The 72089-nt window shown below is 45.2% G+C and overlaps 1 long non-coding RNA gene across 2 annotated transcripts; it reads right to left on the bottom strand.

Moving 5' to 3' along the window:
• Positions 1–42049: 42049 nt before the first annotated feature.
• On the bottom strand, positions 42050–43502 carry LOC138489756 (uncharacterized). 2 transcript variants are annotated; one of them, XR_011274884.1, is made up of 5 exons: positions 43441–43502; positions 43168–43247; positions 42952–43075; positions 42673–42828; positions 42050–42544 (listed from the first exon to the last, which is right to left on the bottom strand). It is a non-coding gene; the product is annotated as an uncharacterized lncRNA (long non-coding RNA). The 2 variants fall into 2 exon arrangements; XR_011274883.1 differs by having other exon boundaries at positions 42673–42823.
• Positions 43503–72089: the final 28587 nt, after the last annotated feature.

The raw sequence follows: 72089 nt of genomic DNA, 5'->3' as shown, positions 1-72089 counted from the left end.
TAAAACCTTCCTCTTTGCTTCTGCTTTCTCTCCTCCTCTCCCCTGCTGAACTCCTGGCTGAAATTGCACTGGGCACCTAGCTACCCTCTGATCTCGGGCCCAGGTCCCTCCCCCTGCCAGTTGCACCCTTGCACTGCCTCCCTGGCATCCTTTGCACTTGGGGACTGTTTCTGTATCCCTACAGCCCCCTATCATCACTTGACACCTGATGTTTGCACTTACCCTTGCACTTGCACTTGTCACCAGCTGGCCGCACTATTACTTATTGCTTATTTATTTTACTGTTGTTCCCATGTACTGCACTGTCCTTCACTCCCCTTGCATTTTTCCCCTTGCCCTGCACTTGTGCAATCTCAATGTCACCTGGCCTGGTACGATCGTTGTCCCTGTCTTCCCTATGTCCCCCCTTCCTTGCCTCGTTGCGTCTTGAAACACTTGTGGATAGGTGCGCAATAAATGCCATATCATATTATATCATATCATATCATACCATATCAATAGTCTATTCTTGGAAGAATGGTGGTTCGTGCAAGGGAGATGCTGTTTTCTTCGAGATAAATGGTCTTATCTGTCTCAATAATTTCAAGTGGTAATGGGTGTTTTTCCTTATGTAATTGACATGGGCCTCTGCTCCTAAGAATGCTTCCAAGATGACACCCAGGGTTTTCACCTAGTTGAGAACTATAATCTTACAGTCCTCTATTTGGATGGCGGAGTAGTCTGGTGTTAGCCTAGCCCTGACCTGATGTGAGCCAAAAATCAATAGCTCTGTCTTGTTATTAAGACAGTTTCTTCGCATCCACTTTTTGATACTGCCCTATATATATCGATTGGAGCTTGTTATCATCTGTCTCATATGTCACCTCAAGTTCCCATAGTAATTGTGTGTCGTCAAAGCAGTTTGTAATTGTCACGCCCTTCTTAGCAAGCATGTCACAGAGAGGCTTGATGTAACAATTGAATAGTACTGGTGACAGACTCGCACCCTGTGGGACCCCGTAGACAATGGGGGCTGAGTTGGAGGAAGCACTACCCCATCGCACTGGTGGCTTTCTATTGCTCGGGAAAGATTGTCTCCAGGAAATTGTGTTCTCTGAGCAGTGACCTGGTGTAGCAAGGTTGTCTAATAAAAGGTTGTGATCCAGAAGATGGAAGGCGGCAGAGAGATCCAATAGGACCAGTACTCCTGTTTTCCCATGGCCCATGATGTCTAGTAGATTGGATTGGAGGGCAATTAGGACACTTTCTGTCCCATGATGTGTGTGGAAGCCAGATTGCTTTGGGTGCAAAAGGTTGGCTTTTTCCAGGTGTTCTTCGAGCTGTCGACAAGCAACGTTGTCAATTAATTTTAATAGGAAGGGTGAATTAGTAATCGGTCTAAGATTAGATGTGTCCCTGGGACCAAGTCCTGACATTTTTACAAGTGGTGTCACTGTAACTCCTTTAATACCACCTGGTACCGAGGCATGACGGAAAGATGAATTTACAAACCTTGTGAAAAAGGGTGAGAAGATGTGTATGCTGTCCAGGATTCATTTAGTTGGAGCAACGTCCCCGAAGCAAGTGGTAGGGTGGAATTTCTTCTGCATGTTTTCCACCTCCATATTAATCTGGTGAAAGGTAAATTTGGGGGTATTCAGTAGTTGTTTAATGCTTGGGCCTCCTCGTCACTATTTCCTGTATCTTTGTTATTATGAAAAGCTGGGCTTGAGAATTCTGCCCCTTTTATTTTCTCTCTGGCCTTTTCAACTTTGTCTGAAAAGGCTTGCTCGGCCCTGATGCAGTCTGCTGAGGTAGGCTCTACCAAAAGGTTCTACTTGTACTTTTGATTTTTTTTCATAGTCTTAAAGAGTTTTTTTAAGTCGTTTTTGGTATTCAAGATTTGGATATTGAAAAGGTGTTCTTTGGCTTGCATATAGCCGATTTATATGCTTTTGCGAGATCCTTCCATTTAAGCTTATTGCTTCCGTTTTGATACTAATCCAGGACCATTCGCCTGACGTTTTGCTTTCTTGATAGTTTCTATTTCAGATGTGAACCAACTTTGGTGATTCGCATTGTCTCTCACAATCTTACATCTTAGCGGCACCAGCTGGTCCCAGCTATCCTCAGGACGGTCCGATACGAATCAGCCAGGTTGTCATGGGGGTCTGAATGTTTGGTGTCATTTGGAACTGCTTCCATACACTTAGTAAGGTCAATGGTTTTCAACTTCTTAAAGTTTCAAATAAGAATTTGTTTCATTTGATTTACCCTTTTCTCAGCTTGGTCTGGAAGGTGAAGAATGAATTCCACAAAGGAGTAGTTTAACCATACACATGGCTTAGTGTCAGTTATGGTAATATCTAAATTTACATTTCACATCTTACCTTTCATGTGTGTGGCCTCTGTGTTATGAATCTTAAATTCAATATTATTGAGGTCTGGTTCCAAGGAGAGAGCCTCTTTGTCTGATGTATCCCCTTGCCATCGATTTAAATCACCCATTAGGGTTGTAGAGCAATTGGGGTTGTTCAGAGGGCTCACAACATGAGTAATCTAATGATTGAAGTGAGCCATATTTTCAGGTGGGCGATACAGCACAATGAAATGAATGCATGGTTTGGATTGAATTTCAGGTGCACTATTTTGCATACACTGCACAGGTGTGAAACCTCATACAGTGGGTATTCTTTTTTAGCCATTACAGCGACTCCTCTCCCATTGCCTAGGGTGCCATTTTGAGCAAAAAAGACATACACGGAAGGGGTAGTGGGGTTGTGGCAAGGTCAATAGATGGACCATTGAAAGGAGCCAGGTTTCTGTGCTACAAAGTATATCAATGTCATTTTCTAGGATGTAATCATGTATATCCAGTGCGTGCTTATTTAAAGATCTGGTGTTTAAAGGGCACATCTTTGTGGAGTCCCTTCCAGGTAAGTAGGGCTCTCTGGAATTCTGCCAGCGTGGCATGGGTGTTGTAAGGAATGCCTCTTAGGAAGATGTATTTTTTTAAGTGATGCGATAGGTGAAAGATTTAGTGGCGGATGGTAATGCTTGATAGAGGTATCTGTCGGCGCCTTTGCTGTGGCATAATGTCCCGAAGTAAGAGGGAATGGGTCTGTTGACGCATCAGAGTTTCCCCGTTTACGTTGTCGGATGGTGAATCTAATAAAATGGGTATGTTATCTATCACGCTGTCAGGTAATGTCGCCTGAGCAGGCAAGTACAGCGTGGTACTGGTGGTTATGTCTATGTGGTCATCAGTAGTCAGTGTCATTCCATTCTTATTAGAGGAGCTGAGTACTGCCAGACCATTATCAGCTATAGTGTTGACTCGAGGTGACAGATTAAGGGGGACAAGGCTGCCTGTACTGGACAGACTCGCAGCCGTGATGGCTTAGTGTTCTTGTAGTGCCATGGAAATATATTTGGGTGCAATTACTTCCCATTTTGCTTTGTGTGCAGCCAATAGAATCTCAAGACCTGTAGGGCGGCTCATAGTTGTATGCACCGGGGGCCTCAGAGTATTGTATATGCTACTGTACTCACCAGAAACCACAGTGGCATATGCCCTAAAGTGCTATGCATTGGCCTACCTGCCGACTCGGCACAAACCTGCTTTGATGTGCCAGCACTGACGCGCCTGACGTGTCAAAAAGTAGACAAAGGGTAGATGGGAAATGTAGTCCAACAGAGTTCAATAAAGTAATCAGAATGTTACAGAGGTGCCAATTATTCTGTGAGCAAGCTCTGCACAGTGCTGAGAGAAATTTGCTAAATATGCTGTCAAAGGTGCGCTGAAGCGAAACGTAGGAACAGTACAGGTTGCAATGTGCAGTTTGCAATTTCAAGAAATTCAATACTAAATTTCACTCGCTCGGAGTCTAGGACTGTGGTAGCTAATGTCAACAATCTTTCCAGACGGTCAACTCGGTATCACATTAGTCACCTGCAAAGTGACACAACATGCATTCCATTACTAAATCATCAAACGCATTCAATATGAACTATCTAATCCATCTATCCCTATCAATCAGACTCCCACCCCCCTACATAGCCTCCTACCCCTTATTCTGATTACTACCCCTCACAATCTACATCTACTCCCTCATTCTTACACTCCAACATGATCCTCTTTCCTCTCAATGCAATCCCTCACACTGCCCCAAATCGTCCTGCTCCTACCTTCCCTTCCCTCTCCTCATCCCACCCTTTGATGCTAACCCTGCCAGTCATTCTACCCCCTTTCCCTCAAGCAGCCTTGTGCCCTTATTCTGCTTCTTGGCTCTATCTATGTCACTACCTGGGGGGCTTCTGCCATCTCTCACTCTGCACCTAGTGCTCCCACTCTATTTTCTCATTCACTCTTCATCTGCCCTGCCACCTTTCCCCAACCTCCCTGCTCCAAAGCTCTTTCCTTCCCTTATTCTCTCACTGGACCTAGTATCTCACTACACTCTACCCTATCACTCTACTCCTCTGCCCCACTCTGTGCCTTTCTCGTATTCTTCTCCCTTAGCTTTATCACTTCCCTCTATCAATGTCCTCCTACTGTCTTACCTGCTCATACAGTTCCATGTGACAATGTCCCCGCAAAAATGTCTTCTGACAAAAATGTCGCTGTTTTTTTGTGGAGACATTGTTACACTGAAAATGAAGGGGACACCGCCACAACCCCTGAATTTTTGTTTTGTTTTTATCTATCCTATCCTATCCTACAAGGGGAGCAGAGGACATCCCCACAACCCGTCCCAATACATAATGTCGCCATTGGCTTTTCCCTGTGAATTATGTATGGGGACATTATTACCTGATACCGCTCATACCATCTCACTTGCCTCTCATACTCTTAGTCTGCCCCACCTCACTCTACTTGTTCTCTCTCACTGCACTATATGCACAGCCTCTGAATTTTCACCCAACCCCCATCACTATCTTCCTACCCCTCATTGGGCCCAATCCTCTCCCCCTCACCTGAAAATCACTACCTTTACCACGTTCATTAATCGCTGACTCTGCTACTAACCTCTCTGTGTACCCATGTCCTCTCATTATACCTTTAGACCTTTGCTTTGTACCTGTCTCCTCACCTCCTACACTCCTGTTTCACTCCAACAACCTCATATTACTCCTATTATCTCACTTTGTTCCCCACTCACTCACTTTGCACCTAGCTTTTCAGTCATACATTTCCTAAATTCTGAGGGACACGTGCTAAACCCTGCAGTGTAAGTGAAAGCTGATTACGTTTGTGGCAGGTGACACATAAAGGTGGTAAATAAAATAAATAAATAAATAAATAGGTATAAGCAAGGTGTAAGGGCAGCTTTTCCTGGTTTTCCTCATTGCTCTTGCACTCGTTTTACAAATGTGGAAAATTGCATGGAGGGGAGCCAACAGCATGTAATTGCCAATGTTGGTGGGTTTACTCCATACGATTACAACTATCTACAAAATGACCACTCTGCTTCCCTTATTTTTCTGCTCATTCCAGGGCAATCGTCTCAGTCCCTACCTCCCCCAGCCCCTCATCTCCAGCCAGGCTATGCCCCCAACCTCATTCCATACCCCCACCCCACTTTCACAAAATAACATTTTGCATCTGGCAGCAGAATTGCTGGCACTGTGCCTGGAGCCAAATAAAAAGGAGAACAGCTTCTTTCCTGAACCAGGTGAGGAGAAAGCAAGTGAAACGGAAACCGGAAGAGATTGTGACAGGACTAGAGTACTGTCAGTCACAGGCCAGATATGAATAAACCGTGAGTGACTCTTCTCTCGCTTTACTCTTTTAGGTGCCCGATAAAATTGAGAAATCGGCCAGTTTCCTTATAACATTCCTGCCTATATGCCCTATAATGTTCTGGAGGTTCTCATCCAGTTCTGTTTTTTTCTGTGCACTGTGGGACATGTAGTTCTGTGTTCATTATGGAAAAGGCAAAGTACAAGTGCTATTATTTTATGTTATTGGTTTTTAAACTGCATCCTGCATCGATTTGCATGGTTCTCCAGGATCTCTAGCAGATATGAAAGAAAGAGGTTAGTGGGCATGGAGGGGAAACATGAAAGATAGCATTGCTGTTGTGTTGGCGTGTGAAAAGTGAAAGTACCCTAAGCTCTATGTGGGGGTCTATTTCTAGGTTTTCTGTGTCAAGAGAATACAGGCATGTGTGTATATAGGGGAACCTTTTCCATGATGTAAGGGTGCATTGATGAGGGGTGTGAAACGTAAGTTGTTTGTAAAGGTGTAGTGCTCTGAACTGGGGGTCCTCTTCCCATCCCATCAAGCACCTGGCATCTGTGAATGCATATTATTGGACACAGACAGGAGGAAATCAGGTACCAAAGAGAGTCTCACAACAGCCTTTATTGGATGTAGGTTCAAGACAGACTCTAGACACAGTCTCAAAGACATTATGCCTCTCTCCTGCTTTTATAGTCTTTCATACACCAAGCCCACATTAGTCATACTTGGCATTAACAATTTCTTCTGATGCAGAAACTGATAGGCCATTTTAGACCCGGCTGAATATAATTATAACATTCTTCAGCTTCTGCCAAGAACAATTTTAATCACATCACTGTCAATTATTTATCTACTTTTCAAGGTCCTGCAAAATTAGTTAGTGCCTTATTCCGTGGAGTAATGAATAACCTCTATTAATATGATGCCAAATAATGCAGCTAGTCTTCGCAAATTGGTCTACATAAAGTACAGTGTGCTCTTCTCATTAATTACCAGCAATAAATGTATCCTAATTTCATCATTTTTTTGTTTGCTTTTCCTGGTAAGTTCCCCGTTTTTAACCTCCCAGACTCAATTATTTTACTACAACATGCTGCCAAAGACTATCTCATGTGTTCGTCTAGGATGCTTGTCAGCATGAGTCAGGGTTGTCCTTACCTGGCTTTAAAGCTAGACACCATTTTGTGCTTGAGGTATCCATTTTGAAATATATCTCTGTCTGCCAATCCTTCAGGGAGACATTATTTATTAATTTAAGCATCTCTCACTTTGTATCCCATATTCACGATATATCCTTATACACTTATGATATGTGTGTAATATTTAAAGCACCCTTCACTTCCTGGGTCATTCTAACCCAAATATGTGCAGCGCCATGTGCACTATAATCCTGATTTCTGTAATAATGGAACCATTTGTTCTGCCTTTCATGATATCTCTACTCTGTTGAGGGGGCATGGGTTGACAACCCTATACAGTTCTGATGTGGGATGTCTGTTGGGAGCTGTGTTCAATTCCCATGTGTGCATGTGTTAGGTCATACACATACTTTGTGTTGGACCATAGAATTTGAGCTGGCTAGTGCTGGGATCGGTCAGAGACCTTAATGGGCAGACAAATATGAAACCACATATAGGAGATAACAACATGCTATAGCAAGGCTTGCGAAAAAGGCATGACTGGTATCACACTGCATCAGAAGTCATAGAAGCACCTAAAAAAACCTTTAATACATAGTTTCCTCACCATGGTCCTGCTACCAGCCTCTTGTTGTTTGGTCCCATTTCAATTTTTATAATTGCTACTATTACTAGTGTTGGAGTTTGTCCATCTCGATCGCTCTCTGTCTGTCTCTCCCTCATATATACATATTACGCTATATTTCACAGAGATCTGAGAATTGCCAAATGTGAGTAGAGTGCAGTCTGGAGACTCCATTCATTATCATAAACTACCTACTAAGGCTTATGGGAAGTAAGAACATTTGGTTCAGAGAAACCGCTACTTGAGATATGATGACCCCATGCACTGATTTATTTAATTGATTTATTGAATAATGCCGACTAGGCTACAGCCTAGAGCAGTAAATTATTAGACGCCGGCACACTATTATGTGCATTCCGTATTTAGTTAATTTCAATTGCACCGAAATTAACTAAATAGTGAAGTACAATTGATGCTTTAAATTTTAAAACAGGATGTTGTAAAACATCAATGACATGGACTTAGGGGGCTGCTTATCTGAATGAAGTGGAGATGCAGCCATATCACGACGCATGACATCACGTCAAGCACGCAGTAGGATGCTTTGCCAACATGCCTGCTGATGCAAGATCAATACAAGCAGTGCTGGTGTCCTGGATCCTGGCTTGCACATTCTACACGCATCCTATCAGAAGCACCAGCTATTACTGTAGTTGCTTCTTACTTAAAATGTTCCTGTCGTGCTGGACCGAGGTAAGTTGCTGCCACTTACCCTGTTTCTAAGTGCTCTCGAATTCTAGGTAACAAACGTTACTGGAACTCGGGCACTGAAGGGCAACATCACACTTGCCCAGGATCGCACAATGATGCTGAAGTGGCCAACCTGGGGTTATAAAGACTTCCGATTCCCAAAGCAACAATTTAGTCAGTAGTGCTCTGCCTCCCCCAACTCAGCACTATCATTGGTTTAATAGCACAGCCAGTAAGTGAATGACATCAACATTTAATTAACTGCTCACGGTCGACAACCAATGTTTGTAACGAAGAGAAAAGCACCATTTGGAGCGAAAGAAATGCTTCAGCTCAGGGTGTTGTTTTACAGGGGAGTGGTGCTGCAAATGGCTCCACACCACGCGAGACTCATGGCAACGTTTTTCCTGGTGCACATGCCTCTGTGTGGATTGTTTACCAATGGGCTTGTAGAGGTGGACGAGCCTGGCGAGTCCCGGGCCGGCCTGGGCTCAAACAGGGCTCCAGCCTGAGCCTCGTTTTGGGCCAGTGCCCCTGGACACTATGGGCCTGCTACGGGCCCCACCATGGCTGCCCAGTATCCACACGATCGCAATGAAGCAAAAAAAAGCAGCTCAGCCTACGCTGCATGCTGCAGGCCCGCCCACATACCACCGTCCGCTCCATGACTTCCTGTTCTGCCCATAGACAACACGATTGGTTGGGGGCAGAACAGGGAGTCCCTTGATGCAGGAGACAGGCATGCAGCAGACAGGCAGCAACTCATTAAGGTAGGCCCCACTCCCTGCCCCACCTTCCTTTTTTGGGCATTTATTTCCATTTTGCTTGCACTGTGCAGGTAAAATGGATAGAAAAATGCCAAAATATGAAATAAAAAAAATAGCTTCCCCTGATGCCGGCTCGTGTGCTGAGAGGGCACCAGGCCCACGTTTATTTGTTTTCATATTTGGGCATTTCTTTCCATTTTGACTGCGTTGTGTGGCCAAAATGGAAAATAATGTCCAACTATGAAAAGAAAATAAACGCGGACGTGGTGCCTTGTCGGCACACGAGCCGCCATTAGGGCCAAATTTCGTTTTTTTCGTGTTTGGGCATTTATTTCCATTTTGCCTGCTCTGAGCGGGCAAATGGAAAGAAATGCCCAGATATGAAGAAAACAAATCCGGCCCGGTTGGCAGCTTGCGTGCCGACAAGGCACCAGGGCCTCATTTCTTTTTTTAAATGTTCTGGGGGAAAGAGGGTTTTCATGGGCTCGGCCCGTGGTGGGCGCCTAGAGCAAGGCCTGACCACTAGGCTCGGCCCTGCCCATGAAATCCCTGGCTCCCCCAGTTCTATGGGCTTGCATGCTCGCATTATCCTGATTTTCATAGTACGTGTAGGATACCCAAGGGCTGTAAATAACAGGGCTTGCAGTATTCATTACTGTCTGCAGGCGCAGCCTTAGGGGAGTGCGAGCCAGGCCACTGCCTGGGGCACCACTCCCTCAGGGCGCCATTAGCCCCCGCCAGCTCAAGGAGTCTTTCAAGGGCTCCCCCGAGCTGGTGTAGCGGGAGAAGGCACGGCAGGTGGGCTGTTGCTATTAAATACGGCGCGCCGCGGCGACGGGCGCATTCAATGACAATAGGGTGCTCTCCACCCCATTGTCACCAAATGCGCCCCTCCGCCGTGGGCGCATTCAACAACAACAGGGCGCTGATGCACCCAATTCATATCATTACCTCCTCGCCAGAGCGAGGAGGTTTACAAATATAAAAATAATAATAAGGTGTCACTTCCTGGTCCCACCCCCTGTTGACCAGGGGCGTGCGGGTGAAGGGTGGGCGCAATTTGCCCAGGGCGCTGCTGCCCCTAAGGCCGGCCCTGACTGTCTGTTTGCTAACACTACTTGATGAAAGAGTAATCTTCTGTAACATGATAGAGTGCACTGATAGAGTTGTCTGTTTTAAGGTGGTTTTTCATTACTGTTCTATTGATTACAGAGTTTCAAAACACTTTTTCTTCACCAGTGGAACAATTAACCCAATTCAAAACATTTTCACAATAACAAAAAAAATCACAATTGTTCAAATTGTATCTCAGAGTCTTTGCAGTTGCACTACAGTGGCTGGCGATAGCACAAGGTGTTCAATAAAACGATGGCAGCCCTCCATACACGAAGGAACAGGGCAGGGCCAGAATGATGCATTATGCATGGGCTGGCCTGTAATAGTATGCAAAGTGATGCTTCATATACGTAGGTTCTACCATCTTATGCCCGCTACAGCACCACACATGCCAGGGATAGCCACCGTTAGGTGTCTTAACTGTACTGTGTCTACTGCCAGCATATGTTCGATATCGAAGTCATCATATGCAAACATAAATGCCTCAGCACTGCCCGTTTTACAAGGATAATTTTGATGATGACGATCCATTGTCATCTGCAAATGTGTCCCCAAAAATCGGTTTATGTTATTTGCAGTTTCAAATGTTCTTCACAGTATGCATGTCTGCGTGTTGGGGAAACAATGACTATGAGCAAGTACGTCATCATGCCGTTGGTTGTGCTTAAATCTGAAAAAGTGCAGTATTAGCCCAAATGAAATGTATTAGGCACACACCAGTTCAGATTCTGGTATTTGTGGATATCTTCCATTTATGATAAGAAAAAAAGAGATACAAATAGTTCTGTATTGATGCGTGTATCTACATTTCCAGTTGGTTTATCATGTGAATTATGTACTCATGTATCATGTGAAAGTCAGTCAGGTCTACAAAACTGAGTATTATTTTAAGCAGGGGCAAATGTTTCAAGTTGCAAGCTACTATCCAGCCATAAAAAATCACTTGCCACCTCAGTTCTATACACACAGATACAGTACACAATTGCTCCGTCTCCAAGAGTCGATCACCACAAGCCAATGGCAAGTGTGACAGTGAGTGCAAATTTGGCGCCCCAATTTTAAGTATTGAAAGTCAAGCATTCAGAACTAATTGCACTATTCTGCAAGAGTAGGGCAATAATGTAATGTGGTTTAGTGTAAGGGCAGAAACGGCGCTGACATCCCAGCTATACCACTTAATAAAATGAGTGTGCGATCATCCCTAGTAACTCACGTCATATTATAGTACTTAACTTTTCAAACTTGAATGTCAGTCCTTAAGAGTGATTTTACTTAAACTTACCTTGACTTAAAAAAGCATCACTCATGGATGGTTTATGTGGCACTGTCTGCAAAATATATCCATACATATTTGAATATATATGTTTACCTAGCGTTGCTGAGATGCCAACTGAATGCATACGTTGGTTTGATAATAGTCTGGACTGGAGTACTTGCACAGAGCTGCTAGAGATATTGTCATTGTAATTGGTTATTTATAATGTGCTTAATACCCAGCGGTTTCTAAGCGCGGACACAGGGATCAGATCTGTGTTGCTCCACGTCGTCTTGCTTCCAAAGCGAGCATGTTGCCCCTGAGCGATCCTCCCGCGACCAGAGCAGTAGTAGTAAAGCAAAGTGATGGAGAGAAGATCAGGTACTTTAGTTTGATGGAAAGATTGATATGAATTATAGAGGCATGAAATAAATCTGTGTATAATCTGCAGTGGATGAAGTCCTATATGGTATGAGGATATTGCAAGTCACATGGTAGTTCCATGACCGAATAGAGGAACATGGCTGTGGCTAACAATGGGTTCCTTAATAAAGTCACAGAACTCCAGGGGAATCACTTTCCCTTCTATGTAAATATGGATATTTTATTCTTTATAATACATGACTGCACTATCACTCCCCCCCCTTGATATCCTTCTTATTATAGAGATCTTCCAGTTGTTGACACACATAATTAAGTTGCAATCTGTTCACATCAAAAAAGAAGGCTAATATGTAGCATGGAATCTGTTACACAAACCAAACATATTTTAAGCTTTTTTATGAGTTTCGTTTAAAAGCACTTTGTAGATTTAAATATGCAATACCAAATGCATAAAGTTGTTCGAACATCCGTAAATTTAAAATGTATGTCACATTGCCACCCTCTCTTGGCCAGTGCTGTGTGTTACTGTTCAGTGAGCAAGCTACTTTAAATGATTTGTGTGTAAAACTTGACTTTTTGTTACCAACAACTTCCATTATTATTATTATTATTACACTTTTATATAGCGCATCACACCCCTAGGCCTCAGTGCGCTCACAAACAATACAAATGTATTTTATTTATTTTAATTGGTTTGTTATAATGCGCTTAATACCCGAGTTTGGTGTCAGATAAATAGAAAATAGAGTCAAGCACCAAGATGAACAGCAATAGGCTGTCACACTAATCCTTAAAATTAAATGAAAAGGTTTTTATAGGTCTTTTAAAGCCTGAAAGATCTGGAATATCTCTCATGACACAGGGAAGAGAATTCCACAAAACAGGTGCCTGAGCAGCAAAACAAGTACCACCAAACATTTTTAGTTTAAAACGCGGTACAGTCAGATGCCAAATTTGTTGCAGCAAATAAGCAGGTGCTTGATCCGAGCGACATTTATACATAAGAGACAGAATCTTATGAGATATCGGTGACAAACTGGAATCCAGTGCAAGGATCTCCTCGCCTGTGTCATGTGTTCTGTCCTTGCCAACCCACACACGGCTCGAATAGCTCAATTTTGGGCTATTTGTAGAATTTTAATATTGCTTTTGGTTGTACTCACCAGAAGTCTATTACAGTAATCAATTCTGGAGTTTACCAAAGCTGTAGCTAACATCAATATATTGGCCATGGTAAGGTATGGCTTAATCTGCCGAATAAATTTGACCGTATATGCACAGGAAGATTTGACATGAAGAGAACGTTGTTTCATATGGCCTCATCACCAGTTTGGCGGTATCCCAGCTGTAATACCGCTTAACTGCAATAGCGTTAGCGCCCACCGCCGGATCACGGGTTGGGCATTAACGGTAAATCCCCATCCCCATTCGGTCCAATGGGGCATTTTCGGTGCCAGTACAGCTGGCAGTAATACAGTGAAAACAGGGTGCTAAGTGGGATTTTCACCTCCAGAAAAAAGCCAGAGATAAAACAGACCATTACGTGCCCAACTCATGATAGGGCCAGCCCTTAAATGCGGCGGTAATACCGTTACCGCTGCATTTAACTGATAGAGCCCAACTCAGGACGAGGCCCAATAGACAAACCTGATTCCAGGTATACTCCAAGAGTTTTAACACAAGGACTAACCTGGATATTCCATTCATCAATCCTAAACTGCATACAGTCAGGATCTAGTCTTTTAGGCATTGACTAGAACTGACCAACATGAGCTCTGTTTTACCGCCATTCAGAGCCAATCAGTTGGAGGCCCTCCATGTTTGAATCAATGTATATATGTGATTAATCCTAGCTACATCGGCCTCATACTCCCCCTGTAAGTGCCAGAAATATCTGGGTGTCGTCGGCGTAGTTAGTGCAACCAACGCCAGCACCATCCAAGAGATCAAAAAGTGTTAAACAGAATGGGGGAGAGACACGCTCCCTGAGGCACCCCAAAAGTTAACAATTCAGAAGGTGATTGAAACCCATCAACCATCACCATCACCAGAGTCTGACGTGGACCCAAAAAAGAAACTAGCCAATAAATCGCTAAGTCAGAGTAATTACCAAGTGTTCTCAATCTCTCTAACAGCTGGCCATGATCCACCAAGTCATAAGCCGATGAGAGATCCAGCAACATTAGCAATGCAACCTGACCGCTATCCACTGTATTGGCAAGACTAGCTCGCAAATCCAACATGGCAGTCTCAGTACTGTGTTGAGTTTGACAGCCCCACTGACGGGAACTCAGCAGTCCATGTGTGTCTTTATACTTTACTCTATCAAGAACCTTCAAAAGAAACAAGACTTTTGTGATGGGGCGATAATTACCCACCACCGTAGGATCTAAAGAATCTTTTTTTAAGAATAGGAGATATCCACACCTCTTTAAGTGCCATGAAAATATTTGTTGCATTACGGAGGTAAGTATGGAGCAAATTGTGTATGAGTGTGTGTGTGTAAGGAGTTATGGGAGATGTGTGAAGTGAGTTGAAGCCTTGGTATGGCTTTACTGCTCTCATGGGGGTTTCACATGTGCTAAGATCACCAATTTGAGTGACTGCACACTGGTCAGAAATGCCTCCAAGGCGAAGGAGATAAAATGTTCTTTTCTTCTTCAATTCATCCTTCTATATCTTTTAAGGTAATCAGGGAAGACAGGGCAGAGTCTGGTGAAGGGGCAGAGTTTGGTAAAGGGGGCGGAGTAAAACAGGGGCGCAAGCTTTTTGTTGGGCCTTGGGCAGCTGAAATCCTAAATATGTCACTGAGCCCAGGTACCCCTTTCAGATTCCTTAGTTGTTGGTTGACAGGCTGAGTGTTGTCTCGAACCTCATTCTAACTTGCTCATGTGCTCTGTTCAGTCGCTAGCTGGGGCCTTTGCCATTCAGGGTATAGATTGATGTTTGTCAGTCAATCGGGGCAGGGGCCAGAATCCTTGAAGTCTACCCCGAACCGCAAATTTCTCTCTCAGTTCGCACTGACCAAAATGGGATGCCTCACCCTCACCCACCTGCCAACTTCTCAGCAGGTCTTGCGGCCCTTCCATAAGATCAGTTTCATAAGATAAGGAAAACCTGCTGGGGTTTCTTCACAGTCAAATGATGAGTAGGAAAGCTAAAAGGAGGAGTCCGGATTCCTCCAAGTGCCCCATGAGGCTGGGTGTTCCATCCCTTAGGCCTGAGAGGTGTTGTGGCTGCAGGAAGGATGAAGAGAAGGAGCCTACCAGAGGGAGAGAGGGGGTTGGAGCAGGGGAATAGGATGGGCAGACCACACTGCAATCTAAAATGTACAATATTGCCTGGTGTAGCCCTATGCCCCAGTTTCTAGGAAAGCTAAAGGAGCTAGAATGAACTAATGATACCAGGGCAGGCGTAGGTATGCCGTATTCAGAGTATTCAGAGTATGTCCTTCCAGAGATAAACAATGGTTGTTAGGTTTTCTTAAATGCATATCGTGCACAGGGCGCTTCTGGAGCTAGGAAGAAACAGCATGAACCATCAACAGCTATTTACATTACAAAGAGGGAATTAAGGAAGGGCCAGTTGTCTTTTTGCAGTAAGGTGAGGTTGATGCGTTTGTGACCTAATACTGCACTTGCATGCAATTTTGGTATGATTTCTAGAATGAGTGTCATTTCCTTCCTTCCTTCCTTCCTTCCTTCCTTCCTTCCTTCCTTCCTTCCTTCCTTCCTTCCTTCCTTCCTTCCTTCCTTCCTTCCTTCCTTCCTTCCTTCCTTCCTTCCTTCCTTCCTTCCTTCCTTCCTTCCTTCCTTCCTTCCTTCCTTCCTTCCTTCCTTCCTTCCTTCCTTCCTTCCTTCCTTCCTTCCTTCCTTCCTTCCTTCCTTCCTTCCTTCCTTCCTTCCTTCCTTCCTTCCTTCCTTCCTTCCTTCCTTCCTTCCTTCCTTCCTTCCCTCCTTCCTTCCTTCCTTCCTACTCAGCCTTTCATCCTTCCAAGGTCAATGAATGAATGTCAATTTCGACTGGATAATAATAGTAATGTATGTAAATATGCCCTATGTAAAGTGCTTCAGATTAAAGCGCTATATAAAAAACACATTATTATTATTTTAGTTGCCTTGCCATTTTCTGCCTTCTTCTGACAGGCACGTCATCCCTAGGTCCAGCTTGCCTTTGCCTGACTATTGCAGACGCATCCTGTAGCAGATGATAGCGTGGCATAGCAAGGCATGCAGAGGCATGAACATCACAACGATGCCTTAGAAGTAATAGAAACAGCTGTAAGAGACCTTATAACATGGTGCCTATCCCAAACTCCTACCACTAGCCTCTTCAAGACTAGTCCCATTTCACTCTCGCACTTTGACCAGAACAAGTCCCAGAACACAAGGAAAAGTAGGACTGGGTCAACATCTCCTGAATGACGAGGGGCATGTGGACTTGTATGTCACAGCCCAACAGTCTGCCTCTTAAGAGGACTGCTGTCTCCTGGGCTATAGACCTCTACTGGTGAGTAGTGTCCCCTTCTGCCTCGAGAAAATGCTTGCTGAGCTCCTGCACTTAATTCACCTTCCTCAAGCAGCCAAAATTCTGGTCTGGGTGGCTGACGCTGCTTTCACACTCCGTTCTTCCTAAGGTGATCTTGCATGTCTACTGTACATGTCCACATATCACGTGCATCCCTTTTCTATAATCTGTTGATGCCTGTAAATGGCCACTGCGTACATGGGGCAAAGAAGGCAGCTGCCCCCATTGCTCGTGAACAGCGGGAGTAGGAACGTCTTCCCCGTGGAGATCCTGAAAGATTGGACGGCAAAGCCTGCACAGGCTCCACCGTGAAGAGAAATGGCCCTCTTTGCGCCGGGCCTGAGAATGCTTTCCCCAGCTGCTGTCTCTGTGCAACCCCTGGAGAAGGCCCTGCAAATGTTAGTGCCCCAGCCACTCCTGTCGCAGCCCTGGAGAAGGCCCTGCAAGTGTTAGTGTCCCAGCCACTCCTTTCACAGCCCTGGAGAAGGCCCTGCAAGTGTTAGTGCCCCGGCCACTCCTGTCGCAGCCCTGGAGAAGGCCCTGCAAGTGTTAGTGCCCCGGCCACTCCTGTCGCAGCCCTGGAGAAGGCCCTGCAAGTGTTAGTGCCCCGGCCACTCCTGTCGCAGCCCTGGAGAAAGCCCTGCAAGTGATAGTGTCCCAGCCACTCCTTTCACAGCCCTGGAGAAGGCCCTGCAAGTGTTAGTGCCCCGGCCACTCCTGTCGCAGCCCTGGAGAAGGCCCTGCAAGTGTTAGTGTTCCAGCCACTCCTTTCACAGCCCTGGAGAAGGCCCTGCAAGTGTTAGTACCCCGGCCACTCCTGTCGCAGCCCTGGAGAAGGCCGTGCAAGTGTTAGTGTCCCAGCCACTCCTTTCACAGCCCTGGAGAAGGCCCTGCAAATGTTAGTGCCCCGGCCACTCCTGTTGCAGCCCTGGAGAAGGCCCTGCAAGTGTTAGTGCCCCTGCCACTCCTTTCACAGCCCTGGAGAAGGCCCTGCAAGTGTTAGTGTCCCAGCCACTCCTTTCACAGCCCTGGAGAAGGCCCTGCAAGTGTTTGTGTCCCTGACACTCCTGTCACAGCCCTGCAGAAGGCCCTGCAAGTGTTAGTGTCCCTGCCACTCCAGTCGCAGCCCTGGAGAAGGCCCTGCAAGTGTTACTGTCCCAGCCACTCCTGTCACGGGCCTCCTGGGCAGAACATCCTTTATTATTCACAATTTCTTTGTTTCCACAAATGCACCTTTAATGGGCAGCCATGTAATTATTGGCTGCAGAAGGCACAGTCAACAACACAAACAAGAGGTTACCCAATCTAATCTGAAATGCCTAGGACCAATGGGGACCAAACAACAAGAACACAAAAAGGAGGTCCTGCGTGTACAATTAACACAATCAAATGCAACATGCAATATACAGAATGTATTACAAAAACGAAGTATGTGCAATAAATGTAAAATAATACAAACATGGAGAAAACATATATCCAATTACACAGAAGATAAAAGGCGTCATCCAATGAGAATCATATCTGCATACAGAACCCTACCCAGACATAACCCACACGTCAATCATAACTAGCTAAAAACATGCACCAAATGCAAGAAAAAAGGAATACACTTCCAAAACAAAACATCTAATGAACACACACAAGTGACAATATCTGAACCTATCTGGTCTGTGCTTGAAAACCTAGTGATAGCACAACTATACAAGCCTGCGTAAAAGGAATCGCTCAACCCTTCGGGCAAGACCTATTAAGTAACAAAATGTATGCAGCATAAAAGTTGATCAATTACTGTCCAGCTCGAGTTTTGGCTTGAAGTGTCACCATTTCCATACACACCGCCTTCATCAGGGCCACACAATAGATTTTCAGGTGGGGCAAATTCAAGTCAATGTCTGAGGGAAATGTACAATTGAATCTGCCGTCCATATGGAAATGACCATAGCCTAAATGGAACAAGGTTATCACGCTACTCCGTCATGAGCAGTTCAGCAGTTGCTCTGAATCCATGCCCAGAAACAAGCAAAACACCAAACTACTCAACCGCATGGGAACCGGGGTGTCGTGAAATTGCAGAGTGCTATGGTGGAAACAATAATTAAGAATGTTCAAAGTCTGCGTCTGCCAGTCCCAAATACGACACGAATACCTGCCGAGCGGGCCGTCCAAATCGGCTCAGAGAGTAAACTGATCATGGTAGACACGACCCTGTTGTGAGGACACAGTGCATAAGAGTGGTCCTTTCCTCTCAAATTCACTCCTCTGCTTAAGTGTTAATGTGCACATTATAAATAACAAGATACATGTCTTTGTGTAACGCTGCGTACAAGCAAATTCGTTTATCATAAAGACCTTTCTGGGTGTGTCCACGTCTTCAGCTTCGTAAAACCTATAGGACAGTTCTAGCAATCTCGACTTGTCCATTGCCTGGTGTGAACTAATCAAACACATTCCTGGCTTTTAGGGTATGTGTTGCATTCTGGTACTATTCAAGATGCTCAAGGTGGAGGGACTGCCCGACCGGGAGCCGCGCACCACACTGCGCAATAACTGGACGGAGACGAGCGTGTTCTCTAACAGGTCTTTATTCAATTATATCTAGCCGATACTGCCTTGCCCCTCCTGCCCCGCGTCACTTCCCTGCCCGCCACCCGCTGCGCCCCATCCCGCCCCTCAACCACGGAGTTCCATTGTCAACATGACAGTGCTTGTCGTCATACAAGTCTGAATATACTGTACACGTGTCTAATGTGTACATACATACTAAATGACACTCACTAAACAGGCCAGAATGTCTAGAACATGACTTTAGAGCTCTTTTTCTGAATATGTTTAATACACACGAGGATTAATGTAGTATTGAGTTTAGGTCAGGCAGGTGGGTGGTGGTTTGCCTGCAGTGTTTAGCTTTGGTGGACGTTAGGCTTCTCAGATTGAGCAGATACTTTGCAGGTAGACATGCAGACTACTGCTGTGAGGCTGAAGTGCAAACATGCATCTCTCCTCACCAAGTGCATTCGGGTGCACATAGATGTAGATCTCCAGAGACAACCTGTGCAGCTTGTCTGTATATTTTTGAATTCTGGCAGGTCCCTCTCTGAGCTTTTGTCATAAGAACACATGCTGTGCTTCCAAACAGTGGGCCTGTATGCTGCTCGGGGCATCTTACAAACACATCGCATGCTTTAACCAACTACCTGTAGTCGCTTGCAACTTTTTTCTTGTGAGTCGTAATAATGAATCCTTTGGCCCAATGCTGTAAACACGAAGTATGGGCTTGCGGTCAAAACCAGACGTCGGCAGCCACACATGTACCTGAATGTAGAGGGGGCAACCAGCCCTAGTAAGCACAGGACGGAGGAGAGGTTGCGCGCACTCTCGGTCTGCACTACTTCTGTACGCTGGAATGCCTGACTACTGGTTTATAGTCTTTCCATCAAATTTTTTCCATCCATTTTTTTTTCATCTAATGTGGTTTAATACCACTTTCCATCGAAGACCTGTATAACATTTTTTTTTTTTTTAAATTGGGGCGGGGGGGGGGTCCCCCTAATCACCTGTTTTTTGCCCTTTACAACACCCATTCCCAGATCATTTTTATTTTTTAAATTGGGGGTTCGCATCCAAAGCCCCGTTGTCCAAATTTAACCATTTAACTCTTTAACACTTTAGCCCACCAAAATACACATACATACATTTTCAATGGAAAAATGTAAATTGAAGTATTTTTTCGATAGAAACATTTTTCAATTAATGTTTTTGATGGGAAATCATTTGATGGAAAATCTTTCAATAAAAAGACTGGATACCCTGACTTGCATCACTCTGTTGGGAGAGCAGGCATACAGTTTGGCTGTTTAACTCAAAGCAGGCACTAACTGCAGTAAATGCTTCAGGCGGGCAGGATTATGTATTGCCCATGTCAGATGATGGCTCACTGTTAATGGCAGCAAACGGGAACTGCAGGCCGCGACATTGAACGATTCCTTGAAAAGCCGGGGAAAGGAAAATAAAGGAGTGGGGGCCTTGACATTGTGTTAGCCCTGCACCTGCTCCCATCTTCCTTTGTGCAGCTAACAGCTGGCGGCAAGCTTATTTTTGTTGTTGTTGCGTCACACGGATATTGCTTACAGGGTGAATGGCAAGATGGCAAGACGAACGGTAATGACATTTACACAACCAATTGCCGCCATATTGAAGGGTAAAAACTCAAAGGGACTAATTTTCAAAAAGGTTATTCTTTCAGTGAGGGGACCGGTCACCCATACCTGCCTACATTTCAAAATCAGAAACCCTTAGACATACCACTTCACAGAAGCCCCACCCAAGACTCCGCCCACACCCACCCAAGACACTGCCCACCTTCCCCAGCAACGTGCTTGAAGAAAACTCCAAACACCAGCCGTGAAGCCAGCTATGGGCAGGATTTTAGATTTCAGGCAAAACTCCACCCACACTTCCATGATATGATATGATATGATATGATATGGCATGTGATTGGCCACTAGTGTCTGCTTGTAGCCAATCTCATGGAGGTGTGGGTGGAGTTGCTGGGACTGGTGAAAATCCCAGAGACTCCACGCTCTTCCCCAGAGACCCAGAGAAGAGCGCAAAAACTTTGAGTCTCCCGGCTAAACCCGGAGAGTAGGCTGGTAAGCGTCGACCTTTGCAAGGTAGTGCAAAGCGGCCCACTCCATGAAATGGTCATCTTTCCCAACACATAAGGTGCCATTTTCCAAACCTTAGGATCGGTTAAAAGTGGTGCTAATGATTAGTGCTCTCTTTTCCAATCTGTTTGATTTTAGATGATTTGGCAGATGGAATTGGGGAGCGGGGCAGACCTTCCATGTCACCCTCTTTTTGGCTCATCCTGGTAACCCCACCAGGTTTACTTCAAGCATAAAATGTATTGATGCTGGTGGTCAACCAGTGGATTCCAATGGCATCCGCTTGCTATTCCTGCCTGGCAAAAGAAGGCAGATTCCACTGGAATCCATTGCAGATGCCTGCCGCAAGCATTACTCGCAGCATGTAGTAACACTCATTTGCAAGTGAAATAGAAAGATGTAAGGGTACTAATGATGAACATGGACCACAGGGATCTTTTTGTACTCAAATGCAAACGTTCATGGTCCCCTCCAGTGCAATTTCCGATTGATCAAATGTGCACTGCAGGAGTGTAACAGCAGGGGGTAACGCTGGTCAGTCTGGGGATTGTGCTGGCATTCGGTGGTGACGTAGGTGCACGAAATGGAATGACGGTTTCCCCAGTGCTGTCCCACTTCACCTTCAAATACCACATGGTTTTAGAGCAGCATGACATCTTCATGCTGGTGTAAAATCAATGGATTCCATACGAATCCATTGTACATTCTGTATCCCGAGCATGAATGGCGAACCACAGTTACATGTTTTGCAAAAACAGGGCGTAAAGGCGATTTCACACGTTTTTACTCCTTGGTTTTGCACTCTCTTGTGCAAATGAAGAGAATCGGATGAAGGAGACTCAGGAGCAAGTAAGCACATTCCCCTCTATACAATGAACACTTACTATAAAATGACCTCCATAGTAGGAAAAGAAGTGTTGAATCAGGCAAAAGTACCTGCACATTTCTTTTTCTCCCTTTTGCTTTGGGGAGAAGTTTCATTTCCTCCTGCGATCGACAATGGTAGGAGGCCCTTACAATGCTTTGCTATGGAATCTGCCTGCTTTTAGTAGGTGCTAAAAACAAGTCATTCCATAGGATTCCACTGGGTTTGCTGCTGCATAAAAATCTAATGCTATAGTAGAACCACACGTGTTTGCGGGCAGAGCGATAATGCAAGGCTGCAACGTATATTGCGTTCCATGCCCACATTCCACCCGCAAAAACAATGAAAATTCCCCAGAGTGTCCAAGAAAGGTGTTACAGCAGGTAAGCAGCGGCGTGAGTTACACTAACTATGCCGATGATGCTCAGGTGTTGATCAAATTGACTGGCAACTATGACCTAGATCTTATAAACATCACCTCCGTCCATGCCATTATCGAAGGTTGGATGATTAAGATCTCCCTTGCCATCAATGGTAATAAAATTGAATTCATGCTCGTCGGTACCTCTCAGTGCCTTGCTAGGCTGGAATCCAGATACTCTGCTTTCGACACCTCTGCCTTAAGACCAGTCCTTGGGTCAAGACCCTTGGGGTATACCTCGATTCCAACTTTAATATGAAAAAACATATCAACTGAAAGCCTTGTGTGACTACACAACACGTCTTATTAGACAAATCAAACCATGTTTGTACGGTTCTAACACTGCGGCCCTTGCTGTTGCGTTGCTCAACTCTAAACTTGACTACGTAAACAGCCTCCTGGCAGGCACCTCGCAGTGTAATAATGCTGTTTGAGCAGTGTGTGGTTTGTCGAGAAGGAATCCCGTCTTCGAAGCATATAACTCTCTGCATTGGTTTCCTGTTAAGCACTGCATTACTTATAAGGTGCTGTCTCTCACCTTTAAGTGCCTTACGGGTAAGGCACCATCTTACCTGAAGGCAAGGATCAAGCATTCTCGTACTTCCCGCTCACTTCGATCCTGTAATCTCAATAAATAAACTTGAGCAGCCACGTTACAGGCTTATTCGCTTTGGAGACTCTCGTATTGACTTTGTTGCTCCACGCCTCTGGAACTCTCTCCCACTTTCTCTTCGTCTTTGATCAGATTTTCTTTCTTTTAAGAAATCTCTCAAAACATTTCTTTTTAACTCTGATGATTAAACCTTCTTAGTGATTACAAGATGCTCTCTTGGCTTTTCCCTGGCTCCTCTTCCCCTTCTTTCTTCTTACTTGCTGCGCACTGAAGCCTTTGGGCGAGTGGCGTCTTATAAGAGTTGATTAACATTAACATTAAAACACATTTGCACCTATCTTAAGCACCTTCTTTAAGGCTACAGAGTACTTAAAAGTGAGCCCCAAAATACAGCAAATTTGAGTGGCTCACTACCTGGGAGCATTATCAATACGTCTGGAACAATGAAAGCACAGATGGTTGGGTGAATGAATGGAATGTGGAACTGACATCCTGGATAGAGTTTTGGCAGCATTTTGGAATTGCTGTCACCCAATTATGCAATGTTTTTTTGTGCTTATCCTTATCTAATTCGCCTCCAGAAACTTATATTGGGGACTATATCCAATTACACTGCCCCCAACAGTCAACCTCAGCCGGAGAACACTTTTCGTAGTGAACAAAAGTACCTGTGTCTTAGATCTATTAGTGCTCAGGAAATGTTACTCTGAGTAATCCCAAAGAGCGTCTGCAACTCATTTTAATCTGGTAAAAGAATGGTCAAGAATCAGGAGATTGTGGGCATAAGCCAACACGGTACAATGAACCTGGTCAATCTTCAGAGGACAGTCCCTGGCTCCTACTAAACAAGACGGCATACCAGCTAGGTATACATTGAATAGCAGGGGAGCCAAGACTCAGCCCGGTTGCACCCCACTATAAGATGGGATAGGGTCCGGAAAGGCTCCCCCATCATGAAGCCTTACTCTAACCATATTATTCATGTGCAACAGTTTTATGAAATAGAGAACAGAGGAGGGGCAACCAAAGGTTTCCAATTTCCACCATAATCGTTGTCTATTTGCAGTGTCGAAGGCAGCCTGGAAATAGAATTACCAAACCATGTAGAACAGGAGAGTCTTTCGTTTTTCATGTTCCCACAGATGGTCCATAAGTCTCAAGTTTTGGTCTGTAGAATAACCTGGCCTAAAACCCCTTTGAAATAGATCCAGGAGCCCTGCTTTGTCAACCCACTTATGAAATTCCTGCAGCAAAAACATTGCAAACATTTTCCCGGTCAAATCACGCATAGATAAAAGTTGATAATTTCCTGGAGAGGAGGGGTTCCCTTTTTTAACATTGGAATCAAAATGGCAGTTTGCCATGTAGAGGGTCCCATGCCTCCTCCAGGACGTTATCAAACAACATTTTCAATAGAGTGGTCCAAAACTCTGGATTGTGTCTAATTACGACATTCGTAAGGCCATTGGGGCCTGGAGCCCAAGAGGCCTTCAGTCTACTAGTCTTCAATTGGATGTCCTCCTTATCGATCTCAAGGGCTCAATTAATAGGAGGAATATCCACTGTCACTCTGCCATCACTCTCCATAATGGCAAGGCTTCTTTTCAGAAATACCTCCCATTAATGTTCCTTAATAGGGTTTAGTATTTTCAGATTTCTGTGACCGTTAGCCTCCCCAATAATGACCAGATGCTCCTAGCCTTACCAATACAGAAGACTGCAATCATTTTCTGCCATTGCGCGCCCTGAGTAGAGAGGCGCCACCAATGCATCCAATTTCGATATGCAGTTTTAACTGCTTTAGTTTCTCCAAGACCTTCAAAAGGGGATATTTCTTTCGCTTTTATTTCACGGAAGTCTCTACGTAACCTGCATTTTCTATCCCTAATCACTTCATCATATATAGATATAGTTTCATCTATTTTCTCAACTGTTCGTTTCTTACAGAAAAAGATCTGGCTTTGATTTCCTTCCTATCACAGGATTCAAAAACAAGGCAACAGAGCTATTCACAGACAGGGTGAAGCATGTTGCGCGTTCCTTGTTACCATTAATCCACTTGACCCAATTACCAGAATGATTCGCTTCCATACCCCTGAGGCATGCATTGACATTGGTAGGAGCAATCATAGCTAAACTTAGTACTATAGCCGCATGATCTCTCCAATCATTACTTTGAACGCTCATATCAACAGCATTAAATAGTGCCTCAGAGTTAACAAAAATATAATTCAGTGTGGCTGTCCTACTTCCCATACCCAATGTATACGCTCCTGGGGTATCCCCTGGGGTTTGCCCATTGAGCATTTGCTAATCCCACCTTTCAAGAAACTGCATCCACTCTACACCTTCAGAGTTAGAACTGCTCTGCATCCTAACACTTCTGCCTGCCAATACTCCATCTATTCTCAATACTTCCCCACCAACACAGTGACCATTAGATTCACCTCCCAAGATGATAATGCTGTCCTTGTTACTTCTAGCCCACGACAAAAAGAGATCATGTAATGTATTCTGAATCAATTCTCTACACAACCCTCCAGGGGCGTTGTAGATGTTGACAATCAGAGCATATTGTTGATGATCAAGATTAGACACTTCCACCTCCACAGCCAAAACCTACTCCGATCCAGCAGAGGGAATTTCTACAAGATTTAAAGTCAGGGGTGTTGCTAGTTCTGGAAAAGATCTGGGGCTGTGCTACTTTTGGGACTGCCGGTGCCGGTACTGGGGGCTAGCTAGCCTTTTGGTTGTATCTCCAAAGCTTCTATCCAGGGCTACAACCAAAAGATCCAGGGCTATAGCCCCCTCAGGCGCCCCCTAGCAACACCTCTGTTTAAAATTATGAAGAATGCAGGTAACTAACCTTCCGAATGGTCTGCCCCCGGTACCTTTATTAGCCAATGTTTGGTATACAGTATACCCATCAATATCAATCGTAGACATTAGGCAAGTTTCTTGTAATAAAAAAATGGAATGATGGAATAGTAAAGATAAGGAACCAGCAGTAGATAATAAGTGGGCAAACCCTCGGGTATTCCAAGAAATTAACGAAATTGCTCATTGTTTTTGAGACAATGCCATTGGCAAGGATTCTGCAAGCCACTTTAACATCGTCTGAATATCAGACAGCTGCACACTGTCCTTATTAGGTAGTTGATTAGATGGTACATTTTGTTGACGGCTTGAAGTAGAAGTTCCAATAGATGGTAACAAGTCCTCAGTGTCGGTGTACACATCCAGGTCAACGCCACACTTGTACATGTTATCTTGGAAACTACGCAGCAGCCGTGCAGTATCCACAAGCATCCAATTACTCACATAACCACAAAGGCTCAACAAAGAGAAGGCTAGGATTGCCCAGCAGGAGGTCAGAAGTCACAGCGCCCAGAATGGACAGTGTGCAAGGTAGGTGGGAAGGGCGCAGGTGGGATGAGAAATCAGGTATTTGGGCCGTCTCTTTGAGAGCAATACTTGCCAGGCCAAATGTTGAGCGATAGGGTTGATGGGTGCAGTGGGAAGGAATAGTGTTGTTTGGTGAAAATATATTGTCTGAGAGTGCAGCCACTTCACAGGGCAAGGTTCCTGCACAAGGACATGCTTGTGTTACATGGGTGTCACCACATACGCTGTGATAGAGTTGTGCTGTCAAGTGACGGGAAACTTTACAAAGCGTCTTGCCACTGAGATGCCGCCACAGAGCACGGTGCCGTGGTAAAAGGGGAGGGTGGACATTGGCCAACAAGCACTTTCTTGTGCTACTAGATGAGTGGTCCCGCTGTCTAGTGGTAGAATACATTTCCGCCATGTAGTCTGGGATTTCGATTCCCATACTTCAGAAGGTATTTGCCAAACGTGGAATCCGGAAATGCTTGAGATTAGACAACGGTCCCTTGTTTTGTGGGAAAGAATTCCAACACATTTTGGGTTATGAGCATTGATTCTAGGCTCATTACCGCAGAGTTGCCGCGGGCCAATGGGGATGGGTAACTTATGTGGACTCTAAAAAAGGCAAGCCGCATTGACCGCAGCAAGGAGGAGGCCACAGGGAGAGACCTGTGTAGATTTCCTTGTTAATACTGCACCACGCCTTACTCATCCAGAGGAATGGCTCTGGCAGACACCATCACAAATAAGCTCATTCAGGAGCCTACCCATACATCCATCAAGGAGACTGCCGGGGACTGATGGGTTGGAGGCGAGGTGCAAGTAGACTAGAAGGGAGCTAGCAATAAGGAAAGCAGTCAAGGCCCAGAGTGGCCATGGATTAACTGAAAGATGAACATGTTCTCCTTCCGAACTGCCAGTCCACTCACAGACTATCTGCCGTGTCACCCTCAACCACGGACCATGAACGCTGCCACAAAGGGACCACGACTCCAATGAGTGATGGATGACAAGACATGTGAGTTTCCCCGAGATTGGTCGAAGAATCACTGGAAGAAGAGAAACCCCCATTGCTCCAGGAAGATGAGAAAGTGGGACAAGAAGAGCAAAACGACGTAGTGGATTGAGGTGGTCCTGTGACAGAATCGGGTCCCGGAGCAAAAGGAGATGGTCTAGCACCTCACGTGAGAAACTCACCCAAGACGTCTGGAGTTGAGCGGTACCTTGTGAGAACCACCACGAGGACTAAGGCCAAATAACAAGACTTTCTACTATACAAGCAGATCTATTGAAAAATATCCCCGTTTGGTTGTTTGTTGTGGGGGCAGATGTTATATGCGGCACGCACACGCAGACATCCATGATTATGTGAAATGCATCATCGCGTTCTATTATTAAATGGAAAGTGACCGTGCGTGGACAGCGCCAGTACACACGTATAACATTGGAGTTTAGAGAATTATTTATTGAGATTGTGTGTATTGTTACTGCGCCATCAGGGTAAGTTACGCAAGGATACTCACCACAACAGTATAGCGCTTAATTTGTGGGGTTGTTTGCCAGGGATCAGACCTGGTACTTATTTTTGAACCCCAGCACTTATTGTTTCAGACTGAGTTTGATTATGAAGTGGTGATGGTCAGTGCATCCATCAACCTCAATGAGCAGGTGTGAGCTGTAGTTTTTACACACATATGTCAACACTGTGGGGAGCAGCTATGGGGTGGTGGCAGCAATGGTGGGGATCTGCTCTCTGGCAGGGTCACAAGTGTGCTGCAAAATATTGGGGATCTGGCACTTAGTTCTGTTCAAATTAAGCACTGAAACAGCCTGCACATAGCAAGGAGGGAGGCACATTGTGAACAGAGGATAGCACAGGGGTAACGTGATGGTCTTGGTACTAAGACCACGCAGAGCAACAGAGGTACGAATCTCGGAACCACGCTTAGAAACCAGACTCAGGTATTAAGAGTGTTATAAAAAAAACATTTAATAATATTAGATACAATTAAAGGAATACCCTTTAACAAAGTCACCAACGTTGGCTTTGCCAATGCTTCTAACTCACTCCAGCCCTGTTCTACTCGCTGCCATTCTTTGTGTTAAGGACTTACTTTCTGTGATGGAAGGCTTTAGAGCTTTTTTCCCATGGCTCTAGTATTAAGCAGCCTCATACAAGGACAGTGAGAACCAAAGTAATAAAACAGCCCTATTGTTAATCTTTACACATATTGATCCCTGCTGGAGAGATGCATTGGTAATGGGGAATTTTCTGCTGCTGTCAGCAGATGGGTAGGAAGGAGAGGAGGCCCTGTCGGCCCAGCCGCTTTGCTTTTGTTTTTCTTGAGTGAAAGCTTGCTGGGACTTGTCCTTTGCATACCAGTAATTTAAAGCCCTGTAATGTCATTGTTTGTATGCTGCACCAGCTACCACTGCCACCCCCTGACTCTACTCCACTGATATGTCATGTTATTGCCACGGCCCGCATTTCACTATGGAACATGACAAACAATCTTCCGCTCACGCTAAAAATCATGTACATTTACAGCATTTGTCCTCAACATTTTTATTAACAACAACCATGTGATGCACCCTTTGCAACTATACAAGACCCTTCAGCCTGGTTGGCAGCCTCCAGCCCATTTATTCCATTTCTTTCCCCATTGCCTTTGGGCCTAAAGACAACGTAGATGCACATCTCTAATCTCTCCATGGTGTGGCGCTAGAGGCACTCTGCATTGCACAATATAGCAGGTCAGAGCAAGGAGTCAGACACTTGGACATTTTAAGGGTTCTTTTATTTAAACTATAGGAAAAAGGCCTATCGTTAAAGGGATTACCCAGCCGATGTAAATAACTAAAGGTGCTTGCCTGTCACCAGGAAGTCCAAAATAAATGTCTTCGATTCAAACCTAACTCTACCTGACCCTACCACTAATATGAACAACTCAGAGTAGGCCAAAGGAATGTCTCTCTTGTCTTTTCTTGTCTCCTCGTATACTCTTTATAGAAATGCCTCTCATACATTTCTAAATATAATCTTCTTGGCTATTCACTTGACATCTCCTTTATGTAACTCTTTCAAAACATTCCTGGATCTTGTGCTCTTTTTAATGAAAAGCTTATGACTGCTTTCCTTGAGACAGTCTCACGTTCTTGTCTTTGGTTGTATATCTCTCATAGACTATCAATTGAACCTCTCCTGGATTCTCTGTATTGGATTATTACTTCTCTTATACTGTTCACTTGACAGTCTTATTTTACAACACTTATTACATGTTTTTGTGGTGTGGTGTCTGTACTCTTCCACCTTGTACTCATGGTGCCTGTTCATATAGCATGCTTATGACTGCAACGAGTTTCTCCACTCACATACTGTTGCCCTGGCAGCCTCCGCTTCTCCCATTCTCCCAAGTACCTTTGTGTATGCAGGGGAACCTTGCAGGGATCTGCATTCGATCAGGTAATCGACTTTGTTGTCTGTCTTCTCGATCTTTGATTTCATCAGCTTTATGTTCTTGGCTTCCCTGCAAGCTGCTGCGGGTCTGCGGGTGCTGTCAGTAGGGAGTTGCTAACACTCTTGGTTATGATGGTCTCAGCGTCGTTAGCCGGGTGACTTGCCCTCCATGATACGGTCATGGTCACACCACCACCTTGCAAGGGGTTCCGCTTCTCCCTTTGCCAACGGCTTCCCCATTGTTCGACTCCCCATCCCTCCGCCGTCTCAAGTTGGCATTCCATGCATTGCCGAAAGTCTCAGGCTCCACGGCTTGCTTCTGATCCTACTCTCCAAGGCATGCTCCAAGGCACGCTTAGGTCAGGGGGTTTCCCCTGAGCACCATGCACTCTCTCTCCTCGTAATTCACATGTCCCAGTTAAATACACGTCTCTTCTACATTTTCGTTTCATTTTGATGACTGATCCTCTTCATCATTGCCTGAAGCCAAATATAAGAAGGAAGCATTTTTAATTATTATTATTATTATTATTATTATTATTATTATTATTATTATTATTATTATTCGTCATAGCAAGAAGTCCCATAAATGCTGATATGGTGCTTTTTCTAGGGAGTTTCTCATGGGAACGAGACTCCATGTTCCCTAAAGGGGAGTTACTCCCAGTGAGGTCCCACTTGCCCAGACTCCTAGGGAGGGTCTTGCAGAGTGGGCTCACCTCCCTAGCCTCAAAGGGGGTGGCCCCCCTGGGGGAAGAGGAACAAATACCCTTGATTCATCACAACATGCACAAAGATTGGACTTGATGACATCACATGCTCTTCTTAAGCTTCATGAGCATGGAATTAGCGGTGTAGAGGTTTGAACACTCAAATTAGAAAAGGGAGCATCCTGTAAGCTGTCTTTGCACCTTTCCTACAATGCTTTTTTGATTACTTGAAGGGGCCACTAATGGCCTACAATTAAAATGAAATACTAATATTAATCTGATGAGTTATACAAAGTATAATTTTCCATCATAAAAGAGGGGCAGCAATAAGCGTAATGGCTTTGCTACGAGAGGGTTTCTGCGCTACCTGTCCGCTGGAGGTGGTCTATCCAAGGTGCAAAGTACCGACATTCAGAACCCCTCCACAACGAATGCCTTTATAGTTTCCCCTCTGCAAACATTGGTGCAATTATTCATTACTATCATTAAAAACACAGTCCTTTATTGAAATGTGGGCTATCGTTTGTGCTGAAGGATTACTTTTCTATCATTTAATTTGTTTTTAGCTACACGCCCCATAATGTGTTTGGCTGAGGTGAAAAGAAGTAAAGTCTTTAGCGACAAGCCATAGTGTCTTACCATGTACACGATGCTTGCACGGGCTCCGTGGTCATGACATTTGTTGTGCTGATGTTTGAATGTGCAACTGTGAAAAAAGAACAGGTATCAGAGTTGTGTGTGTTTTACCACTCTTGTTCCATTGGACTCCATGTTATTGTAAAAATGAATGGGGTGGCTCAATGATATGCAATCCTACAGAGCACAACGTACCACCTCTTATGTCTTGCAATGTGCTTTTTACCTTTTCAAATGGAGGATTTCTGATACCTTATAATGCAAAGGACAATTGTCCTCATTGCGTGGTTGGTGGTGTAGGAATAAATGGTGGCAATGCGGCAGTGATTCCATTACTGTCGTATTACTGCACCACTAAACTAAATATTTGACAGTAGGGAGTAGGTTTACCTCCAACTTGGAGGTAAAACATTCTCCCTACTGCCATAAATCGGTGGAATGACTGCAGCGGAATTGACTTCAGTATTAATTCCAGCAAAATTCCTCGCAGGACAAGGCTGCAGTGTTGTGCGATGCAAGTTTGCAGGAGACGTTGCCCGATGACACGTAGCATGCAATGCAACTTCCACACTCCCAAGTCTTTAAGAACCGAGGATCAGACCCTCTTTGGCAAAGCCCTCACAGGACAAGGCTGCAGTGTTGTGCGATGCAAGTTTGCAGGAGACGCTGCCTGATGACACGTAGCACGCAAGGCAACTTCCACACTCCCAAGCCTTTAAGAACTGAGAAGCTAACCCTCTGTGACAAAGCCCTTTCAGGACCAGGCCATGGTGTTGTGCGATGCAGGTGAGCAGGAGGTGCTGCCCGATGACAAGTAGCATGCAACACAGCTTCCATGCTCCTGGGCATCTAAGAACCGAGGATCAGACCCTCTGCGGCAAAGACCTCTTATGACAAAGCTGATATATTGTGTGACCCACATGCGCAGGAGACGCTGACCGACGAAACGTGACCCCCAGTGGTGTTTATTGTATTATCGCACATTATTACAATGTCTCCTCTTTAGGCCTCCTCTAACTGCGATTATTGTTGTTATGGTACTCTGTGCTCACCATACCCGTCATCCTCTTGTGCCTTCCCCCTTTGTGTGCCCCTAGTATGTGACCCCCCCTACCCACACTGTCTGCTTGGGCTGCCTCCTCCCCTTTTGCTCTCCACCTTGCACCCCTCCATGGTGCTGTCAGTCTCCCCTATCTAAGGTTAAAGGGGACATCCTGGTCTCCAACCCAGACCTCCCTATCACTGATACCTACACCAGTGCTTCTTCCAGACAGACACTTCCTGACATGCTCTTTGACGTTCCCTCTCCAGAACTATGGAGCCCCCATATGGTCTCTGTTCTCTCTCCTTTTTCCTCCTCTCCCACTAATGGTGGCTCTCGGTGGGAGGTTCTCCTGGCCCCCTTCCCCTCCTCCAAGACCACCATTAATAATGATCTGAATGGCACTGTCTTGGTCCAGGGCCCTCAGCCCAATCTCCTCCTTTTCAATAGACACTTCCCGCGTCTTACCAACTTGCTTCCTTCTCCTGCTACTCCTACCTACACCTCTATGGCTCTTCCGCCACATTCTTGTTCCACCACCTTTCTGGCCCCTTCATCAGCTTCTCTGGCTGCTCTGCTTCCTTCGCCACCTCTGTGGCAGCCTCTTCTTCCTCTCTGACTACTCTGCCATCTCCTTTTTCCTCCTCTGCCCACGCTCGGGCACCTCTAACACCTTCGAAGTGCGTACCTCATGCCTGTATTCCTCCACGGAAGTCTTTTAAATGTGGCAATCTGCTCATAACCCCCTGCTCTGCTGCCAAACCCTCCTAGGACATTTGCCGACTCCTCGAAGAACTTGATCTGGATGTCCTCGGTCTCACCGAGACACGGTTCATGGTCAGCTCTGTCATGAATTTTGACAATCTCCTCCCTGATGGCTACAAGATCCTCTCCAAACCCAGAACCAACCGTCCAGGAGCTGGAGTAGCCTTGATATTCCCAGAGTGGATCCCTGCTTTTATCATTGCTACACTGGTCTACTCCTCCTTTGAATGCCTGACCTGCAGGCTCTCTATCTCTCCTCTCCTCTCTGTTACTGTGGCCACCATCTACAGCCCACCTGTCCTGGTCACCCTCTTCCTCTCCGAGCGGGCTGACCTCTCCTCCTCCCTCCTTGCCTCTACCTCTCAACTTCTCCTCCTCAGAGACCTCAACATTCACTTGGATGCTTCTAGCCCATCCTCTGGGCCCTTGTGCAATCTCTGTCTCTCTATTCTTCCCTCTGGACAGACACAATCTGCTGGCTATACCCTGGATGCTCTTATCTTGTCAGACATCCCCCTTTACAACCCTCTCACCACTCCTCTCTCCTGGAGTGATCACTTTCTCCTTTACTCCCAACTCTCCCTCACTACCCCTCAGGCCAAGCCAACTCCAGCACTGCCACCTACCTTCTCGGTTATCCGACCTATGAAGCGTGTGTCAGTTGAGGCTTTCACTGCCAATTTCTCTCCCCCTCCTCCTGCACCTCTGGCTGACTCACATCCTGACACAGCTCTTTCCATGTGCCACCCTGCTATCTCTGCTACTCTCGATGTTCTTGCCTGTGTCATGAGGATCTGTTTGAAGCCCAAAGCCATGTGCAACTCCTGGTACGACTCAGACCTTGTCACCCTTAAACGTAAGTACAGGGTGGCTGAGGGGAAATGGCTTGCTTCTTGTACATCCTCTGACAAACTGGCCTGCAGCCTCCTCCAAGGGCAATACTGGTTCTCTGTCCTCACCAAGAAGAGAGCCCACATCCAAGCTTCTGTCTCTGCGCATCCAACAACTCAGCAGAACTCTTTAAAATCTGCAACGAGCTGGCCAATCCTGCTGCAGTCTCTACCTCTCACGTCCCCTCCCAGATCCTCTGCACGTCCCTGGGTTCGCATTTCATATCTAGAACTAAGTATATCCTGTCCACTCTCTCGTCCTCTCCTCCTCCTCCCTCTACTCTCTGCTCTACCTCTGGCCCGCCTTTGGCAACCTCTCCTCCCTCCTTCTCTGCCTTTCCTCTGTTCTCCCCTGACAAGGTTTCTAGACAAGACTGATCTATGAAAAACAGGTTCTCCCCTGTTCTTCCAAAACCATCAAGGACCACATTGACACCCTTGCTCCTGCCCTGGCTGACTTCTGCAACCACTGGAGCCTTCCCTGCCCCCCTGAAGCACTCTCTTGTGCACCCTCTTCTGAAGAAACCCTCAGCTGACCCCTCCTGCCTGGCTAACCATCGCCCAATCTACATCACTCCTTTCCTGGGACAACTCCTGGAAAAGCTGGCCATCTCCCAGCTTAATCTTCATACTGAATCTGTTGGTTGCCTCCATGACCATCAGTCTGGCTTCAGTGCAGCCACAAGCATGGAAACAGCTCTCCTGAACATCCGTGAAGACCTGCTCTCCAACCTCGATTCTAATCTCCCCTCTGTCCTCATTTTACTCGATCTCTCTTATGCCTTTGACATGGACAACCGTGCCATCCTGCTCAACCAACACCGTGATAACCTGGGTATCAACGATCAGGCCCTCGCCTGGCTGACCTCTTTCCTCTCCGATCGAGCCTCCCAGGTCCAACTTGGGTCCTTCCTCTCCTTTATCTCACTCTCTACCTGTGGTGTTCCCCATGGGGTCTAACCTCTCTCCCTGGCTGTTCAACCAATACCTGGCACCTCTTGCACACTGCATTGCGTCTCTCTGCCCCAACTTTCAGCGCTATGCGGATGACACTCAACTCGTTTTCAGGCTCCCTTCTGCCACCCCGTCTTCTCTCATCTCTGACTGTCTGTCTGCTATCCAGGACTGTGTGCCGCCAACAATCTCTGCCTTAATGCCAGTAAGACAGAGATTCTCATCATCAGCATACCTCCACCCTCCTTTCCTGTCACTGTCTGGCTGGCCTCCCTTGGCCCTCTTCCTGCTCCCACCTGTGAGGCTTAGAACCTTAGGGTCATCTTCGACTCCACACTCTCCTTTTCTCCTCACATCTCTGACGTCTCTAAGAAGTCACACTACCAAATGCACCTCCTCAGAGGTATTCTTCCCTTCCTCTCCTTCCCCCAGAAGCTCACTGTCTCTCTAGGATGGATTACTGCAACAGCCTCTTTCTAAATCTGCCTGCTTCTACTCTCCGCCCTCTGCAACTCATCCAGAACAGGACTGCGAGACTTGTGCTTGGCCACAAGCCCAGGGATTGTATCTCTCCAGCACTGAAATCTCTGCACTGGCTCCCAGTGGCTGCGAGGATTAAGTTCAAGACCCTCTGCAGTGTCCACAAGGCCTTCTGGGGCCTGGGGCCTCAATACCTTCAACTCTCTCTTCGTAAATACCTTCCTACTCAAGCTCTTCGCTCCTTTGCCTCCAACTCCCTCAGGGTCAGCTGCTTCTCCTAGCAACGAGTTGGTGGTCGATCTCTTTCTTCGGCTGGGGCCTCCCTCTGGAACAGCCTCCTGCCTCTCTTAAACTTGAGGAGAACCATCTCCGGTTCCAGAAGCACCTTAAGTCTTTCCTCTTTGCTTCTGCCTTCTTGCTTCCTCTCCCCTGCTGAATTCCTGGCTGAAACTGCACTGGTCACCTGGCTCCCCCTCTGATCTCGGGGCCCAGGTCCCCTACCCGCCCAGTTGCACACTTGCACTGCCCCCCCCCCCCGGTAACCCTTGCACTTGGGTCTGCATCTGTAACCCTACAGTCCCCCTTCTAGCACTTTGGACGCCGCACTTGTTATTATTGTTTGATCCTATGTTCTATACTGCCCCCTCTCCTTTGCCCGTGCAATTTTCCCCACCCCTCTCCCCTGCACTTGTGCAATCTCAATGTCACCTGGCCTAGTAAGATCGCTGTCTCCGTCTCGTCCTGCCTTGAAAAACTTGTGTATAGGCGTCTTATAAATGCCATATCATATCATAAGGAGGTGTTATCTTGAAAAGTCTTGCGCTGACGAGTGAAAAGCAAGTGTAACGTAGTGACGTCATTGTTTTGTAACACAGTGGCTTCATTGAGCAGCAAATAGTGCCCCACTGCCAGAGAACAGGGCATCAAAATGTAATGTTGCTTGGCTTCGCTAAAATACTTGCAGTGCTTGGAAATTGCCAGCCCTGACACTGAGGAATGCGTACAGTAATTTCCCACCCTACATTAAGGAACATTTAGATTCCCCCACAAAGTAGGCCTATTAAATAATAAATCCAAATAAATCAAGTAATTAAATAAATAAAGAAGACATACATTTAAACACAGTTCATTCTTAAAAGGTCTCATCCTAAAAATAATGTAGTGAAATAAGCAGATGATCAACTAAACCAAGCAAGCTATTCTCGCAGTCTGCTCACTACTTTCATTGTCTGCTCATCATCTGGTCATTACGTGTGGGGGCCTCTTCACAAAACGTTTTCTCAGGAATATGTGTCTCTTACGCCTGGGAAAGCGTGTACATTGTGTTACCTGGCGACAGTTACAATTAAGCAAAATGAAGGAGACTGAAGTAAAGACATAAAATAACCTCAAATGAAAATAATTGAGCTAAAAAGTGAAGAAAGCAAAAATATCCCAACTTTACGTTAAAAAAATAAAAATGCATCATCAGAAAAAGAAAAACGCTTCAGGTCAGAGGTGGTCTTGTTTTCAGTAGGAAAGAACATGTGAGTGTGTTTGGCGGCAAGAGAGATTTCCAACCAATTTTAGCATATGATGTGGATGGAAATAGACAAGTGAGAAACGAGGGGTGCCGAGATGACCTAGTGTGCCATGTGTGGGTGGGATCGGTTATTTCAGTAAAAAAAAAAGAAACACTTTTTTTTTTAAAAGATGCATATTTGGACAGAAGTTCTGTTTCATTTAAAAGTAAAATACGCTAAATAAATTACGCTTTTTTTGTCCAATATAAAATTCGGTATTTTTACCTCTTAATTTGTATTGCTTTATATTCATTCTGAGTTATTATTCAACAGATATTATGATATGCAACTATTCACCACTTTCGGCGATTGACAACATGGCCCATTTCTGATTCACAAAACAATGTATCGTCTTTCTATGCATATGCCAATTAGTGCAGAGAGTCTGCTGCACTTTGCACCGGCTCAAGATCAACACAGGTGCCTCATAAACAGGTAACTGACATAGTCAATTATCTGAAATGGATGTGTCATTGAACTTGTTGGTGTGTTCATTGAGAAGAAGGGCTCACCCACAAAGGTTTCATTTAGAACGTTTTACTAAAGGTAACGGCTATCCGCAAACATACTGCTTAACTTACATCCAGGCATTCCCTCGTGCTGTGAATGTGGTGAGAAGCCGGAAAGTTCAAATGTTGCATTGCAAATGGCATGGGATGCGGGCAAAGCAAAAATAGGCAATGAAAAAACAGGTTTTAAAAAAAGGGGAATGTTGAGTACCTTTGCTTGCTTAATTTAAGACTGTGCGGACACAGTTTCCTCCAGTGCAAGTCGTGTGAGTTAGACCATCAGTATAATAGTCATGGACTGCACTGGATTGTAAATCAGGTACAACTTCTCCTCTTTCCCAGACTAGTGTAAGTGAGGCCTACATTTGATGACAAACTTTCAGAATCCCGATTTCTGTCAAAACGTTCACCAGGCATAACATGACAGTCATACACTCTTCCGAAAGAAAAGAAAAGCGCCACTATTTAAACAATATATGTAGCTCGCACAGCCCACTGTGCACGTATGATCATGACCAACTGTTTATGTGAAAATGTTACCTTACTGTTCTTACCATACTGTAACTCACTATGTACTGCCTTATTAGCGCTGTGATACCTCCGGGTCTGGGTGCTACCAACAAATACTATAAATAAATAAATAATGTAACTTACATCTGAAAACGGGGATCTTCGTGAAATCAATCCTATTGTTTTTAGTGAAACGGCATGTGGCTAGTGGGCCACTCCACTGTGTGGCGCAGGGATAAGAAGTTCCTCCTGTTGGTGCTTAGGCCAGATCAAGCCAGCAACCTCCAATACCCAGTGAATAGCGTAACACCCGATGGTGTCAGCGGTGTCAGTGGGAACCAGAGGCAAAAAGGTTTCGAGAGGGCCTTAAAATGAAACATTATAAATGCGTGTGTGTTTCAAATTACAAATCTGTTTTAGCCCCAAGGTACACATGTACTACGCAGCCTACACACCTGTACCCTGTAGACATTTTGCATCAGATGAAAGCACAGAGAAACATCGGTTTGATCCCCGGGTCCGTGCTAAGAAACCTCTGGGTATTAGGCAAATTACAAATAACCTATCATTTCATATAATAGCAAGGCGATAAATTGTTTTGTAAGGTCACAGATCTGACACAGATCTGACGAGGACTTTGCACTAGGACACAATATGATATGATAGGTTATTTATAACGCGCCAGAGGTTTCTAAGAGCGGTCCCGGGGATCATACCTGTGTTGCTCCTTGTCGTCTTGCTTCCAAGGCGAGCACGTTGCCCCTGAGCTATCCTCCCAGAGACAAATTAGTATTTGGACCGTGTACTATTGTAGATACCAATGTCAGATCTGTGACCTTACAAAACAACTTATCGCCTAGGTTATTTATAATTCACCTAATACCCAGAGGTTTCTTAGCGCGGACCCGGGGATCAAACCCATGTTTCTCTGTGTTGTCTTGCTTCCAAGGCGAGCACGTTGCCGCTGAGCCTTAATCCATATCCTAATAGGGGGAGAGGATAGCTCTACGCATGGCGTGGTGCCTCCGATGTGGAGACAAACGTCATTTACTCCTCCGGGCCACCTCCTGCATTGATCCTTCAGAAGGTCTTAGGGGTCATAGTGATGTTGCCTAGCAACACCTGGTACCAACTGAAGCTGGAATTCCCGGTATGCGGCGTGTTATGAAACATTAACTATTATCATTATTAGCCAGAGAGCTCCTCAGGCCCTGACAATATTCCAAAATTCCAAACACACAAGACGAGGAGTACTTCATACAGTGGTTTGCAACTTTCACATTCTCTTGCGCTTCTGAATGACATTCCTTTAAAACGTGTGAATGTTTATGAGGCTGCGTTAGGGAACTAATGGTAAATGACCCAGTGCCAAGATACATAGCCGGAAGAAAAGGAGTCAGGCTGCAGAAACTAGCAGCACATAGACATCTTTGGTGGCAGTCCAGCAGAGTGCTGGGGCAGGTGTGTACAGAGGAAGGCATGTTTCCATTTCCAGCTGCTTTTATGGAACCTTTAAACATTTTTTTTAACTTACCAGCACTTTCTTGCAGCTTGAATTTGTACTTCACGCACGTTAGATTGGTTTCTCAGGGTCTCATAGGTATGGCTTGTTACAATATACAAAGCAGCCAATCACAAGCACCAGAAAGCTTTACTCAGAGATGCCCATTCCACCATCATCTGCTTTCCCTTTCATGCAAGAGCCACCTCCCAAGCAGGCCTCTGTGGTCTGTGGTGGTTGCGCCCGTCTGCGGTGATTGCATTTAGTGCCACAAACTAGAATTGACTCAATCAAGGGCGCCAAGTGGGCCATCTGAAGGCACGCGGAACACTGGCATGATGCCCTCCATGAATAATGTCCCCCGTGACATTGCCTGATCCCAGGTCTAGTAGCCACCTGATGACTCACAGACATGGTCTTTCAGGCTCTAATACATGCTGCATGACTGTTCCATGGAAGGCCTTGCCTCCCACTGGAAGGTAAAGGTGAAGCTCAAGCCGAGGCCTTCGCTCATATATGCATCAAGTAGATGGTTATATCAGCGGCTTAAAGATGGGGCCAGTAAATAAAATGCAACACTGTGGCCGCGGTGGCGCCTGCCACTGTGGCGGGTGGAACCAGGACATGGCCGCCCATGCAATTGCTAAGCTTTCCGGAGGGCAGGGGCGTCCATGTTCAACAGGCTTATGCAGTTAATCGGTTTCGGAAAAGGTGTGAGCATTAATCCAACGTCTATATACATGGCTATATATTGTAATGACACTTTTAATGAACTCGGGGATTGAGATGGGTGACTTTGATCCATGTGGGTTTGTATCAAGACAGCCTGAACAGGTATTGTGGCATGTTCAGCCCTAACACATGGCATCATTGGCTATATATATATATTTATATATATATATATATATATATATATATATATATATATATATATATATATATATATATATATATATATATATATATATATATTTGATGTGCATCATGCAATGGCCATAAAGTCAACGTTAAATTGACTATCTAAGTGAGCGGCCTCCATTCTGACTGGGAAACAGTGTCTAGAATTACCTAGCTGTATGCTAATCAATGTGCATATAAAATGCAACTATGCACAAAAGATCAAAGGGAAAATGTGACAGGCTTGCAACATTATGTGTTATTACTGACTTCTGCAATTGTATTCGCTCTCCCCTCTTGCTTCTCCACTCTTTTTGACTGCTTACTCTGTTCTCTCCTCCTCTCCCTTTCTCCCTTTTCCTATCTCCTCTCCCCTTCCCCTTACTTTCTTCTACATTGTATTCGCTCTCCTCCTCTCTCCCTTTTCCTATCTCCTCCCCCCTTTCCCTTACTTTCTTCTATGCACTTACTCTGTCAGAATTGTCCCTGGACTTACTATGATAGCAACCTCGTCTGTCTCCTCCCCACTCCCCTTACTTGTTTCCCCCCACACCACCCCTCCAGCATTATCTGAAATGTCATCAGGCCTAGTACGATAGTCGCTTGTTTTGTTCCCCCTCTCCCTTTCTGCACCCCTCTCCCTCCCCTTTTGTTTTTCTCCGGGCCCTACCAGAGATGTCATCAGGCCTAGTACGGTAGTCGCCTGTCTGTTTCCATTTCCTTCTCACTCTCCTCCTCCCTTCCTTATATATGTCTTAGCTCTTGCACTATCTTAAATGTCGTCAGGCAGAGTACAATAGTTAATTTCACATCCTTACTGTTCATGGCCTGTAAGAATGTCATTGTGTTTTCCCTTGTTGCCTCCGTTGCCTTGAAGCGCTTTGAAACACATTGGGGCTCATTACGAGGGTTGCAGGTCCGGTAACAACGGTACCAGTATGCTTGCCGGTACCCTTGTTACCGGACTGGCAAACTCAGAGTTCTGCTTGCGGGTGCCTTTCATTCTGCCAAGTCTGCACTGGCGGAATGAAAGGCACCCGAGAGCGCAGCAAGCCTGTAGCACCGGCACCGTTATGAACGGTGCCGGTGCCACAGGCATCCCCATTCCCATTGAGCCCTATGGGGCTGAAATGGGAATGGGGATATACCGGCACCAGCACCCGCAAAATACTACCTTCATGCCGGTATGGAGGTAGCCTTGCTGGCAAAACCGGCAAGGCTACCTCCAACCTCGTAATGAGGCCCCTATAGGCGCTATATAAATAAACTATCATATCATATCAATGAGCCTCATTACGAGTTTGATGGTATCTCAGCAGTAATACCACGAGATACCACCAAATTCTATGACCGTTACCAACACTTGGTCTGGTGGTATTACCACTGGCAGTATTACGACCACATTACAAGTGGTGTTAGTCTCCATTAATTGGACCCCACAGTACTCCTTGGGGATTTCAGTGGTATGACCAGCAGTGTTAAAACCGCCAAAATGGGCACATTATGGCAGTAATGCAGCTGAATTACCTCCAGCCATTTTGCCGGAGGTTTTTCCTACACCTCACTTCCAAACCTGTAATTCTGCGGTTCAGTAATGCAGCAATAATGTGGAGGTAACAGAGTTACCACGGCATTACTGCCAATTTTTCACGGACCGCTGAACTCGTAATGAGGCCCAGTGTCTTGGGAAGCTGGTGATATAACAAAAAAGATACTGTTTACTGAAATTTGCACAGTATTGGTTTCCAGTTCATGTCAGGTTCAGGCAGACAAATATATACATAAAGATATATCTCACCCTATTGTCTCAGCGGAAAAAGCAAATTCGGGATGATCACTCAATTATTGCTTTTACAGGTGACCTTAAGGTTGCATCAATCATCTAATAGAATTGTTTATAAACGTCTTAGAATAATTGAGCTGATTGGAGAGAGAAAACATTTTAAATAACATGTGCTTTTTAATTCATGTAAATAAAAATAGAGAACAGTAATACAAAAATACTCAGTGCTCAACATAGATGTCCGTGATGTATTCCATAGTGAACATATCATAATCAAAAGAAAAAAACATTTATCTTTATGATTCATCACAAAAAACATTCCACAATCTGACAAACAAAATTAAAATGTCAAAATGTGACATTCAGAGTGAGTTTTGAAAGGGAAAAACTTGAATTCAGGTCCCTAATTTGACCCCCTGTAATAGATATCTTGAAAAGAGCTCCCTATTTCGTTTCTTTGTAATTATTCTGTTTTGGAAGACGAGGCAGGGGTTAGAGAGGGTTATAAGAATTGTTCTGGGACTTTGATTTAGCCACGTATCTGGGTCTTATCTGGTAAAAGAATTCTTTGCCTACGTGGGGCTTGGTTTTCACCCAAACTTTCCACGTTTCGGTGGTCAATCTACTTTATTGTTCGTCCGCCTTCATCAGGGCGCCTTATTTGAAGACCCTGTATGGATATGAAAGAGAAAAGAAAAAAGGAAGGTTTTAAGATTCCCTCTCTCAATGTTAGTCAGTATATGTCTGACTCAATACAGTGAGAATGAAAACCTCTGATGTATCGGTAGTTGCTTTTACCTGCCGATAGCTTGATGCCAAGTCTTGGGTCGTGTCTGGTCTGGCGTCCTAGGCCGTCCCTCAACCCAGTGTGCGGCTGCCGTTACACTTTTATGTTCCCAAAGTTCTCAAACGGGTGATCCGGGGTCCTTTGTCCTAATTCTTGTGACTCCTGTCCTTATAGTGGTGAGACAAAAGAGACAGAAAGGGCTCGGGTTAGAGATAACCAAGGGGTTTGGTCACGGGAGTTATGAACAGTGGTGGCGCCATTTTGGAAATTGTGGGGCCCTAGTGAGTTACCTGGCAGTGGGTCCCGGCTTCTATAATCGTGGAAAGGCCTGGGGATGTAGCTGGAAAAGCGTCCCAGGCAGTGCAGAACATCGTCTCCTACTTAGAAATGGTCCAATGGCGAACTCCTGCAGCTCTACAAGAAAACCCATGTACCACTGTGTATTAACTGCAGCTGCTGGTACAGGGCATGCATGAGATAAGCAAGAAGGCAGGTGAAAGCTGTACCTGCACGTGAATAGCTGTCAAGTCGCATTGCCCCCGGAGTGCAGTGGTAGTTCCGGTATGGTCCCATGCGGTCTGCGGGCCTGTAAAATATACGACCCTCATTACTGTCAAGTTGCTAAAAGTGCATTTTGTGCATGTGTCAAGCCGGGCACATTTTATCTAAAAAATGCAGAATGCTACTTTAGAAGTTTGCCGTGTGTAGACACAAATGTTCTCCACCGCAGATGACTCATTGTCTGTCCCGTTAGTAAGGAGCTGTGTGATTCCGCTTACCTTATTCAGCCCTTCAGGGTGCCGCCAGGATGCAGATGCACTCGTGTTTGTCTCTGTGTTTGATTATTACGGCGTCTTCTCCGAGTCGAGTGACTCGTTACTATGGAGTTGCCAGCTAGGGTGGTGCGACCTGATTGGAGCACGTGACTCCGGAAGTTTCGTAACGGGAAAGTCTATGCGCCTTATTGTTTATTGTTGTCATGGCGACGAGGCTGCTGCCGTTTGTCCATTAACTTCGAGTGAGTGGCTTATGGGGTCAGTAGCAGTGTGTAGCTACGGGTTTTCACGTCAGCAATGGAACACTGTATCATTTGTAATAGAGGACATGTCTGTTCCCAGCCAAATAGAATGTATATGTCCATAAGGCAAAAAATAAGTAAATGGTGTAGTGTTCTGACACTTATTTAAATTGAAAAGACTATGCGGTTTAAAAAGGGGGTGCCGCCTGAGTGCCGTGCATACAGAAATGGGTACACTTGTCATATGGGTTGTGAAATGCCCTATTGGACGCAGTGGGCATATGTGTACAACTCAATCGGTTGGTGCTGGCTAGTGCCAATCTGTAGTGGAGAACGGGGTGAAAAAGGAAAGAAAGACAGAAAGGTAGGGTCATGATGTGCTACCCCATGCAGGGGGTCTCAAAACCGATGCTACCTATGAGCCGTGCATCTGGAGTGTGCACTCCCTTGTCAATGTGTTACTTGCCAGTCTCGTGTGGGTATATATCATGGCTGTGTCTACAAGCCACCTCTCAGTTCGTAGAGGCTGGAGTACGTATACTAGACTGTAAAATCGTACTCTGTTAGAGAGGAGGACTTTTTAGTGCACTACTGGCTGAAAAAATTCATTTAATCCCTCATGGTAAGAGTCTAATCGGTGAATCCACCTGGATTCTTTGTATAATAGACTGTGTGTTAAGTCAGCTCCACCCTTTATTTTCTCTAGTACCCACCATTTGATATCATTAGGTGAGTGTCTAGCTTCCACGAAGTGTGACATCAGAGGTGCTGACAATGTTTTGCAACAAATTTTAGATCTGTGTTCCGAGATCCTTAGGTGTACTCATCTCATTGTCTGACATACGTACCTCAAACCGCATGGGCATTCCATGCAGTAAATGACTTGGGAGCTCTTGCAGTTCGTGAAGTCTTTCAAGACCCATTCCTTATTGCCAATTTTGAAGGTTTTCATTTTGCTCGTGAATTGGCATGCCACACAATTACCACAGGGGTGGTGCCCTTGTATTTGCCGTAATGTTCTCTGTCCCACTTGTGTAGATTCTGCTTGAAAAAGGGAGTGCACCAAATGATCTTTTCGATTTTTGGCCCTTTTGTACGCAAATTGTGGGGGTAGGTCCTCTGGTAGAATAGGTTTGGCAATGTGCCAATACTGCTGAATGATTCTCTTAATCTTGGCTGTGTGTTTGCCATGCGTGACTACACAGATGAGACGGTCGGGCCCCGGCTCTGTTGAGGCTTCTTTAGGCTGCAAGAGTAATTCCCTCTTGGTATTTAGGGCTATTTTTGTCAATTGATCAAGAAGTCTTTTTGGGTAGCCTCTTTCTTATAACCTTTTAGACAACATTTTGGCATGTGTGCGAAAATCTTCTCGCAGTGTGCAATTTCTGCGTATCCGGGCAGGTTCTGTTTGGTGTGCATTGGGTGATTACTGGTGTGTGTAAAAGGGTGTTTCTGTCTGTGGTCTTACGGTGGAGATCACAAACTAATTTTCCATTGAGATGTTGAATAGTAAGATCCGAAAAGGGGACCTTTGACTTATTGTGTTCAATGGTAAACTGTATATCTGGGTTGCAAGAATTTAACCATTCCCAAAACAGTAAGAGTTGACTCAATTCTCCTGTCCAGATAAAAATGACATCATCAATGTACCGATGCCAGTGATGTTCTTGGTCTCTCCAGTTGTTAACTGGGGAAAACACGTATTCCTCCTCATATTTGGCCATGAATAGGATGGCCAAACTGGGAGGCAAATGTTGCCCCCACACGGTCCCCTTGATTTGGAGGTACATCTGTTTGTCAAAAGTTAAAAAGTTTTTTTGAAGGGCTATCGTCATCAGTTCTACAATAGAGTTTGTGGGTACCCAATCTTGTAAAGGATTTCTGGTGAGCCACTCTTGAATACATTCTATCGCAGCTTCTTGCGAGATGTTTGAATAAAGCGACTTGATGTCCATTGTGACGAGAATCTGGGTGTCTGGGTCAAAAGGTAACTCCTCAAAGATGGTAATGGTGTGTGTGGTGTCCCTCAAGTACGTGTTGGTTTGTGTACTGAGAGGTTGTATAAATATATCCACAAATTTGCTCAAAGGTTCCAAAACTGAACCACCTCTGGAAACTATGGGTCTGCCTGGCGGGTTGATTGGATCCTGGTGAATCTTTGGTAGGGCATAAAAGCATGGGGTTCTACCCCCTGGAGAGGTCAGAAAATCAGCTTCCTTGGAAGATATCCAGTCTCTTTCTAATGCATAATTAACCACTTGTGTTATTTCCAGACTGAGATCTTTCGTGGGGTCCTTACGGAGGATGGAGTAATATTCACGGTCCCTCAAAATGGTCTGCACCATATTTTTATATTGAGTATTAGTCATGATCACAATACCTCCTCCTTTATCTGCCTATTTTATGACGATCCCCTTGTTGTTCTGTAAGTCTTTTAGGGGTTGTTTCTCATCGCTGGTTAAGTTATGGTAAGTTCCTACTTGGTTTTTCTTCTTATTGTTTTTGAGTTTTGAAAAGTCATGTAGGATGCATTTTTCGAACGTCAGGAGTTCGTTGGGTAACTGACAGTCTAATGGAGTGAAAGTAGATGGTCTATGCAACCCTGTGTCTATTTCTGGATCTTCTTGGTTCATGGATGTTCTTTAAAGTAGGTATGAAGTCTTACTTTCCTAAGAAATGTGCGAATTTCCATTTCAGAATTGTACCAGCCCGTATCTGCAGTAGGTACGAATGACAGACCCTTCTTCATAAGTACTGATGTTTGGCCCTCTGTCAACGCGATATTGGCTAAATTAAATATCGGTGTCAATGAGTTGTTCAGATTGGAAACAGTTATCTCTGCCTGCCTCTCCTGGGTCTGTAACCTTGTCTTCCTCCTCTTTGTGATGGTCCCTATTGGGGGTACCCCCATGGGGGGTTGCCAAAAGCACCACCCCTAAAAAAGGGAAAAACTGTGGTGGTGGATACGGAAAATTAGACTGCGGTGGTGCTGTCGGGCGTTTGGATTGATTGACCGAAGAGGAGCCACTGCTGGATCCTGAAAAGTTAACCCCTCTGCGTCAGTTACGTTGTGGTCTCGTGGGCTGGGAACCCGACTGTCCTCCTTGATTCAGATTCGCTAAACAGTTATCAGCGATGTATGGGTACACAATCTCTAATTGAAAGTCTTTAATGTCTTTTTGCAGTTTTTTGGTCTTCCTAGATAGTGTTGTGGTTTTGAAGTCCTCAAAGTTTTGTTGAAGTCTGACAATTGTTTTTGTGCATCAGTGATAGTTGTGTTGGATTTAAATTTATTTTCCTCTGTCTCTAATTCTTTCTACATCTGATGGCTGATTCTCTGTGCCGTGGTAATTGTTAGGACCATTAAGTCACGGCTGCATTTTGTTGCAATATAACTGAAATTGGTCGCATACTCTTTGTCATCTAGGAAGAGACATGGGGTGTTCCTGACTATTAGGCCATTTGGAATAATACTTGCTTTCAGGTATTGCCTTAAAAAGTGGGCATGTAATTCTGTTCTGAAAGTCTTCTTTTTTAATTGAAGTATTTCATCCCCTGTATTGCTGGTACCACTTGTTGGATCATTCTCTGTTGTTAAGTCAAAAAATGATGGCCCTTCTATAGTGTCCCGTATCTGCTGGTCGGTGAAGCTGAGCGTTGCATGCTCTGCCATTCCCTTATGTATATGGGACCTGTTTGGTGAGTAGTCTCCATTTTTAAGGTGTAAAGGAAACCGCACCAAAGCTATCAGGCAGGTAATCTCAGCCCCAAACCACAAAAAAACCCTACTGTGGCTCTGATCTCGGGGAAAGTTCACACTCCAGAAAAAGGAACTCTGAATACCGGCCTGCCCAGAGAAACCACAACCAGGCAGGCTTGCAGAGACTCTGACCAGTAGGGCCACCACTTCTGTAGTGTGATTATTGTGACCCCCACCACCTCCCCCTCGTACATGGGCTTCTAGACTGGAAAGGACTTGTTTGCAAAAACCAAACAGCCTGGCACCCAGACCTTTTGGCCACAGCCCTCTACCCTCCCTGCAGCAACCACAAAGTGATGTGGTGGCCCAGGTGACGGTATGATCACCCAAGTGTACCACCGCACACTGACAAGTTCTGTTTAGAGGCATCGCGTGGCCTGTACTTTGTTTTGGCAAATTGATCATTTTCTTTGTGGCCTACATTTTGTTTTGGCTGGTTTGATCATCTTTGCAGTTTAGCATGTATGTAATTGCAGAGCAGGCAGGGCAGCGTGCTCTGGTCCAGGTGTGGTGATGGTCTGACCCCACCATCACCCCGGCAGATCAGGCCCAGGGTGCCGATCTCCCTACTGCCTATTGTGGCCAATGTGCTCCAAGAAAGCAGGCGCACCAGCCCACGCAGGGGGAGCTAGAGGGGCAGCTGGCATAGCGGGCCACCCCTCTGGCCACCGTTTCCGTGGGCTCACCTCCCCTCACCGAGGGGGTGGAAGTGCATGCCCCCTATGATTCGGCTGGAAACAGCCTGGCCTCGGGGGGCACATAAATAGCCTGGGGTGAGAGGGCAGGTCTCTCTTCCATCCCAGGCAGCAGCAGCCACCCACCCACCCAAGCTGTAGTTAATGAAACAGGGGCAAAGGACCAAGTTTAGTAAGATTAAAAGAGTGCCAATTTTGTTCGTCAATTTGTGCAGGTTTTGGTGATGTTTTGACGGTACCCTGGAAAGGATGATGTTTTTGGCCCAGGCATGATTATGGCCTGAGCAGTGCTGGGACCGCCTAATAGGATGACTCTAAGAAAGTGACCATGTGTTTTTTCCAATAAAATGTAATATGTTTTCAAATTTCAGAAGGTCTCTGTCTCATCTCATTATGTGTGGACAACATATGAGATGTGGTGAGTTACTGGGCAGGGGGCCATTGTAGGGGTTACCCCCTCTATGTACCCATCAGGGTGAGCTGCCATGTCATGTGCCTACCTTCCTCCACCTGATCGTGTTACCCATCCCATCCACCAGGTACATGTGACCGCTCCCCATCAGGAGCTCCCCCTTTGCATCATAACTCACCACATCTCAATTTGGCTGGATTTGGTATGTTATCAAATAACTTGCTACCAGGGTAGGCACAGGCCGCTAGCAGACCTGGAGGGGAGCAACGCCACTATCCGCCTCTGCCAACTCTTCCTGTGGCATCTACTATGGTCTCCCCGTTGAGCCATACAGAAGCGAGGTGGGTTGGAAAGCTCTTACCGCGTCACAGAATCTACCGATTCAGCCAACGTATAAGTAACTGAAAATGAACCTGTTGGAGGTCGGCCGGAGGGGGTGGGGTGGGTTCAGAGGGAGGGCGGAGGAGGCCAAACTCAGGCAGGAACAGGCATGTGCCCAAGAAGGAACAATGATGCAGCCCAAACATGTGATTCGCCGCCGGAGTGACTTTAATGGCCACCATCTTGGCGGCAGCTGGAGCCAGGTGGCAGGGCTGATTTTTAAGATACATACTGGGAAAGCAATGAAGCGTGAGACCCGCTCACACTCAAGGCTGAGGCAATGTACGCTGCAGTTAGCATAACCTGCTGCAAAGGAGCTCCGCGGGGCAGAGGTCAACTGTGGGATTGTGATTGACTATCTCCAACATTAACATAAAAATGGCTTTAAATAAATGTGTGTTTCATTTTTATTTATTTACCAACCAAAATAACAAGCGCTGGCAATGCCAACAGTTTGGGCTTTTCTATAGGCATGGGATAGTATGGGATAACCATTTTTCACTGTTGTGTTTTAATGCCATTTTTGTATCTGTTATTTTGCTGTGCAAATACAGGGGGTTACAACCCCTCCCCCTCACTGTACCCACCCATCACCTTCTACCTACACCATATTTTCCACCTGCTAAAGAATTGTGTTGATATCATTTCAGGAAATAGACTGGATACCTTTCCAGGTCCACCTTGTAATGACATTAACATGGCCATTAATGGCAGCAGCTGCAAAATGGTGTGAGTACCTGGACATATATTTGTTGTGTCTGGTATCTAATACCTATAAATACGCCAAAGCTGTTAGCTTTGTCAATGCTTGTTTTAAACAGGACTTCATACTGCTCATAAATCAAGAGGTTGAAGGCACACTTGGTTAAGGTATCTTTAATAAAATAGTAGCACATCTACAGCTCCAATTAAGCTACTAGCACTCAGAAGACTCCTGCACAAAGTTTGATGTCACTGCTTGATAGGGATAGCACAAGGAGATCCCAGTAGGATGTGTTTTGGGTAAAAAGTGGGTAGGCATTAGCAGGGCCATGGGCAGTCAATGTTTGGGTAAATAACCAAACAATACCTATAAGATTTGAGTCCCTTCATATATCACATCTTCCTCCCAGCTGTGATCCAGTGGAATAGTTTTGGCTTATTTTATTTATTTGTTTATGTTGTTATTTATATAGTGCTCAAAGCCCAAAGGCATCTAGACGAATTTCTTGACAGATAACCCGCAGAGCAGGTTGCAAAGGTTACAACATTGTGATGGACATAGTTGTGGTGATTGTAATACAGTACAAAACTATGCAATCCATCAGGTGGTTACAACGATGGCAGTTGCAGATAATGCATTGTTGAAGTCATACAGAAAGGTTAAGGTTAATAGCATGTTTTCATGTGGATGGGTTACATGGTTGCTAGGTAAGATAGTGATGCAGGGTGGGAGAGTTAGGTTGCGCTACAGTGGTGCGAGGTGGAGGTATTATCTATCAGGTTCCTGGGTGAACAGCCAGGTCTTGACTCTGAGTCAGTGTCATGATTGTCCGTGATGGGTATGATGGGTATGAGGATCTGGGTGTCGTCTGCAAAGTTCATGTAGGTGACACCCATCTCATCCAATCTGTCAAATAGGGGTTTTGTAAATATGTTGTATAAGGTAGGGGAGATGCAGGAGCCTTGGGGTACTCTGCAGGTGACAGGGACAGATGCTGCCGCTGACAGGGGTGAGAAGACTCTCATGGTTCTGTCTGAAAGGAAAGATTTGATCCAGATGATTGCTTTGGGGGAAAAGTGTGCTGCTGACAACAGGTGGTTGCAAAGTATGTCATGATTGACTAGGTCAAAAGCTGCCGATAAGTCTAGGAGGAGAAGGAGTGCTAAGTTGCCATTGTCTTTTAACTCGTCCATTTGCATTTTGAGATCGAATAGAGCAGTTTCAGTCCCGTGTCTAGGGCGGAAGCCGGATTGACGGATGACCAGGAGATTATTAGATTCAAGGTATTCCTGAATCTGGAGGTTAAGTTGCTCTGTCCAATATTTTTAGAAGAAAGGATAGTGTTGTGATCGGTCTGTAGTTTGTCGGTATGGTACGGTCTAGCATTGGCTTTTTTCAATAGTGGTAGGACCCAGGCATCTTTGAGATTGGTAGGGACCGAGGCACTTTTGAAGGATGCGTTAAATAGATTAGTGATGAATGGGGTCAATTCAGATGCACATCCTTTAATTAAAGAGGCCGGGCATGTGTCGCCCTGACATCTAGAGATGATTTCTTCCGTATCCATGTTGGTGATTGGAGAAAATTTGAAGGGTCTGTCCAGTTTGTGGAAGGTCGTGCTGGGAGCCTGCTGGGTTAGCTTAAGGCTCATTCTTTTGGCTTCAATTTTGGTTTGCAGGAGGGTGATTTTGTCAGTTAGGGCATTTTGGATGCTGGCACACTAGCTCTCATCTTTAGTGCAGCTTACTTGGGGTATAACTGGTGACTCGAGTTCTCTCAGGATGGAGAAGAGTTCTTTGGATTTAGATTTGGCATTAGAGATTCTCTCATTATAGGTGGTGCTTTTAGAGTGCAGGATTGCTTGCTTGTAGTTATTTGAAGCTGTAGCAAAGGCACATTTGCTCCATGAATTTGGGAATTCCTTCCAGTTTGATTCTGCTATTCTCTTCAGCTTGTGGAGGGCTTTCAAGTTGGGTGTGTTCCAAGCATTGAGGTGTGCGCAGGGTTTGGCTTTGCGAAGAGCCATGGGCGCTACCTTGTCGAGGGCTGTTAGCAAGGTTTGGCTGTAGAAGTTGACTAGTGCCGAGATGTCAAGGGAATGTGAGCCGTGTGAGGATGTGATGGGACTGAGTAGTGGGAGGAAGTTGTTGGCTGTGATTTTATGTCCATTTCTGGCAAGTGTGGCGGGTGCGTGGGGAAGAGAAATGGCAAGTTCTTCATTAGTGTCAATGTTGAAGGTGATTAGGTGATGGTCCGACCAAGGACAATAGGCGTTGGAGGTGATAGTGGGGTTACAGTTAAGGTCGAGAAGCCAGTCTAAGATGCAGCCTTTGTTATGTGCCGGCTTATTTATGCACTGCGAGAATTCTAATGAGGTGATGAGGTTCTGAGCCTGGAGGTCTTTAGGGTCATGCAAACCTAGGTTGAAGTCCCCTAAAATAATGGTGTGGGCATTAGTCTTGGTGTTGGAGGACATGAGTTGGGCAATGTCATACTCGACGGAGGAAATTCGGCCAGGGGGTCTGTAGATCAGGTGTAGGTTCAGTGTACTCATAGGTGAGATGGTCATTTTGATAGACAACCGATCCCCTGTAGAGATTCCCAGATATTGATACTCTTCTTAGCTATAGCGGCTATTCCACCCCCTTTACTAGTGAGCCTGTCAGATCTATGGTGTAGTTGTCAGTGACAGCCAACAAAAGGGCAGCTGCATGGAGCCATGTTTCCATAATTGCAAGGACGTCGAGATCTCTGGTTATGATGAGGTCTGAGATGCCAAGTGCATGGCTAGTAACGATCTAGCGTTAATGAGAGCACCCAATATAGTGGTCTTTTTCAAGTGTGCTGTGGTAGTCGGCGGTTGTGTAGTGTCTGTGTTTTGTGGTTGGTGCGAGGTGGGGGACTTGCTGGACTAGGTCTGGGGTTTGACAGGAGCTTTTCGCAAGCTGTGTTTATAGGATGAGGATGAGGTTTGGCGCCACTTAGCTGGTTGTTGGCTATGGTGAGAACATGGCGAGGGAGTCTGGATCTTAGGAGCAGGATCCTCCATAGGATAGGCGGGATGGTAGCTGAGGTCTGGTGGCAGGGGGGCTTACCGAAATCCCTAGGTTGTCTGTGATGTAGATCGGCTAAGGTGGTTAGAGTCGTTGGGACCGACTTGGGCGGGTGGTGTTTACTTTCATAGGTCCCAGTCCCATGTCCGTTAGGGCTAAGTCGCTTAGGTTTGGGCTTGGCGTGGAACGGGATGGTATAATAGGCAGTGAGGGGCGGTAAGAAGTGGGTCGGTGCAATAGATGAGGAGTCTGGGAGCTTAGGTGACATAGTAGGTGCTATAGTGTAATTTGCTGTTTGGGAGATAGCTTGCAGGTGATAAACTCAGAGGTGCATGGGACTGAAGATCACATTTTTGATTTGGTATGCAGTGGACAGAAACTTAGCAGGTCATGGCGAGGTGAGCTGGCGCAGGGTATGTATTGTTGATTGCTTGTGCTGACGGAGAGGAGAAGCTAGAAGCAGGATAATCTGGCGCTAGGTGGTAAATTGCATCTGGGGGACTGCCGGTCACAGTTTCAAGCTAGCATACACATATGGGCAGAGACATGCATGGCAGAGTCGTCTGGCATTAGGATGCAAGTTACACATAGGTGTTATAACAAGTATAGTTACAGACTGCAGTGCATTTTAAGGCGTGGGCATGGTAGGCTGGATATACATGGCAAAGGCCTGCAAGGTTCACCTGTAGGAATGCTCATCACATGCAGCATCACACATTCAGTTTAGGGTACCACAAGGTGAAAGATACATCACAGTTCCAGATTATAGTACAATTTTGGTCATGACACATCATAGTTTCAGATTATAGTACAAATCTAGGCGGGCGCATACCGTTTAGAGCATGTAGGCCGTTGTGAAACAGGTTGCACGTAGGAGCATATAAGTCATGGGTACAAGTTGCATTAAGTTCAAGGCAAGGCCATGCTTGACAGGATATGGGAGACACAAAGATGCAAACTTTACAAAGGGGTCTCCATATCACAATTTTGATTTAGAGTGCCGTTTCAGAAAGCATCACATTACAGTTTCAGTTCGCAAAACGGTTTAGGCATGAGCATGGCAGGCGAGGTATGCCAGGATGCAGATTGTACGTTAGAGACTGTGGATCACAGTCTTTAAAGGTAGTTACAGGCAGAGGCACGCACAGTGAGGTAGTTTGGTGCTGAAAAGCAGGAAGCTCACGCTGGCCTGTGCAGACACAGCTTTAGTGTGAATCGGGGTAAAGTGTGGTAATCTCGTGCAGCGCCAAAAGTTGATAGTGACTGGGGCAAAGGAGGTTGCGTGCAGCAATTGCCAGGTAATCTGCAATTTAGAACGCAGCCGAGGTGAACTCAGCAGATGAAGTGGGTTGCATATGTGTTGTTGGAGCACATAGAGCGTGAGGTGAATAGGCTAGTTAGGAAGGGGATGGGATCAGGTTGATGTGCAGGAGGCTCGGCCGTCTGTGAGTTTCTCAAGGATTTCAGAAGGGGTAAAAAAAGGCTCACAAGCTTACCTTGTCACCTCTGTAGTCCTGGTTCGGAGCTGTGATCTAGTGTTATGGTGACTGTCGGTTGGTCACAATAGGGATGTAGATCCTCCGACCGCTCCGGAAGGCCCGGACAGGCTCAGACAGGAGCCTTTGTGGTAGGGCCTTAGTGGGGAGGGCTGACTTATAGGTGATGCTTTAGTGCCACCCAATAGTGAAAATGAAATGCACATTTATTTTGTGTCTGTTTTTATCGCCATCCAATAGCCAAAACTAAAAATCAAACGCACATTTATTTTCTGTCTGTTTAGTGTTAACATTGTAGATGTTCACTCAAATGAAAAGAGAGAAGGCTCATGTCTGCCCCCACTGCACTCTCTACATCACAGCGCCAGCGCTGGCTCAGTGTGAGGCCAGAGGGTGTGGCCACACAAGGCACAGCACAGAAAGGGCGCCATGACTTCAGCTCATTGTCATGTAAACAGCGGCTATTAAAGAATTAAAGAATGGCGCTATTTACATGACACTGAGCTGGAGGTAAGGCGTCCTTAAACACACTTTACAAGAACAGCAGGGGCTCAGTTCTGTTGCAACAGAATTGAGCAAGCACCCCCCTACCCCCAGATTCTGTATTTGTGGTGGGCGGGGCTGGGGGGGTGCACAAATATCGCACAGTGCGCATGCAGACCTGGGGCCAGCACTGCACAGCGCAATTGGGCACACTGTGCCCATGCATATATCAGGGCCTTACTGATTAATTGATGGGCCCTGTGTCAAGCACACCAAGATTCCCATGCACTGCAAGGCTGTCCTTATCAGGGTATATGCCTTGCGGTTTACATGTATTTTTCTCTTTTTTTCTCTTAGGGCAAGTATTGCGACAAATGCAAAGAGTAAAGAGGCCAGTTTGCACTACTTGCTCACAACATGTTCATGCTTTAATCTCTACTACAGACATATTTCTAATATGAAATTCTGCGGTCATTCTAATGTTCCCAAAATGTTCTTTCCTTTCACGGAGAGGGCCAGTATTGGGTTCCTTGAGGAGATGGGTGTAGCCGGTTCTGGGCTGGGACTCTGCCTTTCAGAACTGCCAACACAATCTCGCACCACACTCCCCCTTGCACAAAGAAACGGAGTCCAGAGTGCATTTATTTTCCATTTCCATCACTGCATGGGCCATAGTGGTGTGTCAGGTCCTGTGCCAGAGGCTGGCAGTATGGTCTGGCAACATGCACTGGTTACTTTGTGATGGGTGACCAGAGTGAGTCACGGGCACGCGCAACATTCTAAGAACGTTTCCGGGTACTACAAGAGGGAAGTAATGGCCTGAGGAAACCTGCAAAGGCAGCGTGTAACACCTGCACGTTTCCATTTCCGAATCAAAGACTGTCAACACAGGGCAGCTGCTTGCGGTCACCAAGAGACCCATTACAACTGAAAAAGTTGAAAGGCCCCGACACAGTTCCTGGTTATGCAAACTCCCTGTCCGTGCATACAAGTGTGTGCACTGCACAGTGGAGTTTACACCGCGCGGTGCTGCCATCTGCATGCCCTACAGGCACTCTATGTGCGTTAGGTTGACCATTCCAGTGTGATACTGCTCCACGGCCTATCCAAGTCCGCAAAATATTCTCGAAATTAACCGTAGTATGACTGTGTCTGCCAGTGGCATACAGCCTAGTGTTTAACAGCGCCAATTGGTGACAAAAATATGTTTATAAAAACAGGTGCTTCAGTGTCTACCAATAATATGTTTGTGTTTTGCTTCCATGGTGATCTACAAAGGGCCCTTTTGTGATGATGCGCCTCATTTTAATTCTGAATCAATAAATCATTCCTACTCGGAGCAGCACTGTTTAATAATTGAAGCCTGTACTTACTTAGTGAAATATGCTCTAGCTGGTCCAAAGTCACTGGGGTAGAACGAACTTAAATTACAACAAAATAGTGCTCGTCTGAGAAATGCAAATGAAAGTACACTGGCGCTCTCTAGTGGAAAACGGCAGAATCATTTGAAATACCCATTCCAGAACAAAATCTTGCTGCTATCAGCCAAGCTCGAACCTACCGCTGCGTTCAAAACACGAGCAAACCCAGGGGCGGAAGTGGAAAAAGGGAACTAATGGTACTCTGACTGCAATCAAAAAGGAGGCAGTGGGATGGTCAGCCAGATGGGGGGCGTGGAGGGGGCAAGGTCTACAGTAATAATGTCTTATAGGGTTTACTTACAAAAACAAATTGCATGATAAAGCCACATGACAGCATGTAAACCCGTTTAGCAACATGTTAAGCCAATAAAATACCATTGTGGCTTTCATTTTCACATCCTGAATGGTAAACTATGAGTCCCAGAATGCAAGATAATGACAACCTCTAAAATGTAGTTAACCCCACTGAGCATTTGGTGATTTAAGACATGTAATAAAAGAAGTTGAGTAATAAACAAAGATAGCAGATATCCTGGATATAAACACATCTTTAAATGGGCGCTTTGTGTTGCTCACTTTAACTAGCACCAATTTGCAAGGTAACTGGTGCTTTGTGAGCTTTTTAAGTTAGAAATGTTGCATCATGCATACAAAAGGCTCTGCCACTGAAAAAAGACATGTGTTTGCAACCTGAGCACCTTCACGGCCTGCAGAGCCACGGATGATGTGTGTGTCTGCCTAGCTGAGACCAGGGACACTGGCAGTGTTTGAATGTCTGGCCTGAGTCAATTCTATACTTGGCTCAGGAGAAAGACGAAGCATCCTTCTTGAGCCTTTGAACTAAATGTACGCTGTGTAGACATTTAAAGAAATAGTGGTACACCGTACCAATGATTTCTATTACACTTCCATCTCTAAGCAAACGGATCGGCTGGAATTTTGAAAACATCCACTCATCCTGTCATTTGCTGCATGCTCTGAAACCGCATGAATGCTGACAAATGGACCCAGGGCAGTTTCTAGGCAACATGGTGCCCAGGGCAAACTACTAGAAGATGCCCCCCACTATCCCGATGTGCAGGGCAGTTTCTAGCCAACTTAGTGCCCAGGGCAAAACACTAGAATGTGGCCCCTACCAACTGGCACACGTCACTAACAAACTGCACCTCTGTGTTGTGCGACAAAACCCCTCCTCAGTATCAATAAATCATTGCTATACAAATGAAACTGGTTTCATTACATTGTTATTTAAGTACTTTACAGAATACATCTAATGTGAAAACACTGCAGTTGCTGCCCAAGTAAATGGTTCTTCTGCCACCTGCTGTTAGAGAAGGTCTTGCCTGGTACTGGAAGGTACTGGCTGGCACTCTGTGGTGTGACCAGCCTGCCGGGGTCTGAGGGCTCACTGACCACTGGCCTTGTGTTGCAGGATCGCTGTTTATACCACCTCACTCGTATTTCGCGAGGGACAATACTAGACTAATGATATGAATTAATTTCTGATAAGTTATCATTCCAAGGTGGAGAGTCTGGTACGCTCCTATTATACTTTTTCAAAATACCTCCATGAGAATGGGAAAGGGGACAAATAGCACCAATGAGTGTTCCTGTCTGCCGGCATTAAGTTACAGAGCATTTCAGAATATAACAATGAACAGAGATCTCTATATTTGATAAACAAGTCTGTCATAAAAGGGTTGTATGTGTGAATATCTAAATACATAACAGACACATGGCGTGGTGCTCACCTCACTGTTCACAACACTCACCCTAGCATTAAAATGTTTGTAACCATGAACCATACATATTAATTCGTACAGCTTACGTTTTTAGATGCAAGTATGACATGGCTGCAACATCAGCTACTCAAATGGGGTGCAAGGACTCTTTTGCTTCTTGTTTCTTGAGAACTGTAGATGAGGAGGGGCTGGATCTCAGTGTGAGCATGCCCAGCCCCCAATACCGAAACATCTTTAGGGAATTATATCTATGTACAGGAAAGGATACCCTACAAGAGACACCCAATGAACAATGCACAGAAAAGATACACAAAAAGGATTGTTCCTCTTACAAACTTTAGCTTGACCAGAAATAGCTGATGAAGCATTTTAAACAAAACCGGCTTCTAATGGCATGGTAAAGTGTGCACAGTTCCTCAGCCACAACCTCCTCACCATTACGCAGGCCCCAGGGTTTATTTCTGTAAAAAAGAGCAGGCCCATGCTTTATCTAACAGAGCTGGCATTAGCATCTCTTATTAGTGCTGATCTGCAGCTAGTGGAAATCAAGGTGTGGCAGTGTAGAAAGGGTGTTTGGACTTGTGAATGTACATACAATTCGAGACAACTTATTTGATTGGTTTATTATATGTTTTAGTGTGGGCACAGTATGGCATGCTCGTCAGAGCCACATACAAAAGTCCTTCCAGTGACCTATTGTATGGACAAGGGACACATCAGACAAAAACAGGCATATGTGCTGTTACATGGAGGAGCACCACCTAGGCACCCTTACCCAACAGGGTGATGACTTGTGCAGCGCACAAATCATTGCTGCACACATATCACTGCATTGATTTGCCATGGACTACTATCTTCATGGTGACACGTAATGAACCCTGCTTTCCTAATCAAGGTGCAAAGTAACATCACATTGAGGAACCATCTGGTGGGCGCTAGGCAGTGGTTGGCTTGTTAAGAAAATGAAAAGACCTTTGATGCTGAGCGGATGCATTTAGTCCATGTCGCAAAGCTGCCACTAGAATACTTAGACAAGAAAAGTACAATTAACCATCTCAGGCATGCACCATATGTAACTAAAAAGTACTATACAAAAAAGGTTTTGGTGTGTCAAATAAAAAGACATGAAAATAATGAACATATTTTAAAACATTTTCTGACAGTTAACCTTCCCAGGCATGTACCATATGAAACTAAAAAGTAATATACAAAAAGTCATTTTGTTGGGTCAAATAAAAAGACATGAAAATAAATAACAGTTTAAAACTCTTTGTGTGGCATGTCAATTCTCTTCGAAGAATGCATATATTTGGTCAGATAACTAATGCTTTATGCTGGCCTTCAGAATAGAAATGCCCCATGTTCAGTGCTTAACACTGAAATGCTAAGCACAAACTGTGCAAAAACAATGGCTTGTTGAATGAGCTATCACTTTAGGCTGGGAGGATAGCTCAGGGGCAATGTATTTGTCTTGGAAGCAAGGCAACGCATAGCAACACAGGTTCAAATCCTGGGCTCACAGAAGCAAGACATTGCATAGCTACATAGTTTCAAATTCCAGGCTCGCATTTAGAAACTAGTCCCCATTATAAGCGCGTTATAAAAGAACAATTATAATATAATAATTAGAAATTACCCCCACGTTAAAGGCTGTCAACACAAAGGGGTGAGGTGAAGGGTGTGTGTCTCCAGAGCAGTACGGAATATGAATTCCTTTGTTTAAAATAAATGCATATTCATTATTGCTCTGGGGACACACGCCCTGCGCCTGCAGAGCTTTTTCTCTGCAGTGAGCTCAGAGACAGTGGGGTGGGACCCATCCTATGCCCACCCTTTCCCTGAGCTAATTAGTATTGCTCCCCGGGCAGCTGCTCACTCCACCCGCCAAACGAAACTGGTCTGCCCATGCGTGTACAGTGCCCTTCCAGCCCGCAAACACTGACCCGCGGCAAACCCCTCCCTAGCATATTTTATGTTCTTCACCACTCTCTCCATTGCTCACCCTTGAGTTTCCTTCCTGTTCTTCTTTTTTTTCTTCCTATCTCTTCTGTTAACTTCACCCACTCCATATCTTTTAGACCACCCCAAACACTCCTTGCTGTACATATTTCCCTTCATCTCTCTTGTGGAAGTGGAAGGCAGGTCAAGATGGGGAATGCTGTGTGGGAGACCCCAGGCTGAGCCACAGTTTTGGGCCAGGGAATTAACCAACCCCAGTGAGGTGTGCGTTGTGTATGCAGACTGGACCCCCCCCCTGCCAACCTCTGGCAATAACAGGCATCCTACACAGAAATGTGGGTACACGAATGAAAGCACCAACGTCTTTGTAGAATTCAGGAAACAGATTTATTACAGACAGAGGATTAGGCTCATTGCCAGCAGAGTAAGTTTGGCACACTGGACATGGATGATTGTCTGCACTGGGCTGCAGGCACAAGGAAGGGCATTGATATGAACTCTTATTACAGCGCTTTGAGGCCCTCAGTGAAATAGCACTTTATAAAAAGTGGTATCATTATTATCATTATTATTATTTATGGCAGGCATAATGGCTAGGCTAGAGAGAGAGAGTGGCACAGAGAGGGTGAGAGACAGAGAGAGAGAGAGAGAGAGAGAGAGAGACCGAGAAAGAGAGAGAGTTAGACAGAGAGATATATGATATAATATGATATTTTATTCATATCGCGCTCATACAGAGGTGTTTCAGAGCATGACCAGGCGAAGGGAGGGGAACAGGGGAGAAAACAAAAACATCGATCTTACTAGTCCCAGTGACATTGAGAACGTGCAAGTGCATGGGGAAGGGAAAAGGGGAAGAGTGCATGGAAGGGGGGAGAAATTGGAAAAGTGCAGAGCATAGGAGAGAACAAAATAAATTGCAAGACAAATAAATACATACAGATAAAACAGTGATAGTGCAGTCGGTAAGTGGCAAAGTTCTAGGTTAGTCAGATAGGGTGTATCTGATAAGTGCAGAAGAAGAGTGGGTGGGGACTGTATCGGTACAGATACAGGCCCTAGTGCAAGGGGTGGCCCGGAGGCAGGGCAGGAGGGTAGCTGGGTGAGCAGATACCTGGGCACGAAGGACAGAGGGTGGCCAGGTGCACAGTGCCAAGAGAGAAAGCAGATTAGCAGGAGAGAAGCAGGGCAAAGGCAGAAGCGAAAAGGAAGGACTTGATGAGCTTCCAGAACCATAGATGGTACTCTTCCTCAGAGAGAGAGAGAGAGAGAGCGAGAGAGAGAGAGAGAGAGAGAGAGAGGGAGAGGAGGGCACAAGGTGAAGAAAAGGGGAATAGGCCAGACTGAGAAAAGTGTACCCGCTAAGGGTCTCTATAATTCCTCTTCCCCTCACCCACTCATCCAGCACAACACTGGGACCAAAAAAAAGAAACTGGGCCCTGGTCTTCTGTCCACTCATACGGCTGTTGCTATGACTCTCCAGAGGCCGCCTACAGGGTCCAAGGAGGAACGGGACGTGTATCATATGGTGTAGAATGACACATGAAGGCACAGGTCCCCCGCCCACAGCTGTCACTTGCCCCCTTCAGAGGGCAGGGAAGGGGAGGGACTTCTCAGAATGAGATGCCATGATGAACACAGCTGTCCAGGTGATAGTCCAAGGAGGAAGGGGAAGGATTCACATGGTGTAGGCAAAAACACCACAGGGTCCAAGGAGGAAGAGGGCGGGTATTGCAGGGAGTAGGATGACACATGCAGGCACAGGTCCATCCTCCATAGCTGTCGCTTTCCACCAAATTTTTCTAGGCTTCCCAGGACTGGAGCTTGGTATGGGAAGGGATCAGGGACATGACAGGTGTGCAAACATACCCAATGATGGACACAACGGCTCCCACATGGATGTTCCAGGGGTTTATAGTGATAAAATCGAAAAATAAAACCACGAAAAAAAAAAGTCACATTTTTTTTGTTATGCCGTTTTTTATTCGAAATGGGGGGGTTCCCCCCAACCCCCTTTTTTTTACCCATTTTTTTTCATCCCGGACCCCAAAATAAATATATAATTTAAAAAAGAGTAATTCGATTTTTTTTTCGAGATTTTTTTTTCGACCTTACTGTCATTCGAGATTTTTTTTTTGAGATTTTGACCAACCACCGTTCCAGGGTCCAGAGGAGATGATGACAGGAAGAGGATACAAGTGGGCAAACATACCCCATGAAACTTCCCCCTCATCAAGAGCCCAGCCCAAGACAAATCTGTTCCCAGGGCGTGGTGACAGGAAGAGCAGGAAGGTGGGCAAACATTCCTCATGATGGACACAATGGTTGCCCCCTAGCTATTTCAGGGTCCAGAGAGGCTGGTGCCAGGAATAGGAGGCAGGTAGGCAAATATACCCCATAATGCTTACCCCTCATCTAGAGCTCACCCCCAGGATGAATCTGTTCCCAGGGCTTGGTGACAGGAAGAGGAGGCAGATAGGCAAACATTCCCCATGATGGACACAATGGTTCCCACCCAGCTCTTCCAGGATCCAGAGGGGCTGGTGAAGCTCTTCCAGGATCCAGAGGGGCTGGTGACAGGAGGAGGGGGCAGTTGTGCAAACATAGGCAGGCCCCCTCGGGAGGGGTGGAACCTGTCCCAGGAAGGTGATGCGGGTAGAAGGTACTAGCCTCCCCCAGGCTGTATTAAAAGCGCAAAGCTGTTCCCTGGGCAGGGTGATTCTCATAGGGGAGCAGGGGGGGGGGGGGCAGACCTTGAATGGGCTGGAAATGATAAGTTCTGTAATACATAAAAATATGGAGATATAGGAGAGAGTATGAGTCCAAGCTACCACACCCTTGAGGCGCTATGGAAAATGTTGACACACACCAACAAGAAGGTTAATGTAGCATAATTAAACTACAATAGTGTAAGCTCACATGTAGTTAAAACAAAATGTATTCTACAACAGAAAGTAAAACATGGTGACAGCAAGCATAATATCACCATAATAGTGTATGCACAAGCATTAGAATTAATATTTTTGTCACAGTATTTCATACACAATATAGTTTATGAGCCATGGATTAATAACATAGTCCATCTCAAAAAGAGGACTGTCGACACTATGTTTTGTGTTTCTAGTTCGGAAGGAGATGTCTAGTCTGGGATGCAATCATCTAATGTCGTGAGTCACCCAGGAGTTCCGAACTGTCATCAGGAATCGTGAACGCTGATTGATATCAGGGTATGGGAACAGAAGGCGAGTGCTTCACCAGTCGACCATTAGTCTAAAAACAATATAGAACAAGACCACAAATGAATATGTGTGCTAACATATTAGGATACTACTTAAAATAAGCAGATAGTGAGTGAGTGTAAAGATGTGGGTGTCAACATACCAGTGGGTAATGAGTAGAGGGAGCCACACGATATGATGGTGCCGAATAAGTCACGTCGTGGAAAGGTTCAATGTAATTTTCTAAATTCAGTCCTGCAAGAGTCAGGTAACAATTAAGTATTATGAGTACCAAGAGGATCAATTTAATGTGTGGGTGAGTACGGGAACAAAGGAAAACCAAATAACTGTAGTCACGTATCCGCAAGAGTCATGGATCCAGGCAGGCTTCTGCAAAACGCGCAGTATCATTTAAAAAGAGCCTCTATAAAGGAAAATGAAGTACATTATAAATGTACCCCTTTCCAAACACAGTGAAACACATGTGTATAGGGTGTTATACTAGCATAGATTAGTGTCACTTACCCTAAGTAGAGTATCTAGTACATGAAAGAGCAGGCGTGTCTTTCAGTAGTAATGCAGGCAATAACGTTCCGATCTTGTCATGGAAGAAAACCCTATATATATATATATATGTTCATAACCAGACGAAGCCCTTTCGGGTGAAACGCGTAGTTGTTTTTGTTCTCTCCTGTGCAACTTGTCCACCATGCTTTACAAATAAAGGACGTTTGATGGAGATCCTTTTTTGAAGGGTCTGGATGATTTTTTAATGATTGAGGAAGAGTGCCGTCCAGGAAGCGATATTCCGCTTTCTTTTTTCCTTCTCTTTTTATATATGTTCATATCTGCATGATGTATTGGGCATGCACTGTGTTCTAATCAATTACAGCATAGAATTATACTGTTATATTATCGAGCACTTAGTTGGTTCAAGTGTGGTTGGAGATAAATACATATATAGGGAACGTTTGTGCGCTGTAAATAAAATGCTGTGAAAGAATCGTAAGAGGATCAATGGGAATGCTGCTATATTCGAGCGCTGAGCGGTTAAGCCGTGTCAATACGCCACCGAGGTATGATTGCACAAGAATGTCTGAAAAAACAACTATCTGATCGTTCGTCGCCAGCAAATGGGTGATTCTTATTACACTTACTGCGGAAGCGGTGTCGCCAATAGGAAAACAGGAGAAGTGTCCATCCCGTGCGCATGCGTGGTGGATCGCGTAGACACGGAAACGTTTCTGTGGCAATGGATGCTCTAAATGGAGTGACGCATCTTGTAGTTGCACATACGTAATGCAATTACCGCGCTTAAAGACCCAACACATTGCTATGGGGCATGTAAAATTTAAAAGAAGACAATTCTATCAGGAAAAACACAGTGATGAGATCGGAGTCAGCGCCTACATGATGCGCATCAGAGTACAGCCAATGTATTGGTTGGAAGCGGGCTGTTGAAAAAACTGTCTACTTGTTGTAGTGCTGTTAGAAAAAGGGTCCAAGATTGACACCAAAGACGGAAGCAAAAGTCCTGTGGCACATATATGGATAATTCATGGCTGTGGCATATCCAGTGTTCTTAGTACAAGAGCATAAGAGAACAAAAATGCAGAGCATAGAAACAGCAAAAAGCAAAAAGTCAATTCATCCAGCATCTGGTGATTTTTGAATGTTTGCTTATTGGAATGGCACTAGGTCTCGAGAAACACAAAAAACAGAGGCAAATGTCCTGTGGCACATACATGGATAAATCATGGTTTTAACATATCCAGTGTTCATAATACCAGTGCATAAGACAGCAAAATGGCAATGCATTGAAAAAGTAAATTGTCAATTCATCCAGTATCTGGTGATTTTTGTGTGTTTGCTTGTTCGGATGACACTAGGTCTCGAGAAAAAAGCTATTGCTAAACACCAGAGAATTTTACATAACAGTATGATGTAAGACAGCATCGAACTTAGATTACGGTTCTAGCATACGTTTAAGCAATGTGAAACTTTGCTGTGAGGTGTGAAAAACATTTCTTGAAGGAGACACTCGAACGAGAGCTCTATTGCATAACACCAAAAAATGTGTACATAACAGTGTGATATAGGAAGACAACATTATAGCCAGATCACAGTTTAGCAGTGTGGAACCTCACTGAGAGCAGTAATGAACAGTTCTTGCAATAGTTCGCTATGTGAGGTGTTTAATGGAAAAAGAGACTCCATTCTATCGCTACATTTAATCCTTTTCTGACCGAGTATAGATGGTAGATCCATTTCTGCTCGAGTTTTTTAAATTCTAAGTCTCAATCCCCGCCGCAGAAAGGATTTCTCACTGTTTGTATTACAAATCAGAAGAGCTCAGTATGCTTGTGTTTGAGGGCTACCATTGGTTAGTCTTCTATGGCATTTTTTAAGCAGGAGCGGTGCTCACAAATTCGTTGGCGAATCTCTCGTTTACATTTGCCAATGTAAATCAGTCCACATGGACACTTAATTCCATACACTGACCACTTCGACCTGGAGTTTGTGAAGCTGTGATATTGCCAATTTAGTCGGTATAGATCAATGGCTTTAAGATCTTTGGTGAGCGGACAAACAGAACAGCCCCCACATTTAAAGTGTCCAACTACCAGAGGTAGATGCCACAAAGTGTTTTATGGGTTTAATGTAGGTTTTGGTTCTTCATATGTATGGCATAAGCAGTCTTTAAGATTCTTGGATCTTTTAAACGCAAACCGTGGTTTTTCGGGTGTAAAAGAGTCAGTGTGTAGGATGTTCCAATGTTTGAGGACAGTTTTTCTCACATGATTGCTGATGGATGTAAAGGTGGTCACACATGTCATTTTATCTGGTTTATCTTCTCTCGGTCTGGGGGTGAGACACAGTTTTCTATTCTTGTGTCTGGCTCTCTTGCGGTCCCGCCAGATGATGTGGGGCGGATAGCCACGTTCTTTCAGTTGAGAAGTGAGGTCTTTACACTGAATATCAAAATCTGATAGGGTGGAGCAGTTGCGTCTCAAGCACAGGAATTGTCCATAAGGTAAGTTTTCTTTGAGGCTCGCAGGATGAAAACTGGAAAACGTTAGTAGAGGGTTTTTGGAGGTGGGTTTCCGGTATAGAGTTGTTCCAAGGACGGTGTCTTCTGTTCTGTAAATTTCAAAGTCTTGGAAAGGTATCCTAGCTTTGTTGGAAAGTATGGTGAATTTAATTGCGGCATTGCGTAAGTTCAGCCAACTAAAGAAATCAGAGAGAAGGTTCTCGGAGCCTCTCCAAATAACAAAAACGTCATCGATGTAGCGATGCCAATCTGCAATATTTTTTCTGAAAGGATTGTCTGTGCTGTAGATATGTGTTTCCTCAAAATTATCCATATAGAGATTAGCAAGGTCGGGCGCAAAAGTTGCGCCCATGCTAGTACCATGGCATTGTTTGAAAAAAGTTTCCTTATAAATAAAGACGTTTTCGGTCAAGGCTAGTCTTGTATATCCTTGAAGGAACTCAGTCAGAACTCTGGTGGATGTTCTTTTGTCTAGGTAGATTTTGAGGATATCTAGGCATTTGTTTTGTGGGATGCTTGCATACAGTGATTCCACATCTAGAGGGACGAGTATGTCATTTGGTTCAGTCTGCAAATTCTTCAAGATGGTAATCATTGAAGTGGTGTCTTGTATATAGGATTTCATTTTTCCAACAAAAGGACGTAAGAAACAAACTACATAGATAGATAAGGGCTTGAGGATGGAGTTTATGCCAGAGACAATGGGTCTTCCGGGTGGTGTCTTCTCGTTCTTATGAATTTTCGGTGGTAGATAGAACGCCGGAATGGTCGGTGTTTTTTAGTCAAGAATGCCATCACATCATCATCAATCCAGGATTCATTATGGGTATGGGTCATGAGGCTGTGAATCTCAAAGGTTAGTCTGGTGGTGGGGTTTTCCATCAATCATTTTATAAAACCGGTTGTTCTCGAGGTGTTTTTTGATTTCTATTTCATAAAGGTTACGTGACCATAGAACAATACCACCACCTTTGTCTGCTGGTTTGATCAAAAATGCAACGTTAGCCTCAAGTGTCTCTAATGCAGTTCTTTGTATTTTTGTAAGGTTGTCAGAAGAGTGTGTATTTTTACCAAACAGTGGCGTTTAATCGTTCAGGATCTTGTTCTCAAAGGCTAGAATTTCTGGGCATATCATGGATGCCAGAGGGGTAAAGGAAGAAGGTAGTTTGATGCCCATTGATATGGGAGGTCTGGGTTCAGCAGCATCCCGGAAGAAGTATTTGAGGAGAATTGTTCAGAAATATGTCCTAAGTTCGACCTCAGTAGTGAAACGGACGGAATTGGTTTTTGGAATGAAGCTTAAACCTTTGCTAAGTACTTCTATCTCATCTCTGGTAAGGACATGGTCACTTAGGTTGTAAATAGGGATCACCATGTTTGTACTGCCGGTATCCATTGACGGGTTCGAATCCCGTGGGTTCCTGGTGGTCTGTTTCTCCCTCGTCTCCCTCTCTCTTGAAAAAATTGTTGTTGTCCTTGTTGTCCACTTGAAGTAGAAGGGCTGGAGATGGTTGTATATGAATCACTGCTATTAGATCTGTTAGAGAAGGTTAAGAATTTCCTTCGGCGGCGACGTTGGTTGAATCCTCCAGTGGTCAAGTTGTTATTCATTTCTTGATAAAAGCCATATACAAGCTAAGGGTACGTTTTTTTCTTCTTTATACTTTTGTATATCGTTCTTTAGTTTCCAAATGTTCTTGTTGATAGTGAATTTCCTCATTCATTTTGTCTAATGGTTGTCTAATGTCCGGAATCACTGAATCTTTGTTGATTTTTTCTTCCAAAAGTTCTGTTTTTTGCAAATCCGCTTCTTCTTGGGCAGTCTCTGTAATTAAAATGACCCAGTCCCGTGAGCATTTGTTTCCCACTCCGAAAAATTTTGTCTTGAACCTTGGGTTGTAGAGAAAGACTTGAGGGATGTTCCTGACTTTTAACCCTTTCAGGATAATGTCGGCTTTGAAAAGTGACATAAAATACATTAAAATACATTTAAATGCAACAAATGACCTATATAAGAACCTGCCATTTCCACATTTTCTCTTTCTCCCTCTCTTGGCTGCTCTTTTCTAGTTCCTTTCTGCTGCATTGTCTCCCTTTCTCACCTTCCCTTTGCATTAGATCCAATCCGTTGTGGTTACCACTTTCTGCTTTCTGTTGTTGACACGTTTTCCCCGCTTTGTCTTTTTCTTTCCACTTCTTTTTCTTTATTCCTTCCTTTCTTTTTTTATTCTGAAATTTTCATTCACTTTTATTCTATTTTCATGCTCTGTTCCGTTCCTTTTAATCTCTAACCTCATCCATTCTGCCTTTCACCACTCTTTCTCCCTCTAACCTCTTCCTGCCCCTGACCCCATTGTCCCCCCCCTTATCACTTTGCTTTTTTCTCTATGATTATTCAGCTTTAGTTGCCATTATCTGGCCCAATTGGCTTTTCACCGCCTCTTCCGTCCTCTTCCTTCAGCCCTGGCAAGTCTCTCCTGTGGTGGGAGGAGGGTCAAACCTTGCCTTGGAAGCTGTAACTCACCAACCAGGATGAGGATAAGGAGGTGACCAGGACTGGTATTCGCAGGGTTTGATTGAAGAGCTCGGATGGGGCCTCCAACCGAGCCTCCTCTCTGTGAGGGAATAGATCTTTAAAATGATATGACCCCCTACTGATTAAAACAGTACAAGAGCCCGATCACCCAAAAGAGCAGGGAGAACACACCGCCACGGTTTACCAGCACTAGTAGTGTTGGGATCAATCCAAGGTGAAACAAACGGCAGTATAAAATAATAAATGGGAATGTTAGTGAGGGTTCTAACCCGAACGGCACGAGGAGCGCACTAGTTCCGGGTTGGTGCACACTCTGCGCAGCGTCCCCCTGTGCACTTGTTGAAGAAAGGTAAACACAATTCCCAATGTCCAATATCAGACTTGATAGAAATGTCAATGAATCCCAGACGGTAATCCTGTTAGATGTGCTGTTCGGGGCTAGGAGCAAGACTTGAAAGGGTCCTGTTAACGTGCGGGCAGCAGAAGTACAAAATCGATTTGGCAAGGCAGTCCGTGAAAACAAGAAATAGGTCCTGGTACACTAACCTGGCAGTAAAGTACAAAGCAGCAGACAAGACGGTCCGTTAGGCAGGCAAAGGTCAAGAATTCCAGATTTTCAAGAAAGGACGAAGCCGAAACTTCAAAGGCGTCAGCAACTTCAATCAGAAGCAGCGAGCTGAATGAAAAGACTGCATTTATCCGAAAGAGAAAGCAAAACGTCAGAGCATGGTGATTGGAGGCGCAGGGCACATGATAGTGCAGTGGAGCATCATGGTACTCGTAGTTTGTTCAATCCCTGCCGCAATCTCCATTGTGAAAGGAATGGGGGAATGAAGCGCCGCATACCATAAGGAAGGAAAACATGTTTGTGCGTACCTTTTAAAGAACAAGCCCGTCTTCTGGAGTGATGTGCACGGCGGGGTGTAACAGAAGCTCCCATCCAAGTTAAGGTACATATTCCCAAAGAGGTGCTAATGTTTTGGGTACAAGAACAAAATCTATGCTGCCCACTGCATATGGGAGGGGCATGGGGGTGACATTGAAACAGATGGGCCATAGCAGCCTTCTATCCTCTTCTGCTGCCCTGATTAGCTTGTTAATTGATATAAACATCAGCCTCAGGACTGAGTTACACCTGCCTTTGAAGTGTGCATTCCTACCTGGTGACCCGGGAAACTGCTCAGTTCGCCCGTCCATGGAAACGGCCCTGAACTAAAGACACATGTGGTGTCAGAGCATGCTGGAATGGGGGTACAACCTCATGTGAGTGGTTACTGTTCATTTACACACAGATTGTGTCTAGCTTTGTTACTCCAGCCAAAATAAATACATTAAAAAAACACCTTGGCGAAGTCCATGCGAAAACATGGAGGAAGTCGAGGGTCAAGGTGGCGGCTGCCCTTGCAACGCAGGTGCATTGTTGTGCGTGGTGAAGATCCTCATGGACCCTTGCAGTTAGGGTCCTGGAAGCCTGGTTTTAGCTACATGTCTGTGGTAGGTCCATGATGTGACCCCGCCATGTGTGGAGATGGATTACACTTGCTGGAAAGAGCCAGAGTGACTGGTCGTGGTATCGTCTGGCCTTTCTTGCTGAGGCCCAGCCTCAAACATCACAAATGGTCCATTAACGCAGCACGCTGTCATGATCTCGGGCAACACAACCACTGTCGATCAGGCACTTTTTCAAATTCATGAAAGCCAACTGTCATAAACCCCTGGCCAGATCATTTATTTCTGAGGGGCCAGAAGGAGGAACTTAGTGACACGAGAATTTAAAGAATTGCTGAGTTGCAGTGGTATTCCTACTAAGCAGCAGAGGATACAGTGACTGCTGGATTTACCCCTCGAATTTCCATAGACCAAACACCTGTGGGAAATTCCCCACTCATATCCCCTGTCATGCTGAGTTTACAACCAACAGAATAGTACATTGACCAATGTGGTTTATATTTGGAATTTTTTGCTGAGTGCCTGTCCACCTGGAGGGTCCCAGGTGCCGGCTCTCCCAAGGAAGAAACTTAACTGAAGGGCTGGTGTTCAGGTCCAAGTGTAGCCGCAACCTCTGGACTCGAAGTCAAAGCAGCACGCAATGAGGAGTCCACGAAAGTAGGTCATGTTCACTGCTGTCTATATCATTATCAGAAAAAGTGTAAGATGATATCGATATTACTGCAGAATTCAGGCGGTCTAAGCATTAGGTGGTCACGGCTCCACCGATGACGGGTCACAGCTAGGTCAGGGCCCTTGATCAGAGTCTGCAGAGGAGAATGGTCAGAAATCAGAACGGCTAAGTGTGCCGAGCTAGCATCAGCACTAATAGCAATGCTTTAAGTGGGATGCTAAACCGAGGGGGATGCCTTTTCTTTTTTTCTACTCCGAAGTGCTGACAACTGCAGGCAGTACGTGTAAGTGTGCAGCGCTTCGTCTACATGGGCTGCATGAGGTGTCGGTGTGGCTGGGACTAGTCAGGTTTGCGGCCCCAGCAAGGCTCTGGGGTTCGGCAGCCTTTTCTGGAGGCTGCCGGGTCTTGGCCCGGGCTAGCCCTGGCACACTTAAAGCCCCAATAGGTTGATTAGACCTACATCAAACTTCTGAAACACAGGGTTAGGAGGGAAGCTTCAACAGTGTGCACGTATTACATGATTTAAGCATGTTTATAGGAACCGTGCAATTATGATTGATTCACGAGATGGTGCGGGAACATGGATCATTTACAAATCAACACACCGATCCGCTCCCCCTCCCAAATCTGAGAGCACTTCTACCCATATGTTACTTTGATGCTGATGCTGTGGATTCACAATTTCTTTGCACCTGCAAAAAACCACTGAATTCCATAGACATCTGTGTAAAGGCCAATCCTGTACACGGAAATGGCCGGTGGCATTTACGATTCATTTTGGCAACGGGTGTTAATTAACACAGAAATCGGGGTCCACCCAGAATTCTGTTTGAGATGCCGACCCATTACCAAAACAAATCAAAATAGCCCATTGGGGGTGCCGGACAAGTAACTGTGTGAGTAAGTCAGCTGTGCTGATAATGCGGGCGCTCAAAATAAGGGCAAGGTAGTAGGAGACAGTAGGACAGGAGAGTGGAAGTGAATTTCAGAGTTGAATGCTTAGTACAGAAAAAGAAGAGCCACCCAGCAGGTCATTGATCGGATATGGATGGGCAGGACACCGCTGCTTTAGCAGCATGGGAGGATAGCTGAGGGGCAACGCGCTCGCCTTGGAAGTAAGACGACGCTGAGAAACCTCTGGGTATTAAGCGCGTTAGAAATAACCAATTACAATCAGTCCGCTGTCTGACTTGGGCCCTGGGAATGCTATTTTTGCCACCATCCATCACCCCCTTTCCAGTGAGCGCACAAATCCCAGCCTTTATGTTTAGCTTTCCTGTCATCACTTCTTCCATACATTTGGTCACTGCTTACATAAGTATTTGGGGCATAATCTCTCTGAAATTACTGTTAAACCTGACTCACAAATGAAAACAC

Source organism: Ambystoma mexicanum, chromosome 9 (assembly GCF_040938575.1).
Source record: "Ambystoma mexicanum isolate Mex_15411 chromosome 9, UKY_AmexF1_1, whole genome shotgun sequence".
NCBI classification, from domain to species: Eukaryota; Metazoa; Chordata; class Amphibia; order Caudata; family Ambystomatidae; genus Ambystoma; species Ambystoma mexicanum.
This window is presented reverse-complemented; position numbering and strand designations above follow the sequence as displayed.